This window comes from Phyllostomus discolor, chromosome 2 (assembly GCF_004126475.2).
Source record: "Phyllostomus discolor isolate MPI-MPIP mPhyDis1 chromosome 2, mPhyDis1.pri.v3, whole genome shotgun sequence".
Taxonomy (NCBI): Eukaryota; Metazoa; Chordata; class Mammalia; order Chiroptera; family Phyllostomidae; genus Phyllostomus; species Phyllostomus discolor.
This window is the reverse complement of record NC_040904.2, coordinates 7,855,139-7,910,079: the sequence shown is the minus strand read 5'-3', so window position 1 is coordinate 7,910,079 and position 54,941 is coordinate 7,855,139. Positions and strand designations below refer to the sequence as shown.

General features: G+C 52.1%; 1 protein-coding gene and 1 long non-coding RNA gene across 9 annotated transcripts; one reads left to right on the top strand and one right to left on the bottom strand.

Annotated features, from left to right (window-relative positions):
* Positions 1-27,920: 27,920 nt before the first annotated feature.
* Positions 27,921-28,799, bottom strand: LOC118498680. Its single transcript, XR_004901149.1, has 2 exons — positions 28,478-28,799; positions 27,921-28,275 (listed from the first exon to the last, which is right to left on the bottom strand). It is a non-coding gene; the product is annotated as an uncharacterized LOC118498680 (long non-coding RNA).
* A 3,179-nt stretch (positions 28,800-31,978) lies between these two features.
* On the top strand, positions 31,979-49,726 carry ZBTB21 (zinc finger and BTB domain containing 21). 8 transcript variants are annotated; one of them, XM_028504832.2, is made up of 4 exons: positions 32,243-34,145; positions 38,097-38,164; positions 42,550-44,140; positions 44,738-49,726. In XM_028504832.2, exons 3-4 carry the CDS (start codon positions 42,562-42,564, stop codon positions 45,730-45,732), a joined length of 2,574 nt encoding a protein of 857 aa, XP_028360633.1. In that variant the 5' UTR covers positions 32,243-34,145; positions 38,097-38,164; positions 42,550-42,561; the 3' UTR covers positions 45,733-49,726. The 8 variants fall into 8 exon arrangements, with proteins under 8 accessions (XP_035873348.1, XP_028360631.1, XP_035873350.1 ...); XM_036017455.1 differs by lacking the exon at positions 32,243-34,145 and adding an exon at positions 31,979-32,125 and having other exon boundaries at positions 42,550-49,726; XM_028504831.2 differs by having other exon boundaries at positions 32,242-34,145; positions 42,550-49,726.
* The last annotated feature ends 5,215 nt before the right edge of the window (positions 49,727-54,941 follow it).

Below are 54,941 nucleotides of genomic sequence, written 5' to 3'. Positions count from 1 at the left end.
ATGCACACACACTCGCACACTTACACTTTCATGTGTAGGTGTGTACATGCAGACACACATGCTGCACGTGCAGGCAGGCACATACATACACACATGCTCACGTGTGCATGTGCAGATGCACACTCCCCGGCATGCTCACATGTGTGCACAAGCACATAGGATGCGCATGCTCCCTGTCCCTGGAACCAGTGTCCCTGTGGCCGTGAACCGAACTGTGCTTTCTGCCTCCAGTGCCGGTCCCCGAGCTGAGCTCTGCCTGCTCTCCCCACCTGTGGACAGAGGGGGCCTTCCTCACCTCAGCTTCTGAGTTCTGTGGCCCTATGGACAGAGAGTCAACAGATTCCACTCTAACATCTCGTTGGTCATTACCCCCTGAGCCAAGATGCACAATGCACATGCCCCCAGTGCTCTCCCGGGGTGTGGTGACAGTGCTCTGGGGGACAGATGTGCATGGACATTGTGGGGCTCACGACAGCTATCTAGGGGAGACATGGCACATGTGACACTGCTCGTTGCTTACAGCCTCCTTCCTGGAAACCTGTGCAACACCCAGCCCTGGCAACCACCGTCTGCCGGGCGGAGCTGGCTGGGCGGGGCCGTGTGCTCACCTGCTTCGCCTGACCTCTGGTTGGAGGAGATGAGCACAAGAAGAGGCATGAGTGGCAGAAACACACGTTCAGGGCCTGTCCTGAGGGCGTGGCAGCCCACAGTGGGACCACCACCAGGTGTCTTGGCTTTGGGGGCATGTGGGAACGGGAGGGGGGCGGTTCTGGGCAGGGATAGCGTGAGGTCTGGTGCCCGCTCCGTTTCTCACCAACAGATGGTGATGATGCTGCAGATGGGCTGGGGAGGTGCCTTGACCTCAAAGGGGCCGCCCGGGCTCAGTGACTTCCAGGGAACACTGGCCATGATGGGTGTCGCGACAAAGAACCTCAGAGGAGCTTCACAAAGTGTAAAAACGCTGGATTTGGGTGACACTGTAAGTAGTCTTGTCCCCCTTCCCACGCAATCCAGGCTGCCCTCTGTACCTCAAACAGTGCCTCCTGGGGTGCAGCAAGGACCACCCCAGGCGGCATCACGGGGAGGGGGCTTACCAGAAATGCACAGACCTTCCCAGAGCAACCCCAAGGCTCTCTGCACCTCAGTTCCCCCATCTGCAGAATGGGCACAGTTGTGTCTTCTAACGTACCGGCGTGCTAACGCCCCCAGCTTTGTGAGCGCCCCATAACACAACGTGTGCACCAGCCTTCCGCAACTACAGAGCACCTTCGAGGTGTGCACCTCCGAGGGTCAGTAACTGTAGGAACGGTGTTCTTGGGGAGATGTAACATCACACTCTGCCCCCCACTCAGAAGACCTCTCACAGGGGTGCAAGAGAAAGGAGGTACTTTTATCCCTGAATTAGCATGAGAGTCAGACCCGAAGGCCATGGGCTCTGCGGGCCATCTGCCAGGAGGTGACAGAGGCAGACAGAAGTCTCACCTTTTCTATAGCTGAGCAGACATGGCCCCTCACACCCGGGTTCTCCAGATAAATGATAACCAGTCCCTACGTAGGAGGACCTGCCAGCACCATTGGGTACACATGCTCACTCTAAGTTCACTCTGGAAATGGGGGTGACCCTCTGCTAGCTCAGTGGCTTTATCGAGAGGACAAATACACTTGTCACCTCTTTAGGAGGGAGGTCATTTTGCAAATTAAAGCAAGGGGCCACCCAAGCTAGGCTCCTGCCCTCCCACAGACACCGGAGGGTGGGGCCCATCGCCCTTGATTTTTGCATCCAGAAGAGACGCTCCCTGCCTGGAGAAAGACAATAAAATGCCCCTGAGTCTTCCAAAGGGTTTGTATACATTCAAAGGGAGAAGCAAGTTCTTGGGTTACAAGCCTTCTAAAGTACAAATGTGCTGCAAGAGAAAGGAGGGAGGGGATGTCTTTCCCCTTATTTTCCGCAGGGAGCAAGCGACCTCTTGTTTTCCCTGTGTATTTGTCCTCGAGGAGGGAAGGGCAGGGCGCAGGCTGCCAGGGCTTAGGACCACGCCCCCCACCAGTCCGGGCTGGATGCCTCGCCAGACCCCTTCCACTCAGCTTCCGAGCGTGAGGGAGGAGTTTTTGAGTCTTTTAATAACAGCACACATACCGTGATCGGGAATGACACTGCTCCTACTGAATAGCTTGAAAATGTAGAATTAATGGGTCTTATAGAAACTAATGCAAGTGCAGAAACAAAAATGCATCCAAACATGGGTCCTAGAACGTGGCAGTGGATGCAGGCTGAGCTGAGACAGGGTGGCCAGGGCTCCAGACGGGGCTCCGGCCACTCTGTGTGAGCTGGGGACGCCCCCAGCTCTGGGACCTCAGCTCTTGAGTCCGCACGGTGGGAGGATGACCGGCTGTGTGAGTCCCCATCCTCACCAGCACATCCTAATGGCATCGTTTCCCTCAGGACAGGTAGAAACAGCGTTTCTAGAACCATCCAGACTGTCCGATAATGGATTCCGCTGCATGGATTTAAAATAATGAAACAAAAGCAACATCGCCTGAATGCAATCACAGTAACAGCGAGAGCGAGGCAGGCCTTCCTTCCAGAACCATCTTCCACAGTGTCTGAGAGGTCAGACCCCTGGCCTTTTCCGTTCACAGCCCAGCCCACGTTCTCTGCCGGCCGCCCTAGGAAATCCTTGCTCGTGGTCTAATGCATCTATAAAGTCTTCATCACCCCACCAGAAAAAGGGTGCCCTTTCCCGCTCTCGCCAGAGCACTGTTTTTGTCCTGAGGCCTTTCTTTACCGTGGCTAGAGAGTCCCAGGGTTCAGCTCACCAGCCTTGGCAGAACCCAGGGGGAAAACTGCCAGGGCATCCAGACCTGGGGTGTCCAGGACCCCAGCCCAGACTCCACCCTCTCTGCCTCCACGGGGCAGCTGTCCACACTGCGTTTCTCTTCATGCTTCACAGGAGGAAAGGAGGCTTGCCCTGAAGAAGATGAGTGTGTATGCTTTGGGCTAAATGTTTGGTGTCCCCTCAAAGTTCACAGGTTAGGGCCCTGCTCCCCCCACCCCTCACACACACACAGTGCGATTATACGAGGGGTAAGGAAGTTCCTGAGGTTAAAGGAGGTCATAAGCTTGGAGCCCTGACCTGATAGGACTGGTGCTCTTATAAGAGGAGACACTAGAGCCCCCTCCTCTCTCTCTCTTGCCCTCTCCCCTCCCCTGGGCACTCAGAAAGAAGGAGGAGGCCCTACGGAGGATGAGAAGAACCCTCACCGGAAGCTGACCATGCTAGCACCATGATCTTGGACTTCCTGCCTCCAGAACTGGGAGGGACACATTTCTGTCGTTTAGGTCACACAGTAGGTGGCATTGTGTCATGGTGGCCCCAGCTGACCAGGACAGTGTAATTGGAGCTGGTGGCGGTAAGCACCCCGCACTATCAGTCTTGCTGGTTTTCGCAGACAAGGTCAGAGGTGAGCTCAGGGCCTCCTGGGTGAAGGAGAAAGCTCTAGAGATCAAAGCCAGAGCCGGCCCCGCCAGACGCCTGGGCAGGGCTTCGCCCTGCAGACGAGTAGAACTAAATGGGGGCACGAGAAGGGGCTGCCTGGGCCCTGAGGACCCAGGTGGGTCTGTGTCACACCCACGGAGCTCTTCCTGCAAGCAGTGATCAAGGGCCCGCGTCCCAGGATGACACGGGATGGCACAGGAAGCTGCTGGGGACGTGCGTGGGGTCCAAGCCCAGGAGAAAGCCCCGTCACCGCCTCTCGTTCGGGCAGAAGCATGCCTTCTCGGGTGGGCACGTCCAGCCCCGGTGGTTTTAACTTCTGAAAAGGCTCAGACCTGGGGCAGGAAACAGGAAGTGAGGTGGAGGAGGGGTGGTGGGGGCGGGAGAACACAGAGAAGTCGCAGCTGAGGAAGGAGAATCAAAACAGAGAAGAAAGGAGAGGAAGAGAGAAAAATCATCAGCACAAACCACATTTTTTTTTTTTGATGTCTGGACTTTTCCTTTCCAAGCTGTTTGCAGGGTTGGCTCTCAGCCGGCTCATCCGTCCGTTCCGCACGCGCTCCCACGGGCCTTCCGGGGCCTGGGCAGATGTCCCTTAGTTGGGGTGAGGTCGCTCTGGCCCCGAGTCCCATACGCCTCGACTCCTTATTAAGAGGGAAGTCTGGGTACAGATGCACAGGGAGCGCAGGCCGTGTGAGGGGGAGACAGAGCCTGCAGAGCTAACAGCTGCCGGCCAAGGGCTGCCAAGGGGTGCTGGCCACCCCGGAAGGGACAGTGGCCCTGCCGACACCTGGATCTCAGACGTCTGGCCTCCAGCCTGTGAGAGAACACACTCCTGTTGTTCCGAGCCCCCCAGAGCTCGGTACTTGGCCAGAGCACCCCGAGGAGTCTGACGGTGCAGGGGAGGAGGCTGGCGTTACCCCTCATCGCACAGCCGACGGTGGCGTGACGACAGGGCCCGAGGATGGAGCTGAGACCTGCAGGCGGAAGGCACTGGGCCCGGAGCTCGGTTCCTCGACGAACTGGTGGCAGGGAGGGACCCCGAGGCTCAGAGAGGGGGCCACGTGTGGCCCTGCCCCATCACATCCCTCCGTCCCTCCAGCCACAGCTCAGGCTGGCATCTGAGGGCCAAGTCTCCCCTGAAACAGGCATCGGGGCAGAGCGCCAGTGAGGGTGGGCTGGGCCACTTTCTGCCCCTGACCCCTCAGGCAGGTGTGACGGGGCCTCCATGTCACTCGGGGCCGGGGCCGCAGAGGTCGACTTCAATCGCAGCAGGAGCTATTTGGGTCAGATAGTAAGGGCTGTTAAGGGCCGGAATGCCTTATCTAGCGCGCCGTGACGAGGAGAAGCTGGCAGTGGGTGAACCTGCTGGGGGCAGGTGGGGCTCCCCACCCGCACCCCATCCAGCCTCTGTGTCTGAGATCACAGCCTCAGAGCAAGGTACCTTTCACGGGTGGGTGGCTTCAGCGGAGACTGAACAGGCTTTCAGCTCCCGAAACTCCTGGCCCTAGAAGGGTAATGCTAGGGGCCATTGTAGATGGGGCAGACCCTGAGCAGACCAGCACCACCAGAACACAAATGGAGACCAAGCTGAGTGGAGGAGCTGTGTCCAGGGTCCAAACCAGCCTGAGGTAGAAGGCCAAGGTCAGGTATCACCACTGGGCTTGGCCTGAGAGGCTAATCCTTAGGAAGGACATGAGGGCCACCCAGTCAGAACTGGACTGACAGGGAAATGAACACTGGTCCAATCAGCACCAGCTCAAATACTACTTTACTCCCATCCCTCCCTGCCGTCACCAGTCCCATCCCTCTGCCCTTGACCTCTCTGGCCCCTTTATCTTTTATACCCACTGGAGCATAGGCTCCTCTTCCCTGATAGACACAGGCCAACCCAACAGGAGGAATGGTGGCTGAGTCACCCCTTCTGCTACCCAGCCCAGTGTCTGGCATACAGTAGATGCTCAATAAGTGCTTGCTGACTGAATGGCCTGGGGCCAGCCCGCATGCACCTCAGGATATCACCAAGCCAAGCAGCAGATGAGAGGCTCCACCCGCTGCCCGAGGACGCCTCATTTTCAGGTAAACCAGGAGGCCTCCCAGAACAACAGCCACACCTCCCAGAACAGACGCAAGCCATCAGGAAAATACTCCGTTCTGGTGTGGAAGGCCTGGGCCGGGGGCATCCTCTGTCCCACAGGTGTCACCAATGGGCAGAGTCACTTTCTCGGCAGCGTTCTCCACCGCCCTCTTGGCGAGGGAACCCGAGAGTGAGAGGAAGTCGTGCCAGGGGAGAAATGGGTAGTGGTGGCACGCTCGGTCCGGGCAGTGCATTTACACTTAACATTGTTATGTGTTTAACATGCGTAGACGGGCAGCGGTCCCCCCTCATTCAGACCACTTTCCAAATCACTGGCCGAGAAAAGACGGGGCGTCTCACCGCAGGGTGGAGGATGGCGGGCAGGCGGGCCTTTGTGCTTCATCGCCGGCCCTGCTGAGGTGCCAGGCGGCTGGCATGGAGACCGGTATGGGACGGGCTACGAGGGGGCGGCGCCTGGCGAGCAAGAGGACCCACTGGAGGACCGAGGCTGGGCACTCAGGCCCGTGCCAGCCTCACAATGCAGCGCTTGCAATGTCTCCCTGGCCGGCGGAGCCTCGGAGAGTGTTTTTCCATCCCAGAAGGAGAAAGGCGATGGATGCAGCCTTTCCAGCGCCACTGCGGGGATCTGCAGAATGAGGCGGGGAGAAGCCCTATCTGTGCATCGATCGGCTGGGGCCGCCACTTCCTGGGAGTGCCCCGAGAGTGTCAGGGGCACCCTGAGAAGGCAGAGGTGCGAGAAAGGATAGTGGTTGCGGCAAGTTAGATCACATCTCCCCAGAATCCGTGCCCACCCAGAAATTCAGAATGTGCCTTTATATGGAAATAAAGATGTGATGGAGGTGAAGCTGCAGAACTCGATCATCCTGGACCAGGCTGAGCCCAGAGTCCTCAGAAGGAGGCAGACAACGCCCAGATGTAGCGGGCACTGGAGTGAGGCAGCCCCAACCCCGGGAAGGTCAAGGGCACTGGCACCCGCTGGAGCTGGAAGAGGCAGGAAGGATCGTTGCCTGGAGCCTTCAGGGGGAGTGAGGCCCCGCCCACAGCTTGATTCCAGAATTCTGGCCTCCATGACGACCAGGGAATCCAATCCTCCTGCTTTGAGCCACACATTTGTGGTCATTTGTTAGCAGCAGCCACAGGACACCATTACACACGGAAAGGACGGAACGAATCACACAGGACTCGGGCAGGGGCCTGGCCCAGGCCTCGGCTTGTCCTTCCTCGGAAGACATCCGAACGCAGAGGCTGGCGTAATGTTCGCTGGAGGCCAACCGCGGAGAAGGAAATGATGCTCCTGCTGAGACCCATTTGCTCGACGTGAGGACGAGCCCCGTGGATGCTAAATCTGGCACACGGTGTTTGCGGGGTTGGCTCTGAGACTTCCCAAGGTGTTCGGAGCAGATTAGGCGAGGAGACACGGGCAGGCCAGAGGTATTCGGAAAGCAGCCCCTGTCCCGCGCTGCAGCGGCCCTGCCTCCCTGGCCCGCGAGCCCGACAGAGGAGCAGCAGCACCTGGTCAGGACGCGCCGGAGGAAGGCGGTGTGGCCACCGGGACCCCAGACCAACCGGGCCGGGTCTGGCTGTGCCACAGCCTGAAGGGACGTAGACCTGGACACCGCCGAACAGGACCTCCGGGTCAAATTGGCTTGTCCACCCAGGGAGTCGGCCACACCCTCCAGGGCCTGCCAGAGCAAAGCCCAGAGACACGCAGTCATTTCAAAGTCTCCTTTCTCAGCTTTTTTGGTTTGCACTGATACTACTTTCTTTTGTATCGTCACTGTTATTTTATTACCGTTGTCCCCATTTTTCCCCCTTTGCCCTCCTCCACCCATTTCAGGCCGCACCCCCCCACGCAGCCCCACCCCACTCCCATAGGCAATTCCCACACCCGTTGTCCACGGCCGTGGGTCTTTCATTCATGTTCTTTGACTAGTCCCTTCTCCCTCTTTCTCCACTTTTATAAACTGGAAAGAATGTAACTTTTTCTTCTCTAATGTAGCCTCTTAGAAATACCCTTTCTTAGAAGAATAGAAGGGGGAAAAAGAAGAGAAGGGGGAGGGGAAAGGGAGGAGACAGGGAGGGAGGAAGAAGGGAGGGAGGAAGGGAGTCAGGGAGGACTCCCAGAGGGAAGGGCATGGCCTGGGGTTAGGGCCACATTCTTGCTCTTTCCCTCCATTCCCCAAGCCACCGCCCCCTTCGGTTAGCGAGCCCAGCTCCGGCCTTGGACCGGCAGCTGTTTCACATCCTCAAGTGTCTGGAGTTCCAGCAAAGGACATCTAAGACGTTTCGCTGGGGCCTTATCTCAGTAGCAGAATCCAGAAGGAGACCCTCCTACCTGCCACCAGAAACTCCAGGGATGGGGAAAAGACAGGGGCCAAGGCTCCCTCCGCACTGCCTCTGCCCCCTCGCCCTGCCCGGGGGTCCTGCACACAGGCAGTTTCCCGTGAGGATTTTCCACCCTGTGCCCATGGGCCGTCCAGGATGGTGCCCGGGTGCCCCAGGTAGGGCTGCAAGGCAGGCACTACAGTCTCGCTCTACCCTTTCTTGAGGGCCCCCCCACCCCCACTCCTAGCCCTCTGGGGTGTCCTCTTGCTCACAACCCTCGCCCAAGGCCAGGGAGCCAGACCTGCCCACATGCAGATGTGATGCTGGGTGAGGGCACATCAAAGGGGGGCCCAACTTCTCCTGCCTGTCATGCCGTCCCCCACTCTGCCCTAGACACCATGCCGCCCCAGATGTCCACTCCACTCTGCCTAACACCAGCGGGAAGTGGGATTCTCCCGGGCCCACAGGCCTCGCCCCCAGCTAGTTGACATACATGCGGGGGCTGAAAATATTGATGGACTGGGGACCACCTGGGCGGGGGAAGGGCATGGGCAGAGCAGGTCTGGTGCCCACAACCGAGAAGAGTCCCCTTGGAGAAGAAGACTGAGGACAGGCGGGATGGCTGATGGCAAGTAGTTGGAAGGTCTGTCACAGGGAAAAAGTGCATACTTATTTGGTAGAAAGCTGAAAGTTAGAACAAGGGACAACGACTGGAGGTGATCCCCAGGTGGGTTTCAGCTCAATAAGAAAGAGGTTTCTCACAATTACAGCTGGGCAGAAATGGCCACCTTGTGTGGGAATGAGCTCCCCGACACTGGGAGTATTCAAGGTGACCAAAGGCCCATGTAAGGTCCTATGAGCTGGAGCATTGTGAAGGCATGCCTTGTGTGGCTGTGGATGAGCTGAAACCTTACTGGGGGTATAACAGTAGGAAATGGTAACCCACGCCACCATTCTTCTGACATTGTGTCTGTGTGGACTCTAATATGTGGTTTGCAGATAAGCAGCATGTTTGTATAAGAATCCTAGCTACTAACTTCAAAATATACAGACTCCGACCTTCAGGCGTCCCAGCTCCGGGAGGTTTGCTGACCTTCAACTATGGAGCCAGGATGACGTGGAGCCAGGATGAGTAACCCAGGGTGACGCACGCCGGCCCATCACTCGCTTATCGGAATGGACTGTGCTCGTCTGCACGTAGAGAACTTCTCAACCCCCTTCCCTTGATCTCTTTGTTCTGCTCCCCCCTCCCTCCTTACAAAAACCTCTTCCTCCACCGAGAAGGGGAGACGGGCTTTGAGACGTGAGTGCCCCACTTTGCAGGTGGCCGGCATCTACAAACAAACCACGTTCCTTTGCATCAGCACCTGCCTCTCAAGTATTAGCTTTCGTAGTGGCGGGCAGCCGGCCCTGTGCTCGGTTACAAGGGCAGCAGGGCTAGACTGGTCCACGGGTGGAGACGCTGCCAGCCTGCCTCTGCAGCTCCATCAGATCTGGAGGCCTGTGAGTCAAAGCCACAAAGAATGCAAGAGGCCCAGGGGCCAGCGGGGCAAGAGTGGACACAGGATGAGCTCTCTGCCCGAGCCTGCGTCCTCCACACCCCAGCCACAGGAGGGCTTCTGCCCGCAGGCTGCATGCCAGCCAGAAAAGCCGGGCTCAGGAGCCAGCTGGGGCTCAAGCCTCGGTGTGGCTGCACAGCACTCCCGAGACCTGGGCCTCCGCGTCCCTTTGTGCCCAACGAAGAACTGAGGAAATTCTGCCCCAAGCAGAGGAGCAGGCCAGTGACAAACTCATTCACACGGAGATGGGAGCACCTGGTCCCTGACTCCCTCCTGGAAACAGTGGGGGGGGATGACAGCTGACATCCGTGCCTAAAGGCAGACAAGTGCCAGCCAGGGGACCACGGCCGTGGTGCAGGTACATGTCAGAGTCTGCACAACTTCGGCCCTCGACCTATCGATTGGGACAAAGTTTCAGCGGCCTTCGAAAATGGGTGGAGACGAAACAGGCCTTGGGTTTTTGGAGAAGCTCAGGAAGTTGCTCTCCCAAGTGGCCGGCATTTAGGAAAACGACACACAGCGCTGACAAGGACATGCAGGTCACACACACCATGGGCGGGAGCGTGGAATGGGGCAGCCGCTTAGGAAAGGGGCTAGAAGATTCTCACCTAGCAGGACGCACACCTACCCTGGTCCCCACGGTTCCAACCCTAGACACTTAACCCAAGGTGAATGAACACGAATGTCCTCAAAAAGCCGTGTGCTTTGGTGTTCAGAGCAGCTGCGTTCGTAATAGCCCAAACCGGAAAGAGCTCACGGGCCCGTTAGCGGGGCGGGGGGTGGATAAACAACCGTGCTGTGTCCTTGCAGCGGGGCGAGACTCGGTAATGGGAGAGCACGAACCACCGCTGCATCACCAACAGCACGGGTGCCTCACGAAGGTGACGCGCCGAAGGGAAGAAGCCGGAACGACGGAGTGCACACTGAGTGCATTTATAGAACGTTCTGGAATGGGCTAAGCCAACCTGTGGTGAGAAGAGCTCCGAGTATGGTTGATCCTGAGGGATGTGCGTGGGTTCTGCTTGGAGAGGAGCGTTCGGGGACTTTCTGGAGTTCCGGTGGCGTTCTTCTGTTCCTTGATGCAGGTTTACTTGTTCGTCAAAGCTCAGTGGGTGCACCCTGGCTGGCGTAGCTCAGTGGATTGAGCGTGGGCTGCAAACCAAAGTGTCACAGGTTCGATTCCCAGCCAGGGCACATGCCTGGGTTGCAGGCCACAGCCCCCAGCAACCGCACATTGATGTTTCTCTCTCTCTCTTTCTCCCTCCCTTCCCTCTCTAAAAAGAAATAAATAAAATAAATCCAAAAAAAACACCCCACTCAGTGGGTGTACATGTAACACTTGTGTCTTTCCCTGTATGCAAATTTTATCCCGAAAAAGAAAAGAACGCAAACCGATGCTGAACTCTGAGGGATGTTCGGCGTGGTGAAGTATTTAGAGTGACAGGCATGGGTGTCTGCAGGTGACTTTGAACTTCATCGAAAGCAAGAAAGCAGGGGCTGAAGGGTGTGGGCGGGGCCAACAGAGGGGCAGACACATGACAAAATCAACATAGAAAAGGTTCATTGTAGAATCCAGGGTGTTCACCTTCATGGGGTTTTTTTTTCTTTTAACTTTCCTGTGGGTTTAAAATTTCTCATAATACGTGAAAAAAAAAGCTGGCCGCTGGGGAGCCCTTGCCCAGGCGGTCTCTGCCACTTACAAAAGGAACCCCGATTCCCACCGAGGTGGGGTTTTCCCGTGTTGACTGCAAAGATCCTGCTTTTATATCCGTGATGTCACGTACCCTTGAAACAGCTGCCAAAGTCGAGCAAAACCGCCAATGCTCGTTTCCCCATGGAAAGTGGGGTTGCAAACTCAGGTCATCCGAGTCCAGCCCCGGGTCCTGACTCAGCAGGGAGTGGGCTGCTTTACACAGGGACATCCGTCCACTCGAGCAGGTGTCTTTTTGGGACCTGTCAGCTGTTAGTCAACGTAGCGACAGTGCCCAGAAGGTCGGGGCCACCAGCAGAAGGCCCTGCAGCCACTCTCCAGCTGCCCCAGAGCTCCTGCTGGAACTGATTTCCACCCACACAGCACCCAGGCAGCCCTCCGTGGCTGGTCCCACTGTGGGGACTTCTAAGGCAGTGGCCTCTGAAAGAGCCTGGCTCCACCCCTTACCACCGAGTCCTCGTGCGCAAACTTTCTGCACGCTGTGAGCTTCTTATTTCTCCGCTGCAAAGGAGAACAGGTTTTCTAGAAATGTATATTCTTTTTTAAAATATTTTATTTATTTATTTTTAGAGAGGGAAGGGAGGGAGAAAGAGAGAGAGAGAGAGAAACATCGATGTGCGGTTGCTGGGAGCCGTGGCCTGCAACCCGGGCCTGTGCCCTGGCTGGGAATCGAACCTGCGATGCTTTGGTTCACAGCCCGCGCTCAATCCACTGAGCTATGCCAGCCAGGGCTCCAAACCTTTTCAGTGGAATAGAAATAGGCCAAGAGAGCCTCCCTTATTCGTCTCGGAGGAGGAAAGCATGAGGACCATGGCAATGGGCCAGCCCACCAGCAGCCCTGACGCACCAGGAAGATGTCACGGGGAACCTGTCCCGTGTCTTGCCACCCTGTTCCTGGGCACCGTCTGCCATCATGTTTTATTTGCTCGAGTGTGCTGATGGTGGACTTGATAACGGAACGCGAGATGTAGCAGTGTTGGCTCCTGGTTCTGATCAATGCGCTCCGGCGATGGGAGAGAGCGCAGTTCACGTGTGATGAAAATACATACACAGACAATTGTACACATAGAAAAAACATATATACACGGTCAGGCAGAAGGAAGACCTGCTGGAGTGTGGTTGGTAGAGTAATAACAGGGGTGTAACGATTTATAGCTTTAATTTGAACATTTCACCTAAAATGTCATACGGTGCATTTGAGTGTGATACTGTTATGTTACCGAATTACACGCTTATGATTTTGTAATAAAAGATGTTGCACCTGGCTGGCGTAGCTCAGTGGATTGAGCTCGGGCTGGGAACCAAAGTGTCCCAGGTTCGATTCTCAGCCAGGGTACATTCCTGGGTTGCACCCCCAGCAACCGCACATTGATGTTTCTTTCTCTCTCTCTCTCTCTCCTTCCCTTCCCTCTCTAAAATAAATAAATAAATAAATAAAATTTAAAAAAAAAGATGTTGTAATAAAAAAGGGGTGCTGTTTGTACCAGGCCTGTATGTATGTGTGTATATCTCCATATGAAAAGATATAGAGACAGAGTGTGTTTGTCCATTTAGGCTGTGATAACAGCATGCCATAGACTGACTCACAGACAAAAGACATTCATTTTCACGGTTCTGTTGGCTGGGAAGTCCAGATCGAGTCTCTGGCAGATTTGACGTCTGGTGAGGACCCACTTTCTGGGTCATAGGCAGCTGTCTTCTCACTGTGTCCTTGCACGGCGGCGGCGGCGGGGCGGGGGGGGGGGGGGGGGGGGCTCTGTGAGCTCTCTGTTCCCCTGGGCCTCACCTGTGCACAGCCCAGCACCCGGCACAGGCACACGGTGCGGGCTCAAGAAGCACACCACTGTAGCCAGCGGTTCCGCTCTAACTCTGCCCTTGGCAGCAGCCAGCCGGTGACCTCACACCTGGCTTCCGTCTGAGCTCTGCGGTAATGACTTAAAGCTGGAGTGCAGCGTCTCTGCCTGCGAGACAGGGCACATCGCTCAGAAAATAAAGCACGGCGGTGATGACTTCAGAATCTTAAAATACATTGCATTCGGCCACGGTCAAGTCCCTAAGGGCTAGTCTTGCGTATCCTGATACAACGTTCCTTCTAAATTCTACAATGCATGTGGGGTATCTTCCACATGGATAAGAAGTAGCGAGACTTTCTCCCCCCACCTACAACCCATCCCCCTGCACAGCCGCCCTGGCCTTAGCACAGTGAGGGCATCCGGTTCCCCGACAGACGTGGAAACCAGCGGCTCCCAAATGTTTGGACTGGAGATGCTTAAACCCAATGTCGGTTTCCCAGAATGCTTCCCGCTTCTCTCCCAGCACAGCGCTGGTAAACCCAAATAGTTTTCGTTTCACTGAGACATGTTTTGAATAAAGACTGCCATCGAAGATTCCATCGTAGTTCAAATAAACATGGAAAAGTCCGTGGCGGATTCCTGCCTCATTGTTTCACAAACACATTTGAAAGGCGACGGTCCCCGACCCTGCCTTGCCCCGGAATCTGCTCGGGGGCCTCCTGTCTTTTTCCTTTGCCATTTGGGACCCAGAGAGAAGACACGTTGTGCGTGCTGATCTTTGTCCTAAAACGACGCTGAGCCAGGGAAGCGGATGTTTCTTCTTCCTGTCCTGTCCGTGGTGGGGACTCGGGCGGATGCCGAGCAGAGGTCAGACTCCGTTGCAGGGGGAGGGCAGGAAACGCCTGAGATAAGCTCCCAGACGCGCTGGGCAACCAGCCTTGGGTGGCTTAGGCCAAAGTGGATGTGGGGACTGCAGTCGTGCAGGAATAAAAGGGTCCTGCCCCCCACCTGAAGTCGCCTGGCAAGTCTGGGGCCTGGACACTGGAGCCACCTGTGCATCCTTTGGGAAGCGGGGGCAGGAGTGGGGACTATAAATATAATCCCATTCTGTGCAGAATGCAAACACCTCCAGTTCCTCCTGGTATTTTCGGGCTCGTGTCACTGTTATCTTTCCTACTTCCCAGTGGAAAGGGCTACTTCCAAGCCGTGCAGAAACCTGTGATGCCAGTCACTCATTCAGGAGTCTGCTGAGGTCGCTCTTCCCCAGCTGCTTCCAAGCCGGGTCGTGCCGCCCTGAGTCCCCAGGTGGCACACTGGGCAGATGCCATGCCCTCCTCCCTCTTGGGAGGGAAAATCGGGGTCACCTCAGCCTAGGCCACGGGGGGAGGGGGAGGGGGAGAGCCTGCATTCAAACACAAACCGTGAGGATGCCCAGACTGTCCTCTCTGCTGGATTCCGAGAGGGAGGAAGGGCGGCTGCATTTGCAGGCGTCCGTGTTCAAAGGTGACAAAGCCGACTTGGGACTCTCGGCCCTCCCACCTGCGAGGCAGGCCCAAGCCCTGGTTGTGGGACCCCAGAGACCACACAGACAGCAGGAAAGGGGCGTTTTTCTCAAGGTGGGCATGGGGGTGGGGGTCGGGGAGGGTGGTAAAAGCAAGGACACGTGGGATCCACAGGTCTTAAAAGCCTGAAGGTGGGAAAAGACTCTTGCAGGTGCCTGCTTCCCCCCTCCCCACCTTCCCGGTTTCACTCACGTCAGATCTCACCAGCCGACTGGGAGGGAGGGAGGGAGAGGTCGGTCCTTGGCCAGAAGGTCAGGCTGTCTTCTGGGGCAGCCACAGCCCACCTGATGGGGCCTCATGAGGCCTTAAGACAGTCACTCTGCCCGGGTTCATCCCGGCTGATCGGTCCCCTCCTCCCCTCCACAATCAGACAGGATGGCAATAGGCAGCAGTGTGTCCATTTCACAGGGCAAATGAACTTCGAAATAAGTTTGGAAACATCAGAAGAACCTGGTTCCAGATGCTCTGTTATCGCCCAAAGGCCATAATGAGTACGTTGGGCTTTGACAGAATGCACCATCTCATACAGCAGCACTCCCACGATCCTATTTTTTCATGCTAAAAAAAAAGTTTCCTTATTGATTTTTCAATTACATGGACACAATACACCCTTATCGTTTTGCAAGTAAATGGACACAGCGGACCTGGTGTGTCAGCAGGACTTGTCCAACGCCTGCATCTGGATTCCTCATGACAGACCGTGAGACAAGGAGGCTTTGTGTGTGAGTCATCGGTTTGGGTGGTGGTCCCTGCCTGCACAGGGGAGGGGGAGGACCGGGACCCTGACGAGAGGGCCAGTCCCTCTGGGGCCCACTGAGCGGCCAGGCAGAACACGCGGCGCAGCTGCCCCACGGAGTCGGGAGGGAGCTGCGGCATCTCTCCAGCCCCTGCCGGGGGGAGCGTCCCTGCTGCCTGGGACCGTGACATCCCATCCTTTGGCCTGCCCCGTGAGTAAGACAGGCTCTTGCCTCAGTCCAGAGGATGTCCTCATCCTTGGCAGGGAGACACAGGCAACAGCCCACTGGCGTGCGCCGCGCTCCCCCGGAGCGCCAGGGATGTCAGGGGAGGGGACCCTGGGACGTGGCTGGGGTGCAGGCAGCCTCCGAGGGGAGGGGTAGTATTTGGGTTTGTCCTCTGCAAACTGGGGAGCTCCCGTCTGCATGGTGGGTTACAGGACTTGGGCGCTGCTAACAGTCCCACCAGGGCTCTGCCTGCCCTCTGCTTGGTCGCTCCTTCCCGCGCCCCCACCCCACCGCTGGTGTGTGTGTCCACAGAGGGGCCAGGCCTCCACGGCCCCTGAGCTCCCCTCTTCTCTGAGCTCACTCCCCACCTCAAAGGACCCCACGGTGCCCCAGTTGTCCACGCTAGAGGTGGCGTCCCGGTGGCACTCCCGCGCCCACCTCCCCCACTTCCCGTCAGCCTCAGTCCGGGGAAGTTCCGCCTCCTGAACCCTCCCCTGCCTGGCCCGGCCTCTCCTCTCCCTGCTGCCCCTCTGTCCTAAGCTACCAGCTTCTCTGTGCTCTGGACGTGAGTGGCCACGTGCCAGTGTTCACAGTCCCCATAGTCCGCACGGGGCACAGTGGCTCTAGATGCTTTGTCCTGTGACCTGGCGTCCGTAGGTAGTTCCCGAGAGAAGAGACAGAGGAGTGAAGGAACGCTGTTCCTTTCTAGCATATGTGCGACCCGCCCCCTCCCCCACACACACAGACACACACACCCCCCTTCACTGCCACTCGGCTTTCAGCCCTCGGCCTGAACGTCACTCACCTACAGTAGATGCTACTTGCGGCCCTGAGGCCAGAGGAGGTCCAGGCGTAACAGCCCAGACATTCTCACCCCACTCCTTATCACAAAGGAGTCAAAGGTTTGTATCATTTCGTGTTTGGTAATCACCTGTCTCCTCCCGAGACCGGGAACTCCCTGGAGGCCAGAATGACCCCGGCGGGTGGTCCGCAGCGCAGCACAGCCGGGGAGTGGCACGGGACCGAATCAGATCTGGTTTGAAGTGGCGACGCCCCTGTTCGTCTGGCACTCGCCGGACCTGGGCGTTCAGATGAGCCGAGAGCTCAAAGTCACGGTCAAGTGGGAAAAAAAGGACTCAGCCGTGCTGGCTTTGAAGCCGAAGGGATGGGAGTCTGCTGGAGGGGGCTGGGTGCAGGGAGCTTGGCTCCCGCTCCGCCACCCGAGGGCCAGGGAGGGAGGTTTGGCGGATCCGTCTGCTTAGGACGCAGATGACCAAGTGGAGGCTCAGCTGAGAAAACGTCCATCCTCTTCACCAGGAAGCCAAAGGCCAGGGGAGTCTCCAGGGGCTGGAGCCATGATACCCCAGGAAGGAGTGGGGGTCCCACACTCTGAGAATGGGGCCGGGAGGCGCCTGCTCAGAACAGGTAGTGACAAGTCTGAGGATGCCAGCAGAAGACTCGGGGAGGCTGCCGTGTGCTCAAGTCCAGCCGCCTGGCCCGAGCTCCCACCTGTCTGGTCGTAGTTGGGCGAGACCCATCCCTCTGAAAGAATCGGGAAACTCCTCGGGCAAGCTTTAACAAAAGACTCAGAGACACAGCCATGGAGAGCAGACCTGGGCCTGTTTATTGCAGAGGAAGGCCAGGGTCCGCTAGAACTGGCAACTTTCAGGAATGTTCTCTTTTGCTCAGCCTCGCCTGGTTCCCTGCCTTGGCCCGTGGTAAAACCCGTGTATCAGCTTCCTGTCATCGCTGTGACAGTCACAATGGACTGAGCTGGTGGCTTAATGCAACTCCAATGTATTACCTTAAAGTGCTGGAGGCCAGCAGTTTAAAATCAAGGTGTTCGGTGGGGCTGCATGCCTCCCCGAGTCTCTAGGACAGGATTCACTTCCTGCTTTTTGCAGCTTCTAGAGGCCACCTGCTCCCCTGGACTCGGGGCCCCTCCTCCGTCTCCACAGCCGGCAGCTCAGCGGCTCAGCAGCTTCCCTGCTCTCTGACCTCTGCACGGGGGGTCACCCACACACACCTCAGCCAGTCCTCAGCCACTTTGGACCCTGCAGGATGCCTCCAGGGTCTCTTTAACAGCCCCTCCCCAGCCCCTCTCTTTAAAGGTCCCATCTCCAAGTAAGGCCACGTTTTGAGGTTAGGGAGGGGTCGGGACTTCAAAATACAGCTTTGGGGGCGGGCATGACTCTGCCCGTAACACCCCTCAAAGCCTGACAACTGTCACCATTCTCTATTTAAGATGGTGTTGGTCATTTAATGGAACTATGCTTCAGTATTTCTACAAAACATTCCCTCTCCTCACTTCTAGGTCCCCAGCGTAGAGGTGCAGCAGTACCTGTCTCCGGTGATGGGTTCCTGGAGTTGTCGTACCTGACTTCGGTACCTCGAAAGGGGGTTGTGTTCCACTACCAGGCTTTTGGTGTTTCTGGAAAAACTATTTGATCCTTAAAATAAGGACAATATCTGTAATTTTCCTAGATGAATGAAGGAACCCGCATTTTGGGGCATGTCTCCTGGAAACCAGTTTATTCCCAACCTTGAGTTTCACCTTCGTTTTATGACTTTCAAACCAGCCCCAGCCCCGGGCCCAGCCCCAGCCTCAAGCCCCAGCCCCAGCCCCAGCCCCAGCCTCAGGCCCAGCCCCAGCCCCAGCCCCAGCCCCAGTCCCAGCCCCAGCCTCAGCCCCAGCCCCAGCCCCAGCCCCAGCCCCAGCCCTAGTCCCAGCCCCAGCCCCAGCCCCAGCTCCAGCCCCAGCTCCAGCCCCAGCCCCAGCTCCAGCCCTATGCAGTTTGACCTTATCTTGTCTGCATTCCTCACGCAGAGCCAGCTGAGCAGGTGGACCTCAAGTTTACCGGAGTAGGGACACACCTGGGCAGGTCCTGCAGCTCGGATTCCACGAGGCCACGTGGAAGCCCGCTGCTGTTCTGTGCTCTGCAAACATTGGGAAGGACGTGAGCAGGAGCCGCGTCGTCAGTAAGGGAGAATGCTCTCCACTCCATGACTTGGGGCAGGTGGCGCCCAGACCAGTGTCTGCAAAGACATCTGGAATGGGGGCGGGAGGAGGGAAAGCCGACTGCAGGACAAGGTGGTCCCACACCTGGAGTTTAGCTCCCCGTGCGAAGGCCTTGATCTTTCTAGCTGTTCCACTGCAGAGTAGAAGACATCTCCCGGAAGACTGGAGACCGGCAGGGGGCTCTCTCCTGGCTTCCCCACCCTTGGGGCCCAGAGCCCTGGAGTCCAAGGTCTGAGTCTGGACTCTGACCCAGCCCCTGGGCTGCATGCTCAGGCATCCTCATGTGAAAAGGGAGCACATTGAACTTGGAGACCTCCAGGTTCCTTCCCATCTCCGGAGACCCGTGACTTTCCTGGGAACCAAGAGGAACTGGTCTGCTAACCAGTCTGTGGATCCAACTGTGCCCTCTGACCTAGGAGTCCCACAGCCCGGGCTTTGTCCAGCGGGACCCTGTCCCTGTCCCACACCCCGGCCACAGGGAGGACTAAGACGCCTGGCTCCTGTGTCCGTTTGGCCAGACACAGCTCCTTTCCTTTGTCCTCAGCCGTCTGCAAACTGTTCTTTGTGATATATTAGCTCCCACGGGAGTTTTGGAAGAGGATACCTTTCTTTTCTCTTCTTCAAACACACATAAACTTAAACGTGCTTTTTTAAAAAAGATCTTCCTTTAGCTCTCTTGGTTCGAAAGAGACGAGGGAACACGTGTGCCCTGCACTTTTTGGTGGATTAAAGAACAGCTTGACCCAATAAATGGAAATTCGAAGGCACTTCCAGGGCCGAGAGAGAAGCCAGAAGCCAATCCAAGCACAAAATGAAAACACCATCTGGGTTTTGGTGACAATGAGTAACAACACTGGCTTTTCTGAGCTCAGACGCTTATTGTATGGAAAAAGGTTTGTTTTCTTTTTAAAAAAAAAAAAAAGCCTGCACAGTTAAAATGGTAAAAGATGTTGAACGATGACTAAAAAGACAAAAATAATCCCAGTAGTCATGCCTCACACACCCTCAGACACGGGGCGCGTTCATCGTGTCTGGAAACAGGAGCTCAGGACAGAGAATGCCATGGAGGACACTGCGACCTGTGCGAGTGACGTCATCTCTGTGTGCAGAGTTCATGGTCGCCCCATACACCCAGGAATTACAGAGGAGGTCGGCGTGGGCGGGGGAGGGAGATGGGAAGAATTCCGTTAGCCAGTACTATGGCATTTTGTCCAAATATTTTAATTCAACTTAAACCAGCATGCATGAGGTGGGGGCCCTTGTGTTTTGTACCCCATAGCTTCGTTTTCCCTGAGACTCTGTCCTGCCCTTAAACTGGCCACAGGCCACTAGCCTCCCCCACTTCTGGGATCTCTGGCTCCCCCCCCCCAGACCTAGACCAGCTCTGAAAGCACAAGCAGTTCTGTCTTTGAAAATAAAAGCCGGCTTCCGTGGCTGGGGGCCGCAGGAAAGGCTGCCACCCACGGTGAGTGAGCACGAAGCAGGCGTGTTGAGAAAAGGGCTCCGCGGGGCTGCTGCGTAGCCCTGTCTGCGGCAAGCAAGCGAGAAGGGGGCAGGACACCTCTGCTGGTGCGGCCAGAGTCACACGCAACAGCTCCCGTTCACTGAGCCTTTCTAGGGGCCAAGCACGTGTGGGAGCGTATTCGCACTTTCAGGACATGCACACTGCAGGGCTCCGGAGTCAAGCCCACGGTGTACGCCGTGTGCCCTCACATGATTCAGGCCCACATACGTGCACCTGCAGAGAGGGAGCGCACGCTCAGGCAAACAGGGCCAACTCGATGGCAGGTGGACTGGGTTTGGAGGGACGTGGGGATTATCACACGCTTCCTGTGCCTGCGGCTTTTTGGCAAGCTTCGAGGGACTTCCATCTAAAGCAGGTGGGGGAGGGGAGGAGGGAGGGATTGAGCAAAAAGGGAAAAGGACCCAGGAACATGAACAACAGTGTGGGGATTGCTGGAGAGGAGAGGGTGTATATGGGAACTAAATGGTCATGGGGAAAAGACAATAAAAATATAAAATGCTCTTTGTAAAAAGCAGCTAAAGGCAAAACTGCGTGAAGCCTTTGTGAAACCATCAGTGGCTGCTGGGGTTTGGAGGGGTGGGGAGGGAGGCACGAACAGGCAGCCACAGAGGGTGTTCTGGGCCATGAGGCTGCTCGGTATGAGACAAAGATGGTGAGCACATGTCATGCATTGTACAAACCCACAGGAGGCGCGACCTGAGAAGTGCACCCCGGACTTGCGTCCCTGACAGAAGCTGTAGACTTTGGGGGCTGATGACGTGTCGATGCCGTTCACCGACTGTAATGAGGGCACCACTCTGCGGGGGGCTGCTGACCGTCAGGGAGGCTGTGCCTGCGCGGGGGCAGGAGGTACACGGGGAGTCTCTGTACCTTCCCCTCAATGTTGCTGGGAACCCCAGACTGTTCTCAAAACAGTCTTTCCCGCCCTGGCTGGCATAGCTCAGTGGATTGAGCGTGGGCTGTGAACCAAAGCATCGCAGGTTCGATTCCCAGTCAGAGCACATGGCCCCCAGCAACCGCACATTGATGTTTCTCTCTCTCTCTCTTCCTCCCTCCCTTCCCTAAAAATAAATAAAATCTTTAAAAAAATCAAAAACAGTCTTTCCAATTTTAACATGCAGCAGCCTCTGAGCCTCTGTGACCCCAAGGGAACCTGAAGAGCCCATCTGCCCGAAACCCCGAGTGGACAGCAGTCCAGGACCTTGTTCTCGCCACGACCTGCCCCAGCAGATCAGCTCCTCAGCGGCCCAGGCATCCCTGCCAGACTCCTCCCTTCAGTGCCCCAACCCAGTGTGGGGGCCCTTGGAGCGGGGCCTCACGGTCGGGAGGTGCTGTGATGGACAGGCACCAAAGACCACCCATGCAGGTGGGAGCTGTGTGCAAGGAACCAGAGCCAAATGCCTCTGCGTAAACACTGGGAGAGACACCATGGGCAGCCCGTCCCCACATGCAGGGTGCTCTGGAGATCACTGGTCGGAGGCCACAGCTGAGGTCTGGAGGCCTGACTGAGACCGCCCACTTCCTCCCCAGACCCCCACCTCGGACATGTTCAAGTTCATCTGCAGGGAGAAGGAGCTGGCCAGACCCCAAGATAGCATCTCCCGCCTAACCCAGGACAGCCTGACTCCACCTCCAAAGGAAAGATCCAGAAGGTGGCAAGACCCTGTTGGGGTCAGTACGGCAGGGCAAGCCCACACAACGTGAGCACCACCCAGAGCAGGCTCAAAGCTCTGGGCTGAACTCCGGGGCCTTGCACCCTGATTTCTCGCCATGCCGGTGGCCCACGGCAGAGGCAGTTCTCCGTGTGGGCCTGGGACTAGGGCCGCTGGGGAGAGTGTGGGCAAGGGAGCGAGCCCACCAGGGGAGGTGCCGGGGCCGGGCACCCACTCACCCCACAGGAGCACAACCAATTCGTTTTCCCCCTTCTCAGGACTCAGTGCTAAACCTGGGCTCCCACGGGATGCGCTTTCCCAATTACTGTTTTATTTCCAGGAGTATAAACATCACAGCATCGGTCAAAGTTTTGACTCTTCACTTCAAAACTACTCACCAAAGCTCCAGACTGGTTTCACCACTTACATTCCTTCTGCTAATAGAAGTATCCCAAAGAAAACAATTCCCCACAAAAAATGCTTGCCAAAAGTACTGTTTCCTAATGTCCTTGTTTATGGAAAAATAAGGTGCCCGTACTAAAGCCTCCGCGAAGAGTTGGAGGGATGAGGGAAGCCAGCAAGGTTTTATTCCCTGTGACTTTTAGAGAGACTGTGTGGGTCGCGCTCCAACCGAAAACCCAGAAATAAGAAGATTCAGGAGGAATTGCTCTGAAATTCTGTCCTCTGGGCCTCACAGGAGAGCACAGCAAGGTGTCAGAAGACGTCAGAACCTTGTGAAGTTGAGCTTGCAGACATTTGGAAGGAGAGCTTGTTCCATCCTCTTTGTGTTTTTCTCTCTAAGACAGATTTATTGGAGTGAAATGTACATGCGGTAAAATTCATCCCCCTTGGTGTGCAGTGCCGGAAATGCCGGTCACGTCGGTCACCAGCACCACAGTCAAGATGTAGCACATTGGCCCTGGCTGGTGTGGCTCAGTGGACTGAGCACCGGCCTGCAAACCAAAGGGTTGCCGGTTTGATCCCCAGCCAGGACAGATGCCTGGATTTCGGGGCTGGTCCCCATTGGGGGCGTGTGAGAAGCAGCCAATGGATATTTCTCTCCCTCTCTTTCTTCCTCTTTTCTCCTCTCTCTAAATAAATAAAATCATGCTTTAAAAAGATATGGAGCATCCTACTACCCGCCCCCAAAATCCCTTGCGTCCCTCTGCGATCAGTCACCGCCCCCCATTCTCAGCACCCCTGACTTAAGTCCCTGTAGTTCTGCCCCTCCCAGAATGTCATATAAACAGAGTTGTACAGCATGTAGCCTTAGGGTCTGGCTTCTCTCACTCAACATGAGGCTTTTGATGTCATCTACACTCTTGTGTAATTGCTTATGGCTGAGTTGTGTTCTGTGGGATGGACATGGCACTCTGTCTTCGTGCCAGCACGGGTTCATGGCCATCTGGGTTGTTTCTGGTTTGGGTGACAAAGCCACTGGATGTTACTTTTCTCTTGGAGAATGTCACTGCAGGAATGACATTGTTGCTACACACAAAACACGCATACCCTGACTAATGCGCTATATTTATTATTTTTCATATAAAGTGGCAGATGTTTTATGGTTCACATGACATTGGCTTTTTTTTTCTTCCCTTCCCAGTGATTTTGAATTTAATTGGTGCCTGCATCACCCACGGGCACCACCCATCCTCATCTCTATGTCCAAGGAACAATGGGAGACCACGGTCCTGCCCACCCAGGGTGGGGATGGATGAGCACGGGGGAGCCCACAGGTCCAGCCACAGGCCAGACACAAACAGGAACTCAAACCACCTGTGTCTCCCTCTTGGGTACGGGGATGAGGACATGGGTGGCCACCCTGATGTGGAATGGAAAATGGGAGACTTAGGGGAGAAAAAAGTCCGGGACGCACTTCAAGCCAGTGCTACAGGCGGACCAGGGTCAGGTGAAATGGGAAAAACAGCACCCACTGCTTGACACTGACCAGCAACTCGGAGGAGATGGTGGCAGGGTGGGCGCCAGGTCCATCTTCTCTTTCATGGATCTTAGGATGCAGCGAGCACTTGATGAACGAGCAAGTGAATGGTTAATTTCCATACAATCAAAGTGCAGGCAGTTCCTGTGCACACACAGAGGGCTTTGTTCCCTCCACTCTCCCAGATCTGTTCGTGCAGCCTCGCCCGGCTGTGGCCGACACTCGGTGACCGTTTTACCATGGGCTTCAGTCGCCACTCAACCCTCATTCGTGAAATACATTTTTTAAAAACCTGTTATTGGAAGTGCCTGCAATGAAAATACCTGCCCACAACGTTTAGAGGTTTCCATAAGAGACACTGCTATGGGTTGAATGTATTCCCCAAAAACATACATTGGAGTCTGACTCCCCAAAACCCACGACTGTGACCTCATTTGGAATTGGGGTCTTTGCAGATGTCACCAAGCTCCTATGAGGTCACACTAGAGTAGGGTGGTCTCTAACCTAATGCCTGATGTCCTTATATGAAGACACAGAGGAGACACAGGGAGAAGGCCATGTGCAGGCAGGGGCAGAGACTGGAGCCATGCAGGCACAAGCCAAGGACCCCAAGGGGCGCTGGCAGCCGCGGGAGCTGGAAGAGGCAGGAAGGAGTGTCACCTGGAGCCTTCGGAGCGAGGAGCCGCGCCCTGCGGACCCTGTGATTGCGAACTGCGGGCCTCCGGAACTGTGAGAGAATGAGGGCCCCTTGTGTAGGCCCCCAGCCTATGGCGCTATAGCAATGAGCACAGGTGAACGGCAGGGAACGGGGGTCAGTGCTGAACAGGAAGCTTACATTCTACAACACGGCGCCTTGCACACACAGCTGGCGCTCCCGGTACCGCTACGGCACAGGACCACAAACCACATGGCTTAACGCCTTGGTTAGTTTTTACTGGTTAAAACAATGAATGGTTTGTATGATAGCATCGTTGTCTCGGTAACCACTTAGCCTTTTTTTTTTTGGCACCTGAGCCCAAAACAGGTCACTCACTCTACTGCCCAGTAAAGGCTAATGCAAGCAGTGAGGACCCCCTTTCTTGCAGCACTGGGAGGGGATTTTACTTTTAATTCCGAATTCTGATGCGCTAACGTCAATCCCAGGAGAGAGAGCGCAGGGCTTAATTTTCAAATAGTTATCCCACTGCTGGTAGCAGCGGTACTACCGTGTTAACAAGCACGCCGTGATGTTGAAGTGGTCTCCCCAGGCCCCTGACTGCAGGGGGAAAGGGGACCTGAGAAGGAAATTCAGGGGGATGCCCACGCATTTCTTCCCATCCTCGCTTCCCTGTCACAGACTCCAAACACCTTATTTTTGAAACGTACTTGTTTGTAAGTCAAAAATTCTTGGGAATCCTTCCATCGTTATTTTGAAAACTCTAGACTTCTGACAGCAACGGATACGTCAACTGAATCACATACGCAGATGTGGTTGAGCCTGTGAGGACATTACTGGGGTCCCCCGCCACTGGCCAGCACCACCTGTCACTTCCCAAAGCGTGGGAACATTGACAGTAACTGGTGAGCCTTAGGGGGAAAGGAAGCATCAAGGGAACAGGGTGTCTATTTTTAGGCAGTCATTTCGCAGATATCAGGGAACCAGACGGGCACCAGATCAATGGAGTCACACGACGGGAGGGCGGGTGGTGGGGGCGCTGCTCCGTGAGGGAGAAGGCAGACCGAGTCAGGGGACCCAGTTTTTGTGAGAGTGCTTCGCAAGCAAGCGTCAAGTTCAGAGTGCTTTATCAAGTCTAGTTATAGAATGGCTATTTCAATATAAAGTTTGAGGGAAATACTGGTGTTTAGATGTGCCAAATTTACAGCATAAAACATGCCACATACCCACACGAACTTGAGGTGATTAAGCAGCAGGAAGTCCTGTTAAAATGAACCTTGATGACATGTTTATCATTTTTTTCAGTAGGCTGACGCACGATCCGGACCAGGGCGACGAGGCTGACTCTTGTTAAGAGAGAAGGAGTGAAGCTCTAAAGTCACCATGTTTTTTTTTTTTTTTTTTAAAAAAAAGGAAAGGAAAAAGAAACAGACAAAAAACTGTCACGTCTCTGCTCTTTTTTAAAAACCAGTTTCAGGATCAGACACATCTAGTCAGCATTTTCTTTCACTCTAGTCAGCATGTTCCAGCATCTCTTCATTGTGCACACACAACCACGTGAGGCTGGAGGTCCAAACACAACGAGCGTGCTCGAGCTGTTGTGAAACATCGTGATGAGGACCACCACCGTGGCACTTGCCCACTCGCAGTTGGAACCGCAGTTTGCAACGGGCTGTCCGGACCAAGGACCTGTGGCGAGTTCATCACTTTCTCCTGCAACCCCGTGTCTTGGTGTAGAAACCCAGACTGACAGCGGTCAGTCCCTCCTGGCTGTCCCCGAACCAGCACAGCTGATGTCAGGGACACAGCTGGATCCCCTGACGTGCGTGTGGCCATCGTACCAAAGGATTCCAGAGTTCCCTTCTTGGCACTGAGAGCAACGGGTCACACAACCTCCTCCCCTCGCGGCTCACAGTCCCGAGCACACGAGCCTTGCAGCTTTCACCACTTGCACTGATGGCTCAGGTCTGTTTCCCTGGACAGAACGGCAGTCCCTTTGGGGGGGCGGGGGAGGGTACTCACCTTCCAGTCCCAAAGCCTGGGCCACGTCAGGCACATAGATGTAATGCTGAATGGCCAAGAGACAGACGCGGACCATATCCCCTCACACCCCTCACTGTTTTTTAATCCTCACTCAAGGACATTTTTATTTTTCATTGTATTTAGGGAGAGAGGAAGGGAGAAAGAGAAACATCGATGTGAGAGAGAAACATCAATTGGTCACCTCCCACATGCACCGGGACTGGGGATTGAACCCGCAACCTTTTGGTTACGGGACGGCGCGCCAACTAACTGAGCCACACCAGCCAGGGCACGCCTCACTCTTCACGGCGTAGGTAGCCCATCCCCTCGCTCAGTCACCAAACAGGCCGTGGAGCATGAGTCCCCGGCCTCCGCTCTCTTCCAGCGGACCCCCACCTGCACACACCTCCTCCTCTCCCGGAGCTTCTCACCAGCTCCGCGCTCTGGACGCCCCCTCCCCTCTCGGAGAAAAAGAAGACAAAAGACTGACCAGTCAGCACATTTCTACCCAATGCTTCAGAAACCCTGTCAGAGCAGCTCATTTGAAAGGTCAGGGACTCTGCCGTCAGACCCGGTTCCCATCCCCATCCTCCGCCTCCTCGCCTTGATGAGCCTCAGTTTCTGGTGTGTTCTGAGGGCTTCACTGTTCCCGAAAAGCGTGGTGGCGTGCGGGCTGAATCACGCTTGAGGGCAGACGCTCGTTCCGCAGGAGCTGTCGGTCTTCGCCCCATTCACCCCATTTCTTGGCCTCGGGAGGGTGGGTCTGCCTTCACACAAGGAATCCCACGGTGCAGGTTTTAAAGGAAACATAAGAAATTTTATTCCACACCTCCTTTCATGATAGCGATGGACAGATCACTACCTAAGAAATCCCACGTGAGTCCATTTTCCTATGGTCCAGCTCGTAATCGAATGCCCAGCGTTACTACTGTGATTCCACGCCCATGTAGGCGCACGGGCAGTCCTCCGGTCTTGCTTACAGCAAAAGGGCCGCTAGAGACTGGCACGGAGGAGTTGGTGCGGTCCGGTGACTGCCCGCGGCGACTGTCTCCTGAACGGGAGGACTCTGAGGTGTCTTCAGTCTTAGAGGGCCAGGGGGGTGAGGAGAGACTGGAAGAGGTAACCGGGCCCTTCTAAGAGAGGGAACCACACAGCAGAGCGTTGCTTCCGGGTGGGGAACCCCTCTTTCCTGACGCTGATGTTTAAAGACAAGGCTTCTCGCTGGTGAGAACACGGGACCGGCCCCGCTTGAACCAGGCTGACCAGTGAGCCACACGCACCCCATTTCTGAGCCCGAGCACTTCCCTTGGTGCTCACAATGGAGGCGACAGTCATAACCCATTCGCATGGCCACCTAAACTGACATTTCACCACTTCCCAGTCCCGTTCCCTTCTTTTCTTTTGTATCGTATGCTTTTCAAAGACCCCCTCCCCCCGCCCACTGCTAACATGTGATCAGGAAAACTGTCTCATCTGTAGTAGAGTACTTGCCTCCAAAGACGTCAGGCCCTAACCCCTGGACCCTGTACCTTGACCTTGATCACGTCTTTGCAAATGTGATTAAGTTAAAGATTTGGAGGTGGAGAGATTATCTCCGATTTTGGGGGGGGGGGATAGCTAAATGCCATCCCAAATGCCCTTATAAGAGAGAGACAGAGGGAAGAGTTAACACTCAAAGAGCAGGTAATGTGACCACAGAGACTGGAGGGATGTGGCCACAAGCTAAGGAATGACGGCAGCCACCAGAATCTGCAAGAGGCAGGGAGGGCTTGTCCCCTAGAGCCTCCGGAGGGAACAGGGTCCTGCCGGCACCTTGATTTCAGCCCACTGATACCGATGCTGGACTTCTGGCCTCCGGACCCATGAAAGGAAAAAATGTCTGCCATTTTACTCCACCACAATTGTGGTGATTTGTGATGCTAGCAATAAGAAAACTAATATATCATCCTTTACCGCAACCTAATTTTTTTAAAGATTTTATTTATTTATTTTTAGAGAGGGAAGGGAGGGAGAAAGAGAGATAGAGAAAAACATCGATGTGCAGTTGCTGGGGGTCATGGCCTGCAACCCAGGCATGTACCCTGACTGGGAATCGAACCTACGATATTTTAGTTTGCAGCCCGAGTTCAATCCACTGAGCTACGCCAGCCAGGGCTGCAACCTAATTTTTTAAAGGGGCAACCTTCCAACTGACAAGCTGGGCAGATTTGGACGTCTCAGCACATCTTCAAAGGAAACAGATGGTTAAGGAAACTGCAGCTGATTACAATTTTCTGCTTCCAAAAATGGAGAGGCTTGGGCTTGTAAACCTGTATAGATCTCCCTCCCCCAACTTATGAAAGGGCTGTGTTTGTTTGGTTCAGGAAATGCGAACAAACTAGGTTTTGTAGTATTACCAATGCCACCGAATCAGAACCTGGGTTCTGGGGGGGAAAACTGGCCGTAGCAAAGAACAGCCCGAGCAATGGGCCCGAAGCTCTGCGAATATGCAAGTTCTCAGACGGGGTCTCTGTACTTAGGAGCCCGCAAGCTAGTGCGGAGGCTGGCTAGCAAGCAGCCAGCCACAGATGAATGGCAGAACCGCGGAAGCTCAAAGGCAGGAAGCCTTGGGCTGGCGCTGGGAAGAGCCGTCTGACCTGCCCGAAGACTGAGTAGGCAAAGGGCATCCTAGTTCGTGCCGCTCCTTGCCGTGCGTGGCTGAAGCTGGTGAAGGGGAGGAGCAGAGAGAAGCCGTCTCGCCTGCTCAACAGAGGCCATCCCAGCAGACACGAGAGTTGCACCTAGACAGATAATTTGACTGCAAACAGACTGCCTGAGAAGGAAAGGAGCAAAACCAAAGCAGGCACTTGATTGAGGAGCTACAGTGATTAGCCAGAGACCAGGAACAGGTTAGGGCAGATTTAAGGGGCCATATAAATAAACAGATGGATAGAACTTAGTGACAGCCGGATGCAGACTTTGAGAGAGGTCCTCCAAATAACCATCAAGCTTCTGGCTTGGGTAACGGGGCGGACAGCAGCCCCATTCAGTAGGACCGAGACTGGGAAGGAAGAGCAGGTCAAGGGAGGCAAGCAGACAGGAAGTGTAGCTGTGAGTCGGCTGGGTGAGCAGTGTGGGTTATCCAGATGGACTGTCCAACAAGATGCTGGCTATATAAATGCTGTGAACTGTGTATGAATAAAAGTATACATGCGGTGCTAGCGAACCTCTGGGATGCATCCTGAGTATGCATAATGAGTATGGATAATACTCAATAAAAATATGTAGCGCTCCTACCATAGGCCAGGCGGCATGCTGGGTTCTGGACTAGCTGAGGGGGATGAGAGGGTCCTGGCAGGCTGGGGGAACCAAACAGTGACTTTGAGTGTCTGCCTCATCTTCTTCCTGTACGACAACCCTTCTCACACCCAGAGTCCGGACATTTAGATAAGGACCTGACCTTAGGATTCCCACCCCAAGTTCCCACTCTTATTTTCTCAGGGCTCCTTGTAAATGAAAACACCACTTAGAGTTGAGCCCATGAAAAGTCAGTGACCTCCACCCCTACCACCTTATAAGTAATGGGTACTTCCACCCAGCTATCTCCATAGGGCAACAGAGAGCCAATCGAAAACTTAAGCTAGGGAATGGCATACATTTTACTATTTTTTTTAAATTACTGACTGCAGTATGAGGGTGGATTGAAAGGGAAAGACCTGGAGACAGGGGGAGTTACTAGTCGCAAAGTCGTCGGGGTGGAAAGTGGCTACATTATCGAGAAACACTCAGGAGGTTGATGGACAGAACTCGGCGATGGGCAAACACTGGAGGAAAAGGGGGACGGAGATGGTGCCCAAGGCCCCAAGCTCAGGCAGCTGGGCTACCGTCCCAGGGATAGCTGAGGCTGTATCACGTGATGAGAGGGCCAAGCCAGAACCTCGGGAAACCCCAAGTGTGAGGCTGGACTCAGGCAGAGGAAGCCAACACGGGAACCAGAGAACCAGGGTCAGGTAAGAGGGAGAAAAGCCAGGGGAATGAGGTACCACTATGCTGACAGATTTGAAAAAAGAATTGGTACAGAGTCACAAATCAAAGAGGCCAACTGAAAGTGAAAGGTTCCTGCTGAATCTAGCAGTCAAGTCCCTTCGAGCGGAAATGGTAAGGGCGAAAGCCTGATCACATGGCTTGAAGCGGAGACACCCACGTGTATCTTCCTGAGGCAGCCAGAAAGCAATACAGGTAGAGTCCGGCTCTCGCTACGTAACTTGGTATTGACCTTCTCAACTGTAACATGGGGATAATCACGGGCACTCGCCCACCCTAAACACAGGGGACCCCCAAACCCAAATTTCTTTGAAAGGCAACCACTGCTGCATTCTGCCTTCTTTGTTAAGTCAAAGCCACGTTTCGCTATACCACCTTTCCTTTCAAAATAGACACTTTTGAAAGTGGTGGGGGGGGAAATTGGGGTGCAAGCTTCATCCTTTGAGACCAGGATAGTCTTAAAATTAGTGAAACTATAACAACTGATAACACAACTAGTAATTTTGAAACAAGTTGCTAAAACCTGATCCATTATCTCCTACACCTACCCCTCCAACATGTCAAAAATTACTTTTCCTAGGGTCATGTGCATGAATTCAACTTTAAAAATGTAAACAATTTATTTGAAAATTAAAACATTTGAAAACTATTAAGCAACATGATGTTCTATTTAGCTTATCTAACAGAATCTCCCTTTCGTGTTTACAGTCTGGCATTTGTTACACTAATTTTCTGGCTTTAGATTGAAAGAGAAGTGAGTTTTCTAACTAGTGGACTTGTAATATTCATGCAGAAAAACGAAGAGACATCAAATTAGAATTGATATATATATATGATATATATATATATATATATATATATCATATATATATGAGAGAAAGTTAACTGCTGCGTGCGTGGCCGCTCAGTGCTTCAGCTGGGTGCCTACTAAAAGGGTAGGTTTTGTCCGTGAACACGCAGTTGACAAGCATTTCCCCTAAGGCTGAATAGAGTAGTCACCCTACTCTGTTCACGCAGAGTGACCCGGGAGGCCCTGTTTACTCCAGTTCACACTATCAAGCGGTCATCCCCGCGATCAGGTCTTTTCAGTAGGAGAAAATGTTAGCGCTCAAGGTCAGCAAATCCGTCTCCAGTGCACCTTCCACGCGCGCTGTGAAGCTTCCATGTTCCTGGGCGCCCCAACGGAGAGCTACCACGAGCCAAGCATCACCGGCACGGGTGCCCACGACCGTCGGTGACGCCACACCCCACTCCGCAACCCCGGGTCGCCAGCTCGGCTCCGGCGGACGCGCTTCCGCTCGGGAAACCGACTCCGAGGCGCTTGTGGATGAGCTGCCGCACCCGCTGGGCGGGGGGGCGGGGCGAACGACCGTGAGGGTCCCGCGCGCTGCGCACATCTCCCGCCGCCGCCTCCCTTCACGGCCGCCCGGAGTCCGCCCCGCGGAGCGGAAAGAAGACAGGCAGGCGCGGGGGAGACCCGCGCGGGCGCGGTCCCGGCAGAAGCCCGGCGCTGCAGGACGCAGACTGCGGCGCCCGCGGCGTCCCGATCGGCCCCGCCCTCGCCCCGCCCCCGGCGCCGCGCACCTCCCTCGCTCCGCCCCCGGCGCCTGGCGGCCAATCACAGCACCGCGCACGTGACGAGCGCTGCCTGCGATGACCTCATCCCTGGTGTGGGATGACGTCAAATTCAAGATGGATGGAATCACAGCGGCAGCGGCGGCTGCGGCGCGCGCGAGCCGAGTGTGAGCGGAAAGGGACCTGGCGGCTGCCTCCGGGCTGAAGACCGGTGAGTAACTGTCACGGCCCTCGCCCTAGGAGAACTGCGGGGCTCTGTGGGAGGCCCCAGCCTCCCCGCAAAACGCGGCCTTTCCTGACGTAACTCTGAGGTGATTTCTCTCCTCTTTTTTCTACCAGTGGGTTGCGGGTTCCGAGTGCTTCTGCGCGTGCGCCGGCTCCCGTCTCTCACCGAGCATGCCCCGGGCTCCCACGTAGCCCATTGTGCCTTCACATTGCGCATGCTCCTTTCCCGCACTTGGCCTCGCCCTCGCCACTGCGCACGCTCCGTCCCTCACTGGGCTTCCCTCGTTCGGCCAGGTGGCCCTGGGGGCGGGCGCGCCCGGCCTCGGCGCGAGCCGTGGCGCCGAACGGTTGGGACGCCTTCCGGTCAAGGGCGCGTGCTCCCGTCCCGCGCAGTCGCGGATGCCGGTCACTGGCCGGTGTCCGCCGAGGGCTACGCGAGCGTGCGCGGAACCCGGAGGGACAGCGGGACGCCGCACCTGCCGCGGCCGGCGCCCCTTCCCGTCGTCCCCTCGGGCCCCGCCTGGCGGCTGCCGGGATAACCGGCCAGTAACCCAAGTTAACCCCGTTTTCCGCGCTCTGCCCCCTGGCCGGCCCTCCGCCGAACGCCTGGACCCCGGGGCGCACGCACTCCTTTCTCCGGGCCGTTTGGAAGACCTGTTTCTCGCCTCTCTCCACTGCCCGCCGCGGAGCACAGCCCCCTCCGCTGGCCGCAAGCGTTTCTGCTCGGCTTTAATGGTTTCCCACTTGAGAAAGCCCCGGTCCGAACTCCGCGGCCGGAGGCGGTGGGGAAGGGGGGTTTCAGACCCGCGGCGCTGGAGACCCCAGCCCAGAGACTTCCGCCGGTCTGAGTCCCCGTGATCTTGTAATGGGTTCTGTCCTAGCGCAGACCACCTACCCGGAACAAGTTCAGTAGCTGACTACAAGAGATCATACCTTTGACCGTAGGGGAGCCCCACTGTCCTAGCTCTTAACCCCGCCTGCTACGCCCTCCAGCCGCAGGGCTGCGTGGTTCAGGAGAGGACTTCTGCAGCGGCGTGTTTGGAGGTGGGGTGATTTTAGGTGGGGTGCAGCGGAATTGCCCGACAGTGGAGACGGGGGGAACGTTCATCCAGCTCCGCACAGTGTAGGAGCCTGGGGGTTTTAGTGCAAGGGCCGACAGCTCTGTCGCATCCAGCATCCGAAGCTATAGTGTGTTACAGTATAGCCCAGTGGTCGTCCCTAATGAAGGCCCCGAGTCGTCAGTAAGGAGCCTGCATGTGTTCTATGTACCTTGTTTAAAACAAGAAAATAGGTTAATCAGTTTTAGATTTCTTGTTGGCGATTATTTTTAAAACTTTCTCCCTCCGATGCGTGGAGTAAATTCCTCGTTCATCTTTAATGACGAACAGTCTTTACATTTAAATTTAAGTATTCCTAAGTATTGCTGTTAAAAAGAAAGGAGAGATTTGGGGCATTGGTTTACTTGAAAAGGTTATAACCCTTGCCCTCGAGGAATTTATAGTGTTTATAGCAGGGGGCATTAGGTGTGTAACAGAAGAGTCAAGTTACTGAGGGAGTCTCTGGGAGAAGAGATCTTTGAAGGGACCATTTTATATGTCCCCAAAGCGAATGGGGATGGGAGAGCAGATTCTTGAGCCATTCTTGAGCAAGGCCTTCTAGCTTGGTAGTGACAAGCTAGAAGGAAGAAGAAGAGGTTTCAGGCTTGGAAGACCTGGTGGCTGGTAGCACGCCAAACTGAACAGGGACCATGTGAGGACAAGCAGATATGGGGGTCGGCGCCAGGGGGTGTGGGTCATACCTACCGTCCCGGACACGTGGCATACCCTGTGATGGGCGTCTTCCTTGGGCACCTGAGAGGCTGGATGGAGTTCCGAGGAGAAGTCCAAGCAGAGACACAGATTTCAAAGTGATTACCCAGTGGTGAATTAACGCCACAAGAACTTACACACAAAGCAAAGAACGCTGCCACGTGCTGAGCTCTGTAGCAGATGGCTGGAGCAATGAAGGTGAGCAAGTCCAGGTCTCGAGCCTTTAGCGTCATGACTTCTCTCTGCCCAGTACATAACCTGCCAGGCCTTGTGCTAAGCATTTAGGGATACACAGGTGGAAACAAGGGTTCTCCCTTTTAGGGACTTTCATGAAGGAGACATGAAAGCCTATCGCTCAAAAATAGTTACGTTATTGCAAAGAGATGAAAGATGGTAGTTCAGATGGCTGAACTACTAGCTAGGTACAAACTATTAAACTTTACAGGAACAGTGACATTCGAGCTGGATCTTTCTGTAGAAGGTGACCAAGTAAAGGAAAAGGAAGACAAGTATGTTTACATGGTAGAAATCAGGGGTGCAAGTTTGTAGAGTGGGTAGCACGGTGTGTCCAGTAAGGGTGGAGAGAGGAATTGTGACCAGAGTATGAAGAGTTTTGTATGCCACTCCAGCATTGGGGTCTTATCTAGGAAGTGGTAGGAAAATCAGTGTAATATGCCAAAGCAGAGCAGTGCTGGGCCCAGCTTCATGTTAGGAAACAAAGGCATGGTTTCCACTCCTGCATTGAACTGGGGTGCCAGAGCACTGAAAAATCAGTATGTATTGTTGTGCAAGGTAATACGTTGAACATTGTGAAGAGCGTCAAAAGATATTAAATAGATTCTCGGTCCTTAAATGGCTCACAGTTCTGTCGGTGAGGCAGACGGCTAACAGTATGAGGCCGTGAATAAACGCTGTGTAAATGGTGCCACCCTGTGTAATGCGGGAGTTGAAAGGTGCGTGCTTGGTATAGACCGAAGTCGTCAAGGAAGGGGTATTAGTGTTCTTAGGCTGCCATGAGGAAGGACCACAGACTGGGTGGCGCAAACAGCAGGAATCTATTTTCGCACAGTTTTGGGGCCTAGAAGTCCAAAATTAAGGTCTCTGCAGGGTTGATGTTTCCTGAGGCTTCTTGGCATGTACATGGCTGTCTTCTCTGTCATCACATGGCATGCCTCTGTATTTGTGTCTCCCTACAAGTGTACCAGCCGGATGGAGTTGGGCCCAAAGACCTCATTTTAAATTAATTAGCCCTTTAAAGACATTCTGAAGTACTGAGGGGTTAGGACTTCAGCATGTGAATGGGTGGCAGGGGAGGGGGGAGTCACTTGGGACTTGAGCTGAGCTTTGAAAGATGATTAATGTCAGGCTGAGGGGCGTGCTGGGGAGGGGTTAGGTGAGGTGTGGAACATCACAGATTAGGTGACGGAAGAAGTGAGAGAGGGTGCGGGTTGTGTCTCAGAGACGAAATATCTGAAGCAGGAAGTTAATCTGGATAACTAAGGGGAAGAAAATCTAAAAAATAGTTGGAGACCAAATGCACAGAGCCTTGGAGTACAGGTCTTTAAAAGTTTGCCTTTTGACCTAATGGAGAACCATTGTTTTTAGTGTTTTGTTTTTAGAGCCAAGGCTGGCTCTTGTCACTTAGATCTTACCTCTCAGCTAAAATGTCACTTCAGGGCATTTCCTGACCATCCTCTCCAAACCCCTAGTTTCTACACGTAGTCACAGCACCCTGTTTATTTCCATTATAACACTGAGGACTGTCTGTGTCATGGTTTTTGTTTCCTTGATAGTCATGATTTACTTCACTGAAACATGGGGCCTTGTCTGTGTTGTGCAGCCCTGTGTTTCAGGTATATCTTACCATGCCTCGAGTATGTAGTAGGAGCTCAGGTAAATTGCATTAATAATAGTAATGCATAATGTGTACACCTGGAGAATGATTAAAGCTTTGTTTTAGAAAGCTCAGTGGAGCAGCAGTTTAGCAAGGATGGATCTGGAAGGTATGACAGAAAAATGAATACCACTTAGAAATATGTTAGAGACATTTAATAACAAGAACAGAAACTGACTGGTTAGGCTGAATAGAAAAAGGAGTTTATTATAAAGATACAGTGTTGCTCATGAGGTTTAAGGAAATCTAAAGAATTGGACTGGGAAGGACAAAAACCATGGTAACCGCAGGAATCAGTGTAGCCAGGCACGAGTAGGCTGCACTTCCAGGCTGCTGCGGAGATAAATCAGCTCCACTCATTTACTGCCTTTGTCGCCTCTGTTGGGCCCATGTTCCAGAGAGAAAGTTTCCGATCAATCGGCTCGGCTTCGGTTGCGTGCCTGCCCTGCACAAGGGAGAGCAGGCCTCAGGCTGTCCCCGGGAGTGCGTGCGTGCCTACGTGCCTGCGTGCCCCTCTTCCAAAGCCAAACCAGGGTGCTGTCTGCAGCAGGAGGAGTGGTGGCTGCAGGCAGCCGGGCCCAGGGAGGCTCCACTGGGCCTGGACTCCCTTACAGTGGAGCCATTCAGCTGGCGGTGCAGAGGACACACCTGCAACCAAAATCAGACCTTCTCTAGAGACCGAAAATGTGGGGAGGTGGAATCCAAGGGAGTGCGTGACGTTACTCTCTTGAAGGATCAGATAAGCAAGGCTGGCTTTGAAATGTGAGGAGCTTCAGAAGTTTCTGGATGTCTCCATTGTCCCAGAGTGAGTGACGATAAGGACTAAAACCATCTAATAGTAAAATCAAGTGGAGAGAATCGGGGCTAAACCCAGAGGTGAGGTTTTGGGGCGGAATGGTGTGTGTGTGTGCATGCGTGTGTGCACGTGTTTATATTCCAGTCAGCTGTAGGTGCATGGCTTCTCTGACTGTGTGCTTCCCTTTTGTGACATGCATCCCTTCTTCTTCTCCACTGCCGTTCCAGGACTGTATAAGCAGCCCCCAGCTTCCCAAAGGATCCCGTGCCCGGGTTCCATTTTAGGTCGATGTTTCAACTGGAGAGAGACGGTTCCCCACAGAACTGGTGGGAAGGGTTTGTGTGGTGGTCTGGAGCCAGCCTGATTGATAACGTACCTGAGCTCCAGTGCCGCCTGAGTTCTAGTCTCCGGAACTTGAAGGTTAGCGAGGAGATTATTCTGGCTCCTTCCCCTCCTCCTTTCTGAGCCCCTTTCTCATTTCCATGTGTCTTTTTCCCCACGTGCTTTTCCGTTCCCTGTTTCTACCCCCAGAATGTTGTAAATATCAACATTGCCTGCCTTCCCCCTGCCCCCTTAACATTTTTAACTTCTTGTCACTGATCTAAATTTGGTATAAAGAGAAAATCATTGGCATTGACTTAAATTATATTAAAATATGAATTCCCCACTCCTCTTAGCATTTAGTATCTGAAGAGTTTGAGGTGATGGTGTGAATTAATTTTCTGGGATCTAGTTTTGAAGGGCTTCATAGCTGTTCTAGGGAACTGGCCCCACAGGCTGTGGCTAGCCTTCCAGGAGTTTCGAAGCCCTGGTAGGATCAGATGAGTGAAGTATCTCTGGAGTGAAGTATTTCTGTACAGTATCTGCAGTGGGAAGTGAAGAGTGGGACCTATAGTGTTACTGTAGTAGTCAAGTGAGCTGTGAGTCCCGAACCTTCCAGATGTCCCTGCTGCTCACTCAGGCATCCTCCCACCCCGGCCCAGTTAACTGCTTCCTGAAGTCGGTATTACCATCCACTTTGTGTACCCGTCAGCACGCGTGTCTGTCCTGCCGCAGGGACGTGTGCTACTGTAGAACACACAGCCAGCCAGCTCACTCATCTGCCGTCACGGCGCCTCCTGTGACACGAGGCCCCTCACAGGCCCACGTAACCAACCAGGAAAGGGAGAGAACAAAGTGCACCCTGTCTGTGTCAGAAATACTGTGTGTGGGGGGGCTTTCAGACGTGCTGTGTCTTGTGTTCATCAAGAGAGGCCTTTGTGAATGGGCAGTGTCAGCCCCGCTCATCAGGTTAAGGAAACCACTTGTACTCAGAAAGGTCGGGTGACCTTTGCAAGGTTACACGTCTAATAGGTGGCAAAGCCAGGAGTTGAAGCAAGTGCACTGATTTGAAAGTCCCATGCAGCTGCGACTTCCGTGAATTGTTAATCATAAAGGTTCTCTTATTTTGAAATTTCAGGAAACAACATGAGATAGAAACAATTCAGGAAGAGCTGGGGAAGATACTTGTGTGCGGGGCTCCGAGTGGTAAGCAAGTCACAGCCCTGTTTCAGAATCTGGTTTTCCTGGGGATTTCCTCCCAGCCTTTTCTGCCACTCACAAAGGGCCTTTTCTTCACAATTCACCCACTTTTCTTTTAAGAGTGCTGAGGTTTTTCCACCGTGACTAAAAGTGGTAGCAGGAACACCTGCGCTGATGAGTCAGGTGGAGACGAGCAAAGGAAAAGGTACAGGACTTGGATGCAGGTGGCAAGGTGTGTACATGAGAGCTTTCACACTTGTGGTGCGCTGTCTTCTGTGGGGCTGATTATTCATAATTAAAACATACATAAGAAATTGGACTTTGATGAGCCAGCAGGTCTGTGGTGGAGAAAGCATACCCAGTAGCAAAGCTGGCCTCATCTGGGTGCCAAAGAGCAGAAAGGGCAACAGGTTTTGAGAAATTGGATTGCATGCACATCCACCAGCCACAAAGAATTTTGCTGGATTATCTCATAACATTAGCAGTTGTGGTTTTTCCCCCTTTTTGCCTGCATTCTTAATGTAGCATTTTATGGTTTTAGTTGTGAAACTCCATCAGTATACCTACTGTCATAACATACAAAAGTTCAAAATGTTATCTGTCTGCAGCTCCACCAGGAAAGGGGCCATTGTTTTTAAGTCTTAGTAATTGAATTGAAAGGTAAAAGCAAGGACCTCAACCTGAAGGTGAGGGGCCTGCGCTGCCCTGTGCTCTCCATCTGGTCGCTCCGGATATCTAGAGCCCCCGTCCTGGGGTACTGGGGAGGCAGGAGAGGTCGTGGTCCTCTAACAGCCCTCGAGTGGAGCCCCGGGGCCCTCCGGCCTCTGTCCCCTCTCCACCCTCCTTGCCTGTCTTCCCCTACATGTATCCTTTGCTCCAGCCCAATCCTCGGCCTTGTCTGTGTGATTTTGGACGCACTGCCCCTAACTTTGAAATGCCCTTCACTCTTCCTTGCCGACTCTTCCCACGACCTTAACTCCTGCTTGTTCACGAGGCCTCAACTCGAATGCCTTCCCTGGCCTCCCTCTCACCTGGATCAGTGCCCATCACCTGTGCTCCCTCTCTGCTCTGTACACACCCGTCTGGTGCTTCACACATTGGAGTATGATGATGGATTGTCCTGTTCCCATGCAAGACTTCAGGCACCGTGAGGCAGGATCGTGCTTGTCAGATTGACATCCTCCACAGTTAGCAGGTTCTGGCACATACTAGACAGGTGTCCTACTACGAGAAGCGTGTAACTTGATGACTAACACTCCAGGCTCTGGGGCCAGACTCCAGCCCACTGCTCACTGACTGGTGGCCTGGGGCACACTATTCTGCTGCTCAGTGCTTCCGTCCCCTAATTTGTAAGACAGGGTTGGTGACAGCAGCCAGCCCCAGTGTTTGTGTGAGCACTGACCGAGGAAACCAGAGGCGGTGGTGTAGGGTTAAGAGCGTGGCCTCTGACGCCAGTCCCTCTGTGCGAGTCCTGCTCTGCTGCCTAGTCCCGGTGACCTTGAACACGTTGATTATTCATCTGTGTTTTGTTTTCTCATCTGTAAAATGGGGGTAATAATAGTACCTACAGCCTAGGGTTGCTGTTAATGTTGAGTTAATGAATGAAAGTGTTTACAGTAGTGTGTGGCAGTAAGTGTTCAATTAGTGCTTGAGTGACTAGATTGGAAACGGTCTCGCTCCAGAATCTCTCAGTTCTCTCACTGTGTGACTCTCTCTCCAAAGTTCTTTCCACCTTTCCCTTACGGTTCTTGTTATCAGGCATATTATGAATTTGGGCGTGTTTAGCCACTTCTCGGGCAAGCAGTCTCACTGATACTCTAAATGGAGTATCAGATAAATAGTTTTAATCCCTAAATAATTTTCAGGGACAGTGACTGTTTCTCTTACAGTTTAGTTCTGAGTGACTTAAGATTCTCTAATTCCCATGTGCTCTTGTTCAAAGATTATAGGTGCCTGTGGTTCAAGGGGTGGGAAGTGCCTGCTTAGAGCAAAAGCAGGGACGATAATGTGAAGAAAGCAAAGGAAGGAAACTTTCTGAACCAAGTTTTCTGAAAAAAGAAATGTCGACTTTCAGCATATAGGAACAGGTGGTATGTGGAATACCATTGGCTTCACGTTCAAGGACGGACGTCACATTCTTGGTTTAGTCTTCACACAGCTCCTCAGCCTGTACTTACAGTGTCAGATTCCCGTGGTGTCTTATTTTGGGTTCCCCAAAAGCAGACCCTGAGACGTGGGTAGAGTTAATCTAGACCCTTTTTTTGATACTGAATTAAATGCCTATTAATCCTACAAATTAATTGCACAACATTTGTCAGGTCCTTACTACATATGGTGCTATGTCACCTAAACTGTGAAGCAGCCTTGAAGGAGGGCACAGTTCCTGCCATTTGACGGGAGGGGACCTGATAATCAGAGAGACTGATCATCAACAAGGGAAGAGCCAGCATTTCAGCCCCAGTATCTTGGGCAGAGCCTGCACCCCGCCACTAGGTTGTGCCTTACCTTTAGATTTGAAGAGACTTTCGGTGGAATCCCAACTCAAACCCTTTAAAATTAGCAATTTTGGTTTAGACCCAAGTGAGAGTTTTCCTTTGTGCTATTGTTGAATATGTGATTTGGTAAAATATTCAGAAGATTGCAAGATGTTTAGCATAAAAAAACTCTTACTCTTTAATGTTTCTAACCTTTGTAATATAGTAATTAGGATATAGTGGTATTTAGCAAATGGTTTTCACTTTCAAAATTCATACCTATTTTCAGTTTTTATTTTTATTTTATTTTTTTAATCCTCACTCTATATGTTTTTTATTGATTGTAGAGGCAGGGGCTGGGGAGAGAGAGAAAAAAACATTGATGTGAAAGAGAAACTTTGACAGGTTGCCTCTACCACATGCCCTTACTGAGAATCAAACCTGCAACTTTTTGGTGTATGGGATGATGCTCTAATCAAGCGAGCCAACTGGCCAGGGCCCAAATTTGTGCCTTTTAAAAAAAATTTAAGGTCTGGCTGGTGTGGCTCAGTGGATTGAGTGCCAGCCTGCGAACCAAAGGGTCGCAGTTTGGATTCCCAGTCAGGGCACATGCCTGGGTTGCAGGCCGGGTCCCCAGTCAGGGGCGCATGAGAGACAACCACACATGGATGTTTCTCTCCCTCTCTCTCCCTCCCTTCCCCTCTGTCTAAAAGTAAATAAATAAAATATTTTTAAAAAAAATTATTTAAATAATGAAAATTATTTTCAGAGAGAGAAGAAGGGAGGGAGAAAAAGAGGGAGAGAAACATCATTCAGTTGCCTCTTGCACACGCCCAACTGAGGACCTGGCCTGAAACACAGGCATGTGCCCTGACCTGGACTCGAACTAGTGACCTTTATGTTTGTAGGCCAGCACGCAACCCACTGAGTCATGCCAGCCAGGGCTGTACCTACTTTTACAGGCCTGGTAAGATCTCTACTTTGCAGCCCACTGTTTACCATTCACATTGCAAGTAAATATACTCAATTGTGGGAGAGGAAGAAACTCTCCTCTACCCCTTGAGGCTCTTCAGGGCGATCTAATAAATAAATCCACATAAGACAGGTTAACAAGAGAAAACAGTGAAATTTAATTGCATATATACATCTGGAAACCCCGAATACATGAGAGGTTCAGAGACAGGGGAGATGAGGTACATGTGACATTCTGAGTTTCAGATGAGGTGAGGCATCTTGGGGGCTTCAGAGCAGAGGACAGCCATTGTAGGACAATAAAAGCAGATGTTCAGTAGTTAGGAGTCCGTCCTGCCGTCTAGGTAGGTCCAAAAGGTTATCTGATAATCTTATTATGGACAAGGTCCCTAGTTCAGTTCCTCTAGGTTGTCTGGGGGCCAGGTTTCTCTCGAGCCCACAGGGTCCCCGTTGCCTTTAGCTCAAAATAATCCTCATCCCACAGAGGCACGTCTTGGGCAACTCCTTCGGAGTCCCTACACAGTGATAACGTGGGTTTCCTCTCAGAATTACAGACTTGGGGCAACTCAGTACTTCATACTTATTCCCTAAACTAATAATAACAAGAATAGAACCAAACAGCAGATAGGCAAAGACCTAAATAATAAACCCTTATTTTCAAATATTGCTTCCTTACATACCTGCCAAGTTCTAGCAGCCTTTTTGATGGTATGAAAATGCCTAAATTTTAACGATTGCTGATCTACTTACACTGTGAGACTTGTTTCCTCATCTTTTTTGTTATTTAAATAAGATTGTTCATCCGGAAAGCTTTTGTGTGCCTATAATCTGCTAAATATTGGCACCTCTGAAAAGACAGCGAATGGCCCTGCCCCTGAGGAGCATTTTGCCCGGTGGAGACTTTTTGCTGCATCATTCATAATCATTTCATACTCTGTCTTTCAGATAACCCAAGCGATGGAGGGACTACAGCACTACATCAACCCAGCACACGCCATTTCTCTCCTGAGCGCTCTCAATGAGGAGCGCCTCAAAGGGCAGCTGTGCGACGTGCTTCTGATCGTGGGAGACCAGAAATTCCGAGCTCACAAAAATGTCCTGGCTGCTAGCAGTGAATACTTTCATAGTTTGTTCACAAATAAGGAAAACGAGTCACAAACTGTATTCCAGCTTGACTTCTGTGAACCGGATGCTTTTGATAACGTTTTGAACTACATTTACTCCTCGTCTTTGTTCGTCGAGAAAGGCAGCCTTGCTGCTGTGCAGGAACTAGGCTACAGCCTCGGCATCTCCTTTCTGACTAACATCGTTTCTAAAACACCTCAAGCCCCCTTTCCAATGTGTCCCAACAGGAAAAAAGTATTCACGGAGCACGATGAAAATAGTTCTCAAAAGAGAAGCGTCATTGTCTGTCAAAGCAGGAACGAAGCACAAGGAAAAACTGTCAGCCAGAGCCCGCCTGATCTAAGCCATACCTCGCGGCCTCCCCCGAGCACTGCGGTCAAGGCCAACACCAGTAAGCCCCACGTTCCCAAGCCCGTCGAACCCCTTCACAACTTGTCGCTGACTGAGAAGAGTTGGCCAAAAGAGGGCTCAGTGGGGTATGCAAAGCCTCTCGAGCGTTCCGGGTCTCTGGACGACACCAGCAGAAGCGGTCTGGTGAAAAGGAACGCAGCCCTGCCTTCCACGCCGCTGCAAGACAGGCAGGCCGTGGACGATAAGCCGGGTGGGAGCGGTCAGCTTCCCAAAGGAAAGGCTATCGAGCTGGCTCTGAAAAGGCCACGGCCGCCTGTTTTGTCTCTCCGAAGCTCGTCGGAGACTCCTTATCTGTTGAAAGAAACTAACAGAGGAAGTGGCCCAGGCGAGGACAGAAACTTGTTGTACTATTCAAAGTTAGGCTTGGTGATCCCGTCCAGTGGGTCTGCTCCTGCAAACCAGAGCATCGACAGGAGCGGCCCGCTCGTTAAGAGCCTCCTGCGACGGTCACTGTCGATGGATAGCCAGGTTCCCGTCTACTCGCCCTCCATAGATCTGAAGCCTCCCCAGGGCCCATCTGCGGCACCCAGCGACGCACCCGGGAGTGTCTTCTGTGCTGTGTCTCAAAAGTCATCTTTAAAAGAGGGCAGTGAAAAACCAGCTCTGGACGACGGGGCTCCCCAGCCGCACCGTCTCAGGTCCTTCAGTGCTTCTCAGACCACGGAGAGGGAGGGCGCCCCCGCCGGCTCCGAGGTGCGAATCAAGACGGAGCCCTGCAGCCCACTGGCAGACCCCTCCGACATCATTCGGGTCACCGTGGGAGATGCCGCCACGGTGGCGTCTGGCACGAGAGACCAGTCTCTGAAAACGGAAGATGACCAAAAAGACATGAGCAGACTCCCAGCCAAAAGGAGGTTCCAAGCGGACCGCAGGCTGCCGCTGAAGAAGTTAAAGGTGGATGAGCATGGCACTCTGGTGTCAGAAGATAATCTTGAGGAAGGCTCGAGCCCCACTCTCAATGCAGATTTTCCAGATTCTGACTTGAATAAAGATGAATTTGGTGAGTTGGAGGGAACAAGACCAAACAAAAAATTTAAATGCAAACATTGCCTTAAGATCTTTAGATCAACAGCAGGTCTTCACCGGCACATTAACATGTACCACAACCCAGAAAAGCCCTACGCCTGTGACATCTGTCACAAGCGGTTTCACACAAACTTCAAGGTGTGGACCCACTGTCAGACCCAGCACGGCATAGTGAAGAATCCATCACCAGCCTCTAGTTCACATGCCGTTCTGGATGAAAAATTCCAAAGAAAGTTGATTGACATAGTGAGAGAGAGAGAGATTAAGAAGGCCCTGATCATTAAGTTGAGGCGCAGCAAGCCTGGTTTTCAGGGGCAGAGTAGTTCCCCAGCTCAAGTCATCAAGAGGAACTTGAGGTCGCGAGCCAAAGGCGCGTACATTTGCACTTACTGTGGAAAGGCCTATCGCTTTCTCTCTCAGTTCAAACAGCACATAAAGATGCACCCAGGAGAGAAGCCCCTTGGAGGACACAAGGTCGCTAAGCCGAAAGCGCTCGCTCTTGACGGTCCGGTAGAGAACAAGGAGGTTTTCCAGTGCCGCCTCTGTAACGCTAAGCTCTCTTCTCTCCTAGAGCAAGGCAGCCACGAGCGACTGTGCCGAAACGCCACCGTGTGCCCCTACTGCAGCCTTAGGTTCTTTTCGCCCGAGCTCAAGCACGAGCACGAGAGCAAGTGTGAGTACAAAAAGCTGACGTGCCTGGAGTGCATGCGCACGTTCAAGTCCTCCTTCAGCATTTGGCGGCACCAAGTGGAAGTCCACAATCAGAACACCATGTCTCTCGCCGAAAACTTCTCTTTACCCATCCTGGACCACAACGGTGAGGTCACCGGCTCTTCCAGGCCCCAGGCCCAGCCCGAGCCTCAGAAAGCAAACCACGTGGTCACACCAAAAGATGACAACACGTTCAGTGACTGTTCAGAGCAGGTCAACTTCGATTCAGAAGATTCCTCCTGTCTCCCAGAAGACCTTAGCCTTTCAAAGCCACTGAAGATCCAAGTCAAAGAGGAGCCTTTGGAGGAGGCTGAGGAGGCGGCGCCCGAGGCCAGCACGGCTCCCAAAGAGGCAGCTTCGAGCAAGGACTCTGGCCTGTGGCCCTGTGAAAAGTGCGGCAAGACGTTCACAGCGCACAAGCAGCTGGAGCGGCACCAGGAGCTCTTGTGTTCCGTGAAACCGTTCATCTGCCATGTTTGCAACAAAGCTTTTCGTACCAATTTCCGGCTCTGGAGTCATTTCCAGTCCCACATGTCTCAGGCTACAGAGAACTCAGCACACAAAGAATCCGAAGTGGGCCCTGTTCCCACAAACTCCCCGTCGCCACCACCGCTGCCCCCGCCCCCGCCGCTGCCCAAGATCCAGCCCCTAGAGCCTGACAGCCCCACGGGTCTGTCTGAAAACGCGGCTCCCGCCACGGAGAAACTGTTCGTGCCCCAAGAATCAGACACACTTTTCTACCACGCCCCGCCCCTTTCAGCGATTACATTTAAAAGACAGTTTATGTGTAAACTTTGCCATAGGACATTCAAGACTGCATTCAGTCTTTGGAGCCATGAACAAACCCACAATTAAAAGACCTACCCTTTCACCTGTAACAAAATGGGGGAGGTCTCCACCTTGCAGCCTACATGGTGAAATGTGTCATATAAGAAGCAAAATATTTTTTACAAAAGAATAATAAAGGTTGGAAATTGTTATGTTGGAATATAAGTTTGAGGTAAACTGATGTTAATTAGTAATGTCTTTACCCAAAACGTTACTCCTCTACCTAGGAAAACTGTAAAAAATACAGTGCTTCTGACCTTACAGTCACAGGACATTTTTACTTCATTAATGTTGAAATTTGATTGCTTTTGGTTGTTTGCATGTTTCGTCATTCCACAGTGTCAGTATAATCTTTTACTTGAGGTGGTTTTGTGTTTTTTTCCGCTGATTTGCAGTTAGTAAAATAGTATTAAAAGATTTCTGTTTTGATTATATCAGACACCTAAGTTTTAGTTAAATCTTAGCCATGCTCTTAAGTCCAAAACTTATCAGGAACAAGTGGAGTAGTTTGCAGCATTAATTTAGGACTTTAGAATATTCTAGCAATAAAAAAATGATAAACCTCAACTTTAATAAGTTATCCTGACACTTGATAAAAAATATTTGGCATTTTGTGGTCACGTAGAACTTTTTTGTATGAAAATTGTGAGAAATTTAAATCAGCAATAGTAATACTTAGATTTCTCTAAAATAAAAACTTGCTCTTGGGTCATTTAATATAATTATTGATAGAAGATGGGAAATGAAAATATTAAGATTTTTGGAAGGCCCCTAGAGTCCATTCACGAAAGCTGCAGCAGCGACCGGCATTGTACCCCAGCCGCCGCATCGTGCTGTGTGCGCATCACCGGTCCGAGTTCCGCCCGGCGTCGGAAGGACTGAGTGTTGGGCTTCCTCTGGTTTACGTTGCCACACACGGAGAACCGGGTGCATCTGGGACAAAGATAACATGGCACTAATTTTGAAATGAACAACGTTAGTATAACAGATAAGGTCAGGACCTACATTTACAGAGTCAGTGTAGCAGCCCTGAACCCCGAGTCACCATTCACTTCCGGGGACTTGAAGCAGAGGGAGGAATGCCATACTGCAGTCTCACGTGCTTTTCGAAACCAATCTTTACGATACACAGTTTCCTACCTCTTTTTCCTGTGAAAAGTTCTGTTAGGATTTGTTGGAGGTTGTGGTGGTAAAACATGCGTAGCAAAGCCATCCTGCTTTCGGTCCCCACTCAAGTGTTTCATAAATAGGTATGAAAGCCGGCACGGGCAAGGGTCCAAGGTCACTTTTTCTTCTTTCGGCCCGTAGGGTTTGGGCTTCTTTTCCTACTTTGTATTTGAAATTAAATTGCAATGGAAAGCCTTTCAGTGGGTGTTATCCAAAGTTCAAGGAGCTGGTTCAAAAGGTAAAATTTTTATTTCACTTGTGTGGGGTAGATATACAAAAGTAGAAAAATTGAAATTACAAATGCCTTTTAAGGTAGTGATATGGATTAAGACTCCCAAGTTTACTTTTTTTTTTTTTTAACAAACTATTCTAAAAAATCTGTGACTCAGAAACTGTTGCCTGAGCACTTAACCCTGCGCTCCGGCAGCACAGAGCTGTCCGTCCTCGTCGGTCTCAGTGCCCACATTCCGCACCAGTGCTCCGAAAGACGTGCTTATTTCTTACTTGAAATCCAAGTGTTTTTATAAAATACTAACTGACTTTGTACATTATAGAAATTACATGGGACATTTCCCCTCGTATGCTTTCATTTGAAAACTTAGAAGTCCCCAAATATGTGTGGTTACTTCCCATTTCTGTTCTTACCTACATGTGATGGAGAAAAATAAAGTAAAATTAAGTTACAGTGAATGATTATTACCATCTTTATATTTTCTTGAAGAAATCTGCATTTTAAAGGCAAAACTAAAGCATATGATTTTACGTCAGACGTTAGGGTGGATTATTGCCCATTGGGTTCATCCCCTGTATGATTTGGTATTTCTTACCCTGACACCTGGTGGCTATCGCTGCAGAAGCTTCCGTCAGAGTAACCATTACTGACAGCTGTTCAAGTATCCGTACTAATTCCATGGTAGACAGTCTCTTGGCATTGTAAATTTAGTATCCCAGGACTTGAACCTTTATTCTACTTTTTTGAGGTTTTTTAATAAAGTTAATTAGTAACAAATATTTTTGATCTAACTATAGGCTCTGCAAACCTGTTAGGTTTTACAAATTGCCAGTGGTTTGTCTTGTTCACATTTTTGTCGAAGCGAGGAAGGTAAGATTTCAAATAAAATTTTGAACCAAAAACATTTATAACGCAGTTCTGGTTTTTCTATTACTTTTTATACTGTACCTTAAAAGCATTAGGCTGAGAGTTTATTTTGGTGGTCAGAAAATAAAATATGCTTCCATTCATGTAACTATTTTAAATGTTAAGAAGTAATGAAAGACGAGTTACTTGCTTTATTCAGCAAATAGGTTTTTGAAAACTTGATCTCAGACAAATACTTGGTGTAGGACAACTTGGTCTTTCATTGCAGCTTTTTAGCTGGCAGATATATTCTTGAAAAAGTTTTTTCCAATTGTAATTTTTGAAAATGTAGAAAATTCATTATTCCTTGTAAGTATTCAGGATGCCTGCTTTTTTACGCAGTTGTGGAAAGAATGTAAGATGTTTTAATATATTCTTTGTTAATCTGAGAACTTGTTATTGAATCATTTTCTTCACGTTGGGGAGGGAGGGAGGAACACCATAAAACATGTCATTATCAAGGTAAGCAATGGAGGTAACAAGTAGTGCACATTTTTTATAGTAGTATCTCAAGAGTTACAGGATATTTACCTTTAAAACTGGTAGGATTAGTGTGCATTTATAGTTTTACCAAAATACACAACTAACACTTCAACAGTGAGGTCGCGTGCACTTGTGGGAAGATTCTGTGCTGTTAACGGGTCGTAATAGCCTTCTCTTTAAAAATTGGCCCCCGCGTTTAACTGGTGATGCTGTGACCCACACACAGCACCCACCGGTGCTGAGAACGGAAGCGGGAATACAGCCCTCCCTCCCTCTCACGGGGGGGCAAGGGGCGTTTTCCTCTACAGGCCGACAGGACGGGTGCGCGAGAGACAGGAAATTCATCTGAAGTCGGCCTTTGTTCCCTCAAGTGTGTGTGTGTGTACATGTGTGCCACTGTAATCTGGAACGCTAGGAAATAAAATTATTTGAATTTTCTTAACTACAAAATAATTAGATGTCATTCATAACAAGTTTCTCTATAAATTGCACTAATACCGGAATATTATAAGTCCGTTTCATCGGTTCCTGATATCTCCAATGTTTTTGCAATAATTGTGAAAAACATTGTTTCAAATAATACACATTCTTTAATAAGCTCTTTAACACTGGTCTTTTTTAAGTTTTAAAGATAGGTTTTTCTCTTGTGGCTTTAGCACTTTAAGAAGTTTGAGGTTTGCCTACTTTTTAGTACGTTCAGTGTTTCTCAGTGTCCCTGGCTGTGGCACTGCCACTCGACCGGGAGGAAGCTGAACAGTGAGTTAATGTCAGGCTTTTGAAAAATGCCTTTCAGAGACAGTCATTTGGGAACCAAAGTATTTTACTGTAAATCTGTAACATAATTGAATTCAGTGCTTTTGGTCATTTCTTAGTGCTGTCCAGATTTTCCACAGTCACACTTGGTTGATACTGATTTCCAAAAAGGGATAATTTCTTAATTGAGATTAACTCAAGACTGTTTCAAAACTTTTGTTAAATAAATGTTTTATTGATAAAAGGGAAAAACGTGGTTTTATAATTGTGTATATTTTGTTGTTATACCTTTAGCAGAATAAATCATTCGGTTTTATTTAGAAATAAGCTTTTTTGGACTGAAAACTCATAGTCAAATAGGATTTCTGTGGAATGTTAATCCATTGCTTATTTGTATCCAATTCTGTTGTCTGTTTCCTTTGCTTAAATCTTGACTAAAAATGATGGGAGTCAATAAATTTGTACTGTATTTTGTTTTGAGTCTCCGTCTGATTGGAATGTTTTACACACTGATAATAATGATTAATAGCGTGGACACTTAGGAACGTGAAGATAAAACCCTTCTATTTGGCTAACAGGAATAGCCACGCACAAGCCGTAAGAAATTTAATTTTCTCCAACATTTCCAGGGTGCCCATAGAATTGTTTGCACGACGGCTTCACTGATTGGGGCACCACAAATGTAACTAAAACCACATAAGCAGCCATCTGCCTATCCACTTTTTCCTTTACTGTTCCAATTAATCCTTTAAAATGATGGTGGGGGTAAATGCATAAAAAGGTTTTTAAGCACCCTACATCGACATCTCAGCGTAGCCAATCGGTAACTGGTTTTCTTTCATAATTTCAAGGCTTCGTGTGGCAGCGTCTCTCTTTCTTCTGAGTGGGTCTTCTGTGGCCCCAGCACACGCTGACTCGGTTACAGTGCGTCGGCCTGCCCTGTGAAGGGAGGCAGGAGCTGCAGATTGCAGCTCACCACCAGCAAGCTGGCTGGGAACTAGGGAAGGAAAGACGGGCTGGGATGGTCATTCCGATTTCCTACCCCTGGGTTTGCACTCGCCTTTTCAGACGGCTGCCCGACACCCTAAACTAGTCTTTCTGGGGATCCCCTGGCTAAAAGTTTCTTGAAAACACTGCACCAGGAATACGTGGCAAAATCTTTATTTGAATCTCCTTTAGCCCTTCTATTCAATTTGCCACCAACTGATTTTGTTCTGAAAGTTTACATCTGCCCTTTCTTCTGAGTGACAAGCTTCCTGAGGTTTGGGGTTATGCTCCTGTCGCATCCTCCCTGGTCTCAGACAGACGCACAGGACGGTGTGTTGGGGGTGTGGTGTTTTTACCCAGCCAGAGAGCCTGCCTTGGCCCCGTGGACATCAGCTCTTGGAGTTCAGTGGCAGGTATTCATCATATAAAGCTTCTGTCTGGAGGGAAGTGTTCCCCCTGTTGTCACAGAAGTACTTACAAAATAAAGGACAGCCGCAGCCCTGCTGTGCGTGCGTTGGGGCGTCACGCTCAGCCATGGGCCCTGTCCTCAGCAGCGGGGTCCTCTGGTTGGCTCGTCGACCTCACGATAATGCAAACCTGCATTTTGCTCAGCTGAGCGTCAACATGGTGGCATCTATCTCTCTTCTCGGAAACACTTCCCAACGCCTATTCACCCGCGCCTCACCCCAGCCCAGAGTAATGACCCCGACCACGTGTTCCCAGAAATCCCTGACACGCCCCGGTCGCTGCTTTACTCACGTGTGGCCTAAACGAGAACGGGATGGGCCCACGGGCAGGGGCTGGTCCTCGGCCTTGTGTTTCCGAGGCCAGGCGAAGGGAAGGGGCCTCGTAAGTATTTTTTCCCCAGATTTTGATTCAGCTGCTCAGTAAGAGACCCAGAGTGGTTGGATTCGTATATGGTTCTCCGTGAGTTCTGGGAGGCATGGGAATGTTCAGGTGGCCGGTCTCAGCTGGGCGAGTCCCTTGGCCGGCAAGGGCCACGCACTCGTTTTGGGGATGTGCGTGCTGTGTTGCCGGCACTACTTACGTGCCTGTTACACCGCCCCAGTGTGGCGGGTTTTCTCAACAAACTCATCAGTCAGCCTAAGAATAGCAATAGCTAAGTACCAGTCATTACTAGGGTCACAGTGACGGCGAACAGGAAGTGCTCGCCGTGACGGGAAGCATCAGGCACGTGTGCATGCGGTATCCATAAAGGAGCAACAGTCTGGTTTTCCTTATTTTTCACCTTTCCTCTCCCCGTGCCTTCCCAGTTCACAGCTCCAGGATCCCTTCTCCCTCAGGCTGGACCACCCTCGGTCTTCCCTTGCCTTTTCTGGCCTCCATCATTTTGGAGATTATCGACAGCTCACCTTACAGAGTGTCCCTCAATTTCAGTTCGTCCGTTTCCTCGTGACTAGACCCAAGTCATGAGTTTTTGTACCAGGGTGTCACAGAGGCCGTGTGCTTTTCCTCCCCCCACGGGTGGCACGCGGCCCCTGACTGTCCCCTAGTGGACGGTGCTAATTGTAGTCGTTGGACTAAAACCATTTCTGCCAGCTTTCTCCACCATGCTTTTCACCCTTCGTAGTTAATAAAGATTTGGTGGGGAGATATTTTGAGACTAGCCGTTCCTCATCTCAGTTTTATCCATGAATTTTAGCCTCCGGTGATGTTTCATGGCTGAATTGTTTTTATCATCATTGCCTAGTGGAGGTTTCTCTCATACCTCCGTTCTGTCTTCACTTATCTGTGGGCTTTTTACTGCAAGAGAAAAGCACTCTGTTATTTCTCATCGACTGATTCATTCGTTTGAGCGCTGTGGGTCCTGGAGCCCTAGTCTGGTCTATGGCTTGTAATCAGTTGCCATTGTTTTTTAAGTTTTGATTCTCAAACTCTCCCGAATTTAGCCAGTGAGAGCGTTTAATTGGCCTCTCCAACGTTTGACAGGTCCCCTTTATTCTTTGAGTATTTTCTTACTTTCTCACGCAATAAGATGCTCTGGGCTTCTCTTGATTGTTCCCTGCCAGAGCCCTGAAATAGGCCCATTCTCCAGGGAATCGGATTCCTTTCAGTGGAGACTGTTGTTGGAAAACTAACATATGGGCACGAAATGTGCTCCCAGACCCTACAGGAACAGACCTAGAGGGACAGCAGACACACACACACACACACACACACACACACACACACCTGGATGTATTTGAATTGCCTAGACCCCTCCTACCACGAAGAGTTTGGCTTGGATCTTATTTACGTCTTCCGTGCCTACACTCGTCACATTCGGTCTTTCCTCCAGCTTCCTGAACACATGGAATACGGTTATGACAATTTCCATTTCTCGGTTGCCTTCAATTTCTTTCTTTTCCTCCTCCTTCCAGGTAACATGTTCCTGCCTCTTGGCATATCTGGTAATCATTTCTGGTTGAACGGCAAACATTGTGAACTTTACCTTGGGGTGCTGGCTACTTCTGTGTCCCTATAAATGTTCTGCAGGTTCGTTTACGGGGCATAATGAACACACGGGGAACCAGTTCTATCCTTTTAGGTTTTGCTTTTATTATTTATTTATCTATCCTCACCCAAGGATATATTCATTGATTTTAGAGACAGAGGAAGGAATAGAGAGAAAAACACTGATGTGAGAGAGAAACATCAGTCGGTTGCCTCTTGTATGCACCCTGACCCGGGACCGAGCCCACACACCAGACACACGTCCTGACCGGGAACCGAACCTGCGAACCTTTCTCTGTACAGGACGACACTCCAATCAAATGAGCCACCTGGCCAGGACTAGGTTTTGCTTTCAAACTTGTTAGTGGGATCAAAGCAACATTTAATCTAGAGCTAGTCTTGCTCCCTTACGGAGGCAAAACCAATGCTTCTACCCCTGTCCCGTGAATGATTTCAAGCCCTGCGTGAGCTCCGGGGAGTGTTATTCTGGACGCTTGCAGGCAGGCGGTCCTTCTCCCAGCCTCAGGACGTGTCCTCACGCGCACGTGCCGGCCGGTCCTCTGCCGAAGGGTCCAGGGGCTGCTCTCCAAGAGGCACCCCCCTCCTCTCGGGCTGTCCAGCTCAGCTCCTCGGCCCGGGGTGCCGCCGGTCTGCCTCCTTCCATCCTCATCCGTCGGTGCTCACCGTTCTCTGGTGTCTGATGTTCCGTGACTTGAAAATCATCCTTTCGTGTGTTTTGCCTGGCATGTAGCCGTTTCCTGCAAGAGAGTGACTCCAGCCCTTGTGACTCTGTCTTGGTCAGGAGTGGGCCTGAAACTTACTTTACTACCAACGGGTTAGCGAACCTGTCCTGAGCATGGAGCACTGGGTGTCTGTGGATGTTACACACACACACACACACACACACACGAACTTGCCTGCGGAAAAATTCCCCAAATTCCAAGCATGACAGGAGTCCATAGAGGTTTTCTCAATCATGACCAAAAAATCACATACACATCTCACTAAATCCAAACTAAATGCATCCCCTCCTCTTCTCACCTGTAGTCAGGTCTCAAAAAGGCTGCATTCACCTCAATGCCATCCATCGTGAAAGAAATGTTGGTGGAGAGGGCGTTAGCACAGAAAGGGACAGACCTGTCTCTCGCGGTCGGGTTCTCATCAGATTCACTGCCCTGAGACATCCCCGACTGGGAAGTGGTCTGTCTGTACGGGGGAGGGCCCTGGAGCCCAAGCTCCACTAGCTTCACTCAAACCCACCTCTGGCTGTGTTGCTCATTTATGGCGGGAAGCCTTGGCCACACCTTGTCCCTAGCCTTTACTTCATCCTGGTCTTCAGGCCCCCCAGGCGGCCAGGACCTGCTCTGCAGGAGAGGCTCAGCGGCCTCCGACTGGCTGGCCACAGGGGGAGCCATCGTGTTTGAGTCTCGGCGTTCTGGGTGACGGAGGATGTGTCGTCAAAATGGCAGGCACACTAGGCCTGTTTTTCTCTTGCACGAGATAAAGAAGTCGGGAAATCAGAAAGAGACCTTATCTTGCACTAGACACAGGAGTCTGGTGCGCCAGGAGGCAGAGGTTTGCTTCTAATGGTCTTGGTGATGAAAAGGAGGCTTTTGCAGGCAGTAAAGTTGGGTCTCAGGTTGAGTTCGTAGGGCTTATTAAGACCAGCTCTGTGCACAGAATCGAAGGCCAATGACAGAGGATCAGACAGCGTGTAATGTTTGATGCTATTTTTGTCTGATTTCTCAGAAAAAGAAAAGAACCTAAGGTGGAAAAAGACCCTACTGGCCCTTTCATTAAAAATCAAATAATTTAGCCCAGGCCAGTTTGCTCAGTTGGTTGGAGCATCATCCCGTGCACCAAAAGGTTACAGGTTCGATCCCCAGTCAGACCACTTACCTAGGTTGCCAGTTCTATCCGAGTTTGGGAATGTATATGGGAGGCAGCCCATTGATGTTTCTTTCTCACATGGTCCTTCCTTCCTTCCTTCCTTCCTTCCTTCCTTCCTTCCTTCCTTCCTTCCTTCCTTCCCTCCTTCCTTCCTTCCTTCCTTCCTTCCTTCCTTCCTTCCTTCTTTCCTTCCTTCCTTCCTCTCTCCCCCACCCCCTAAAATCAATAAAAACATATCCTTGGGTGAGAATTGAAAAAATAAAATAATTTACACCAAGTGCTGTTGGGTCTCCTTGAAGGGCTGGCCTCTGCCTTTAGCCCCTCACACCCCTATTGTAGAATGTCTAGGGAATGTTTCCTGAGG